Here is a 72,089-nt window from a genome sequence, read left to right as displayed (position 1 = left end):
ATGACACGATGTATCTTGGGGTAGGATTCATTTTAATTACCTGGTGTTTATGAAGGCAACGTACTCATATTAATACTAATCACCATTATAATATGTTTATCTATTTTAAGATATTTTGTTTTACTCTATGTTCACAATGTCACATAATGCCACATCAAGTGACGCCATGTTGAAGGGAACATAAGTAAACCCATATACAAAATAAACATCAATTGTTGGATAAAACAAAATATCATTAAGAGTTTCTATGGCCGTGTTCCTTGCGTGTCCCTCACTAGAGTACATGGAACATTAAAAATCTAGAGTTCATAATCTTTCAGAAATCAATAGTACAATTTGCAAATAATAATTCATAATTTACAACTGTGTTAACATAATTGCAATTATGTGTAGTTCTGAACAATGCAAATTACCCTAATAGTTTAACGACATACACCAGGAGACAAATGCCAGTCTGAAACTTCAAGGTTCGCTGTTTTTCATAGTCGGTCACGTTTAATCACAGTCGTACCGGCAATAGTACTTAATGAATCTATAAGACCGTTCTAACTACGATTTAAACCCGCAATGACTCCTTGCCACAAATCGATCTTATTGACAGTGTATTATAGCGTATTCGGCGATCCGAACATTCTCAGGTGTGGGAACTATTCCCAGAGCACGTGACATATTATGCCTGCGTGACGTCAGTTCTTTCTGCCCCCTGCCCTTCCGCATCAAGGGGAACTCAAGGACGGGAGAAGTGTGTCCCCCAACCTTGAACACAACACAACACGTGAGACTGTTGACTAAGCGTAGTGCATTTTTGTCAAAAATGCATTTACATTTATGTTTTTTAAAGACATGGTCGTTAAGATCTGTTCCAGTTGACTTGTCCCAGTAGTAGGAACCGCGTAACACAAATCAAAGGCAAGCGTCTTAATGGCTCGGGTCTTTCCGTCAATTGTCGACAAACTGCAATGTTACGCACGCTTCTGGTTTCATCTTTATAACCTGAATGACCACTCGATAAAAGAAAGGTCGTCTGTTTGAGGCGAACACGCTTCAGTGAATCTATGTTTGCAGATTAAGTATCTATTTATTGAAAGCCTTTATGGCTTCTGCGCATGACGCCGAAGCGTGGACTGTAAACACAGATGTCGCAATGCTGGGAGCGCCATGGTTATGGTAAAGAGCGCTGGTCGCTATACATGTAATTTACTTAAGAACTCGCCAAGCAACGCTTATATCGTAAAACGGACTTTCTGACTCTGGGGTCCGTTAGCTGTTTACTACGTGAAAACATATCTGAAACGCATGGCGTTCTGTTCTTTTAACTACCAGTCAGCCCCTAAATGTGGCAAACTGTTCCTTTCATCGGCTCGTGTGTTGCCATTTTCTTCTCGATTCTTTACCTTTTTCCAAGATTATTTCGATCTTTTAAAACTTATAAACAAAACACATGAATATATAACACGATCCTTCCTTTTTTATATTTATATTTTCATGTTCAACATTCCCTCGGGTAACTAAGGCAAACGACTGATGCCATCCACATGTGTTCTTTCTTTCTCTTCTCAAACCTCAATGCAACCAGCAAGAGAGCTGGCGATCGAAATAAAAGAAATTAAAAATACGATCACCGTTTCAATGGTATTATACTATCTCTGCTGATACTACAAGATTTCTACGATGAAGAGGTTTACTACACTATTTTGTCACATTTTGCAGGGCAGATAAATATACACATAAAAGACATATTTTTTATAAGCATTTAGAAATTGGATAATGACATGACAAGAAATGTTATTCTTTATTGTATCCACGCGACCTTTCAGGGGTACATCTTGCCTCTTCATCGGGTGAATTGATGAATTTACGTCATGTACATACGGTAAAGGAGTTGTTCACAATAATACTATTTTTCATATAAGGGTCACATGCATGCAATACCATTCCTATGAATGAGTAAGGGAGTATGGTTTTACGTCGCTTTTAGCAATATTTCAGCAATATCGCGGCGGGGGACACCAGAATGGGCTTCACACATTGTGCCCATGTCCGGAATCGAATCCTGGTCCTCGGCGTGACGAGCGAACGCTTTAACCACTAGGCTATCCCACCGCTCTTCCATTCCTATGAAACACTATTGCCGTTTGGGTTTGTATGTAGATCATATTAATACAAAATGAAACATATGTTTAAAAAAGCAAAATCGCAACGATGCTAAAATACCGTCCTTCAAATTATTCTCATGAGCGGCAGAAATTCTGTGCTGGATTTTTTATCAGGGAGTCCGAGATGGCGACGTCCTAAACGAGACCGTGGTGCGGAAGGTCCAGGGTATCTAGGGACGGTCATGTATTACATTGGGGGTGGGGTGGGGGGTTCCAGGGAGAAACAGGGAAGGGCCACTAAAATATGACTCTAGGTAGGGTCATTAAAAACATTCAACATATTTGGGGTAGTCTGTTGTATTTGTATTTTGTCTTTTTTTTTTGTAAATAAGCATCAAAAACGTCTAAATCAATTAATTGTGTATCTATTCTCGAGTTCCATCTAGGAACGATTAATTAATCAGAATCGTTGACTTGCCACGCTGATCTACATACAAACCCAAAAGCCAACAGTGTCGCGTAGGAATGGAAGGGCGGTGGGGTAGTGGTTAAAGTGTTCGCTCGTCACGCTGAGAACCCGGGTTCGATTCCCCACATGGGCACAATGTGTGAAGTCCATTCTCGTGTCCCCCGCCGCGATAATGCTGAAATATTGCTAAAAGCGGCCTAAAACCATACTCCCTTACTCACTCATAGGAATGGTATTGCATGCATGTGACCCTTATATGACAAGGAGTATTGTGGTGAACAACTCCTTTACCGTATGTACATGACGTTTCAGGGCTAATTCATCAATTCACCTGATGAAGAGGCTAGAAGAGTAGGATTCCCGACATTTCCATAACATGTGAAACCCATTCTTGGTCTCCCCGCCACCATATGCTTGCAATATCGCTACAACCGACGTGAAACCCCCCTCACCTTATCCTGACCCCCACGACGCTACCCTGACCTCACCCCACCCCTGTAGAGGAGACGAGTCCATCAATTGTCAAAAAACTGTCCAGTGTCATTTCCTCTAACAGCCAGGATCAAGCCCCTATTTGATTCCCCTCGTCACATGGGCACCACTTATGTCGGACATCCAATGCTTGGGTAAAGCCGTACCGTGCCAAACAGAGACACGGGTAATATTATGTTCATATTTTCATTATCAGTTTATACACAGGGATGCGGCATGACCTTAGGGTTTTGTTATTCTTTAATATCGTGACAGATTAGGGTGTCTTTTATGAGGAGACCCAGCGATATGATGGTAGGGACTTGATCTATGCTCATTAAATCGCTATGATAGTACACGGGCCCTACCTTTCAACGTGGCCCCCTATTTAATTTAAAGAAAGCTAACAAAGCGTTTATTTGGCCATTTGGTGGGATATAATGTGAAGTTATTATTTCAGTACTTGAACGTTTCACACAAAAACAAGCTATGATTAGTTTCTAAATATATGCACAGTCGACAGTCGACAATCTGGATTTTTTTTTAAATGTGATGCTATTGAAAATCTGGACTTATTGACACTCAAGCTCTATTCGGTTTATTCCGAGGTTTTTTTTAAAGCCCGTGAATATAATTATTTTAATTCTTCTAATCGAAAAATCGTGATCAAATATTACAAACACATCTTTCAAATACAAATTCAAATGATACATTTCTAAATAAGCTTCCGGGGGAAAGAAAGTATACACCCATGTTTCATGGTGGCTCAAAATGAAACAAACAAAATGAAAGAAATGGTTATTCGATGGTGATATATTTAATTATTTGATATTTGATACTTCATGGTTTTGTTTGTTTTGTTAGTTTTTGTTTGTTGTTGTTTTGTTTGTTTGTTTTGTTTTGTTTTGTTGTTGTTGGTTTGTTTTTTGGTTGTTGTTTTTGTTTGGTTTTGGTTTTGTTTTGTTTTGTTTTTTTGGGGGGGGTCGGGGGCTGAAGTTTGCAGTGTTTCGGCGACTGTTTTCAGCCTAGAAACGTTTTGATAAGGTTTCTTTTACGTTTGGTCAATTGGTTAAATTCAATTTTCAAGTGCATGCTATCTCATGCCCATGAGTTTGTTGACACTCAAAGCTCTATTCGGTTAATTTCGGAGGGGGGGGGGGGGGGGGGGGGGGAGGAGATGGTGTTGCAGTGTTTCGGCGACTGTTTTCAGCCTAGAAACGTTTTGATAAGGTTTCTTTTACGTTTGGTCAATTGGTTAAATTCAATTTTCAAGTGCATGCTATCTCATGCCCATGAGTTTGTTGACACTCAAAGCTCTATTCGGTTAATTTCGGAGGGGGGGGGGGGGGGGGGGGGGGGGGGGAGGAGATGGTGTTAACCTCGTCAATATTATGTTTTGATCGCATAAACTCTTCATCATTTTTGTACACATTTTATACAAATTCGAATTATACAAATTGGTGATAGAATTCTAACCTATGATTTCTATATTTTTTTAAAGAAAGACGCACAATACCTGGATGAACGTTCCACCATCTGCTTGTATTCATTGACCTCATGAATTCATTTATACACGTATATTTAACAATGTATCTGTTACTTTACAGGAAATAAAAATATAAAAATCTAATAAAATTATAAAGAAACATTTGAGGAGGAGGACTTTTCCATAGGAGAAATTGGACGGGGGTCGCCATAACGTAGGTATAGTCAGTGCACCCTCTTCTTCACCTCCCGATCAGTAGGTTCATCTGTCACTACAAAGTATAAACTGATAGTAACGAGAAACGAATTGGGGGGATGATGTAACAACTACAGACAATGTGTCTGCGCGCGTGCGTGCGTGCATCTGTGGATGCTTGTACTTGTCCGGACTAATGTGGGTCTTATAGTGCGAGCCCACTTAGATACAAGTCTCCAGTCTCACAAAGTATACTGACAGTGAGTTGAACAGTATTACTTTAATCATCCAAATGCAGTGCGCCGGTACCATCTTATAACGTAATTTGGCATGACGCCACCAGACGACAGAACCACCAACCTTCCGCTCTACAGCCAGACGCTCTATCCACTAGACCACGGAGGGGTCCTCAGACGAACGGCTACATATATTCAAAGGATATGACTCAATTAAGATTATTCGTTAATCCGGAATAAGGGGGGTTTACTGTAGTACTATATTTTTTACAAGATGTCAGGAATTGTAACGTAAATATGCACGTACTAAATCAGTCAAATAAAATCTTAGACTCTCGAGAATACATTTAAATTGAATCAAAGTCACAGCTAGAATGATTTGGCAAGTCTAAATTGCCTTGACTCTATAGCATCGTTCAGGGCTCCTTTTGGATTGTTTTCCTATTTTGTAGACATATGGGGTTTTTTTAAATAATAAAAAAAACTTTCGTCGTGTTTCATTCTAATTTATCAACCACTTTAAGATTCGTGATGAAATTATATTTCGAGTCGTAAGTGTTGTGGTTTTAACGTACAAAACTATTAAATAGTTACGCCATGAGTATCAAACTTCTGAGTTAAAAAACAAACAAATTATTTTCAAAATATTATTAACGGCCTCAATGTCTTCCAAACGCCGATTTCCCTTTCAAAAGCAGGATACCAATGGGCAAAGGGGGGTAACTCTAAATCCGCGCATTTACACAAATTCGTTTTGTAAACAAAATGGTTTGAATGCACATTGTCAATATGAAAGCGTTGATTATTTTTTTACACCTCGATTTGTAAGCACACCTTCATGTCGCTTTATTATAACAACGAATCTATAACATGTACTTTTTCTACTTTGCGTTGTCAGCAACCATTATCGTGGCTTTCAAAGTGGTAGAAGTCTACACTGTAAGATCGCTTTGGGCTTTCCTCCCACGTCAGGCTGACACGCCGTGATATAACTGAACTATTTTTCAAACCAACTCACTTTGTTTATCAAAGTTTAAAATCCTAAATTTGTGGTTATTATTTTAATCCTCCCATATTTTACCTAGCCCCAACATAATTCTTTAATCCCACAAAACAAAAACATGACTTCCTTTAAAAAATACTATTATAGAACATATTTTTTCAGCATTTCCCCAAGAATGGAACACAAGTAGTTTTCCTATTCACGTACAGGAGCCCTTGAAGTCCTCCGTTCTCTACAAGTCGTAAAAATCAATTTTGAGAATATTGCAAGACGTCAACGACCAGTCAAACAGAACGCTCACTGGAACAGTGAAGTTCTATATACAAGAAATGTTGCCGCTCCCTTCTTCACAAAGACTCGATTCAAGGCGGAAAAAAACTCACAATGTCAAAAGACTTCCTAGAGGCTAGAGTGTTTGGTGTTACTTTTCAGAAGAAATTCGGAACATTGCGTTTGATATTTTGTGGTTGTGTTGTGTTGTGTTCTACTTCAACGACTACAACTACTCCATCTGTTGCTGATGTTAAACGTGCCATTATATTGCTTCCTCTTTTGATGCTGTTATAGACACGGGATGTACTGGTATAACTTAACACAGAGAACAAGGATGCATGGCCCAGTCCTCTTAGGCGCCGAAAGACGTCGGGTAAGGTTGCCGCCCTTACTAGGCCCAGGATGCGATGGTAATCTTCTCCTTAGTTTGTCACTACGATATTCGTGTTCTGGGTCTCACCAAAGTAGTAAACATCTGCGATTTACGGCACTTGGTGCTTTCATCTCAGATTAGTGAGTGAGTGAGTTTGTTTTACGCCGCTTTTGGCAAAATTCCAGCAATATCACGGCGGGGGACACCAGAAATGGGCTTCACACATTGTACCCATGTCGGGAATCGAACCCGGGTCTTCGGCGTAATGAGCGAACGATTTAACCACTAGGCTACCCGACCGCCCCCCATCTCAGATTAACTTGACATGCAGTGATATATATGAGACGATGTTGCTACAAAATACATTCCGGGTTATAAAGCACGATTACGCTCAGATCAGTACCAAAGGAAAACATATATACCCATGGAAAACGGCTAAGCACCACTCCAAAATGTTCATATCTCCTTAAATGTACCTTTATGAAACATTTCCCCATCACCGATACCTGAAGAAAACTTAATAAATGAACACTGTATGTTCTTGTAGAATGTCACAAATACTGGTTCGCATCATTTGTTTGTTTGTTTATTCATTTGTTTGTTTATTTGTTTGTTCGCGCACTTAGCAATAATCCTGCCATATGACGGTGGTTTGTAAATAATCGAGTCTGGACAACACAATCCAGTGATTGAGATCCTTAGCATCGATCTACGCAATTGGGATACGATGATGTGCCTCAACCAAGTCATCGAGTCTGACCACTCGATCCCGTTAGTCGCCTCTACCGACAAACATGGGTTGCTGAAGATCAAATTTAACCCGGATGTTAACGGGTCTCACATCATATGAAATAAAGAAGCGAGGGAATCAATCAAAGGAGTTATATCTCCCGCCTTGGAACTGTGAGAAAACATGTTATTGGATAATCGATATCGGTTTCGGTATTTCAATAGGATTATGCCACATTGTGAAAAAAATGTTTCGTCAGAATGTTAATACAGTATATGATTTTAAAATTATTAAGCGGTGCTTAAATTTTTTTTTCAAGGTGTATATTTGACAAGAAAAACTAGCTGTAATTATTTCTATTCTTTCCAAGCCGTGTCAGTCACTTAACCACACGAGCAGACCACTCGGCCAGTGTCACCGTCGGGATGTCCACCGGCGAGGAGAAAGGACGTGCCGGACGTTTGTGACACTGTCCATCTAATCAAATAATTAGAAAGATGACCATTTATAATATCCTCAGGTTAGGATCAATGGCTTTATGCAAAGTTTATGACCAACCCGATGTGACAGTCATGACGCTTGCTATCTGGCAAGTTTAACAGCGAGGGTTTACACTAAAACATGTCATGTCGCGCGACCTTAAACAGGAGGATTAGCTACCTGGAAATACAAATTCCCGACATTATCTCTTACAGCCTTCGTGTGTTCCTTGTCAATCCGCTGCCATTTTAAATCCCAATAACATGATATTCAATCCTCAGCCTAAACCGGACAGCGGCTTGGCTCGTCTAACCCAGAGGTTACCCGTGGACATCGCCCCCTTACAATTACCGGCTTTATGGGCCTGGTCGACCCCCGGGCCGAGTAGAGGAATCGGCAATAAGATGGGGCAATATGATACCCCCTACCCGTGCGGCGACGGGACCCGCCTCCCGTAACACACAAGGTGTACAACATGGCGACACACCGCGCAACGCTCAGTGTCAGATTGTTTGTGCGAGTATAAGACAGCACGTGGCACGTGAAACTCAGGGACGGGCGCTGGATTCCGTGCAACGAAGCACAATCTATAATCTTCGTGTTGGTGTCAATTTGTCCTTAGCAGATGGTTCGATATTTTAACCGTTACACTTGGTTTTGTCATCGCTTGTTCGTCTCCCGGCGGAGGGACGTTGGGGCACGCTCAAATAATATGTACACTGAAAGCGTAATTACGACATATAGTTGCGACCATACATTTCGACCACATAATTGTTTATGATGGGCTGGTCGATAGTCCAACCCTGGAATTACGATAACCGTAAAATTTCCCCCGCTCCACAATGAGGGAAGTTGGAAGGAGAAAATGAACTAAATGCCGCTTATCCACCGACCTCCGTTCCGATTTGTATCAGACCTTCAACCACAACACGCTTAAACACAAGCCAAGTTTCGTTTGCTTTCCAAACTACAATCAACGCTGGATCTGCCGGGTTGCACAATGGCAACAAATTATATCATGAATATTATGATGTCAGTTGCACTAATCGAAACAATTAGCATCTTCTTAACTCGGTATGTTTTTTCTTTAACCACTCAGGGTTTCAACTGCAGGAAGAAAAGTTCGTTCACATGAGTGAGCTCATTCGTCACCTATAATTGGGAGTTTGGGTGATTATTCACGTTTGGTCTTACACCGACATATTGTTGTGTTTTTGTTCTAGATTTAATATTCAGGGTTATAAATCGTCCAAATCTGTTATTTCTGATGTATAAAACCAGTTGAGATTACGGGCGAGGCCATGACACTATGACAGACAATGTGCCAACTTAGGGGGTCATAAACAATGCAATTGCATCCCTTGTCAAATTTATACCATGCACGTGGTGCACGTGACAAAATTGACATCATTAGATTTTTTTTCGGTGAATTTTCTTTCCTTGTATCCCAATGCATGAACAGTGCACTGTTGACTGGTCCTTGTTGTTGTTTTTTGTTTCTTGGTGGGGTTTTATTGTTATTTGGTTTTGTTTTTTGTTTATATTTTTTGTCTTGTTTTTTGTTTGTTGGGAGGGGGTGGCAGTTTGAAACTGTTTACCTTTTTATTATTACATATTTTTTATTAAAATGAGTTATCAAACAGATATGCGGATACGCATTGTCACTCGTAGTGGATTAAATAAAATATTAAAAAAAATATTAAAATATTAAAATTCTAAAAGAAGGTATGATAGGCCATTTTTAGATCACATCCTTGCATTAATTAAGAAATTATCAAAACCTTTAGAAGTTGCTGCGAAATTTATTAGATATGTTCATATGAATGAGAACAATACTTTGAAAATATTACAACACTAATGTATATGTAACGTTAACAGGGCCGAGACACGTGAAGGTCCGGGTTAGGGTTGATCTTCAGCAACCCATGCTTGTCATAAAATTATTATAATACATGAGCGAGTTTTTTACCCAAGCTTATTGTCATAGGTGATGTAATTAAATTATGCCCTCAAAAACACACATAGCTAGGGAGAAATGGGCATAAAAAAGAGAGAGGGCGGGCGTGGAGGGGGGGGGGGGGTGAGGGAAGAGGAGAGACACAAAGATGTACATACATAATTCTACAAAAATACATGTTTATCTGACAACTGAAGATGCCCAAATGACATGCTGTGTCGATCTCCTGCAGAAACAAATAGTTAATACACACAAACACGCAAAAACTATATGGCCCGGGGAGTCGAAACACATATTCATGTGTCTATTCTCACAACGGTACACAATTGAGTTAAGGGAATAAAGAAGAAATGTGTCAGCATGACATACAATTTTATTATAAGAACCGATTACCTTGAAAACTACTTTGACAACTACAATGGTGTCGTAATGCCCTTCCATGTCTATACTACACAACCAAATGATAAAGGGTTAAAATTATTGACCATGTGGCAGAGTCGCTTCCCCATTAACGCGTGTTACATCTACAAGATGTATATTGGGGCTGTGAGGTAGCCTAGTGGTTAAAGAGTTACTTTTGGGTTCGATGCCCGCACTATGTGAATAATGTTTTTGCATTTGCACATATGTTTGTTTGTGAGGAAATATATAAAGCGTCTATGCATCCTGTGTTGATAAAAAAAACGATTGCGGTATTTTTTCATATGATAGTTTTACTTTACTGTAAACTTGTTCGAGACTACGGAGATACAAATGAATGGTGGTATCTTGTAAGTCCTCTCCTACTGTAATAATCAAGACTGTTGATTGTTATTCTGTAATGACATTTCTTTTAACAATCCCGATGAAGTCGATTCCGGACATATTGAGCTCCACGCGACCAAAAAAATTAGTTCGTGATATCCGACGTTCCTATTCATAAAGTAACAATAGTGAGTTAGAAAGGCTGTACCCCTTTTTACAATATTCCAGCAATATCACGGTGGGGGACACCAGAAATGGGCTTCACACATTGTACCCATGCAGGGAATCGAACCCGGGTCTTCGGCGTGACGAGCGAACGCTTTAACAACTAGGCTAGCCCGCCGCCCATGCATTGACACTGACATTGCAACTGATTACATCTCATAGGGAAAGAATTTAGCTCGATTAACCGATTAATCGTTACAATTCAAAGCTACTCTTGGATGTTGTTCGTGATAACCGAACCTCGTTTACACATTAACAATAACCTGATACCTGATTATCTCCCCGGAGGATAAGAATTTAGTTCGCTATAGCCGCATTTCGTTTAACCGAACCTCGTTTTATATATTTACTGTTACATTCTTTAGTGTTGATTGTTAATATCCCAGTAGCTTGATGGCAGTAGAAGTTATAATAAATATTCAATGTAAAGAGTGAAATCACTGCCTCGCTCAACCAATAACATTGGACGTGCGAATACAGTATATATAATGTAATTTGCTCGTGTATTTACTAGTTAAATTTATTTTTTTTAATTTAAACGGGTGTGGTCATTTTGGTATACTCCTCAGGGAGCTGAGAATAAAAAAAATCGGATGCACACTGATCAATTTACCGGCGTGATAATGTTAGATCTTTGCACCTTGTGTATGGAGCCTAGCGCAATATAATTACAAACGTCATTATAATTATTAGTGTTGATGTTTTTGGGTGATGATGAAGTGATTTAGACAATATATATAAAAAAACATTTAGACATTTAAAAAGATATTCCGAACTGATTGCATGAATAAACTGATCTCTCTTCCAAGGTGAATAGAAAATAAGGAATTTAACTGAGGGACGTGTTAATTCAATATTGGAAAACAACAAGCACGTTTCGTCACCCGCCCCTGCATCCTGCTATTAACCGCACCCCTAGTCACAGAAGTGGGGATTCGCTGCACCACCAAATTCACAGGTAGGACCATTAACTCTACACGTGACATTCCATACAGGTATCAGTTTTCTCAGGTAAATGATAATGCAACACCAGACGGGCCCACGTTTTCCTCTCAGTTAACGCATGTTTACGGTTTCGCAAGGTGTTCCTGTCTACAGCCCGACATGCTTTAAAACAGCCCTGGTGGTCTTATCATGCGCATCAGTTGGCCTTTTCTAATATTTTAATTTTCAAAATTAATGAAAGAAGCGTTTCATAGGGGCTGTGCTGGTCTGGGCGATGTTGTAGTTCTTAGGTGGTATATAGTAGCTGTTTCGGTGCCTGTTTCGCCAAATTAAAAAATCACGCAACCTCTGCACAACGCAAGTACAATGGCTTAGTGGTGAATTAATTTCCCCTGGTTCCATTTAAAATTCAAATTTTCAGGAATCTTATTATTGCTGTTCCAACTTGTCTTACAGTACATTGTGCGCAATATTTGATTTTAGATTCAGCATATTGTGTTCAAATAAAATACGAAGGTATTGGAATTATGCATGTGGTCTTTCAAACCAAGGCAGGGCACATGGTCGTAATCAACGGCATTGTATAGCATAGTGTTTACTTTCCACCGCTGAAATAGTTGTTGGGGTTTTATAGACAATCTCGCACGTGCGGTGGTGTAAAAATTGCCACTCAAGATCATTTAAGATCATAAGCCTGGTGGGGACGGGGTCGGCGTATTTGTCGTGTGATCTTGATCTCGACGGTAAGTAGCGGAGAGGAGCGACGGAGGGTGGGGCGCGTGTGGGTACCGGCCGGCTGGGCATGGGGACACTCACTCACAATAACGCTGCATGACCAACCAATCAATCTCTTGTGCACACCGACAGAAGCTCAGCTGGTTGAATTATACGTGCTAATTTAAAGACAGAAAGCGACGGTTTTCTTCTCCCTGCTTCCTGCTTCTTTCTGTGTTTCCTTCTGCCCGACCCCCTCTCCGCGACCCCCACCCAGGCCGGACCCCTCGACAGACACTCCGACCCTGGTGCCCCATCGCCGACAACTCACTACAGAACGCTACGGGACCAGTTATTTCACCCCTATTGTAACAGTTTTGCCCAACCAGTTAGTTCTTTGTTACATTCCTGAAACAATAACCCTTAAATTCTTCAATCGACCTGGAACTCGCAGTGTCCTTGCGCTTATGTGTTCAGGGATCAACGTTCCTGACAAAGTGCCGATTAACTATGTTAGCCGTATTCGCACTCAACCAGACCAGCAGCTGATTCGTCGTGATAAGCTTACTTATTTGAAGTCTTCGACAAAACTTGCAAAAACATGCTAGATTAAATTCAAACATTGAAAAACGCATTAAATATCAATTTCAGTCTGCTAGCTTTAAACTAATCACAGAATTAAAGTCACACCTGTTTACAATATGTTCAATAAACTTCTGACATTTTATTAACATGCATAACAGAACTTATATGATTACATCGTAAATTTTAATAGTAGTAATTCATTTTAATGTCTGTAACTAAAATTTAAGTTGATTAAAAGCACCGCCACAAAAATAACACTGGAGGCAGGTTTGCGTGATGGCTTAAAATATTCTCAATCTGTAATATATCTGCTTTTTTTTTCCTCGGGTCGATTTCAAGTTTTAAGTTTTTTGTCAAAGGTTTTTTTTATCCGTGTGCTAGTTTGCGGTTTTGTCGCTACACAATGTCATTGTATTCCAACAAGCCTCTTTCTGCGAGCACCCTCCATCAGTTAGCCTAGGCTCTGGACAGCTTTTATAGTCAAGCGCGCACTACACAATAAATCCATGTATTTAATAATGACTTTTACCATATGAATGCGTTTTAATATATTTTAACAGCTGAGATTTTATAGGTCATATTTGAATTTATATTAAAAAGTAATTTACTTCCATGGAGACTGAAATTAATTATCATATGAAAGGTTGAAAAAGAAACAAAAACTTGCTAAGGGACAATGGCGTGAATTTCTTGTATACTCTATCAATACATCCAAGGCTAATTCCTCGCGGGTGATGAACGTGATAGGAACTCTGAATGGGAAAGAGTCGATGTCCTGTCTGTGAATTATTCACAGTTTCGCTTTTTTAACTTTTCTTTTAATACAAACAATCTGTTTTTGCAAACAACACGTACATTTAATAACAAACACGGGTCAGTAGGCGATTGCGAATATTAACATGCGTGATTATATACAGCTCAACATTTGTTAAGGACCACAGCTTTAAAGATGACTGTGTTGGTCCTCAGCAAATGTTGAGTTGTATATATGCGAAATATCATGAAGCACCGGTGTTGATATCTGTGGCGGGTAACATTTCTGTAAAATGTTAATTATTGATATATGTTTCATCACAAGATGTATAATTAAGTGATTTAATGGCATTTTAGAATCTTATGTAGGCAACATTAAGCGGGTAGTGGGAAGTGGTAGCAATCATTATGATGACTGAGACAAAATGACGCGGATGGTAGCATCTTCATCAAACAAACAACGCACAAGCAATTTTAAGAATTATGCTTGGTTTAGATTAAAGTACTGTGTGTAAATGAATGAATGAATGAATGAATAGGTTGCCCTTGCCAATATTGTTACAGGACATAAACAGTCTAAACTCTAAAATTATTTTAATAAATACTATGTATTTCCTAAAATTTCATCTTCAAACGTAAGTTGCACAACATGTGTGACACAAAGTCGATTACTCAAGTGAGTGAGTGTTGCCGCTTTAAAAAGTATTCAGCCATATCACGTCGTGTCAGCTTAAGCTTAACGTAGGATGAAGGCCCAAATTGATACAGGTCTCAGACGTTTACCACTTTGGTAACACACGCGAGCAAGAGCATGGCTCTGTCAAACCAAAAACTATAATAAACGAGAAATGAGGATTCAAACCCACGACCATAGGCCTTTAGCTCCTTAGACGACTGGGGCACCAGGGCCTGCAGGGCTATCTAAAATTATGGAAACGTTTACGTCGGGAATAGCGTTGGTGAGCACACATGATGCCTATGAATAGTGAGTGAGTATGGTTTTACGCCGCTTTTAGCAATATTCCAACAATATCACGGCGGGGGACACCAGGAATAGGCATAACAGCGGTACAATAAGCGCTATGTTTGTGTGCTGCCCCATGTGAGTTAAACGTCATATAACATCATTACAGTGCTACATAACAGCGGTACAATAAGCGATATGTTTGTGTGCTGCCCCATATGAGTTACACGTCGCATAACATCATTACAGTGCTACATAACAGCGGTACAATAAGCGATATGTTTGTGTGCTGCCCCATATGAGTTACACGTCGAGTAACATCGTTAAAGTGATACATAACAGCGGTACAATAAGCCATATGTTTGTGTGCTGCCCCATATGAGTTACACGTCGAGTAACATCGTTAAAGTGATACATAACAGCGGTACAATAAGCCATATGTTTGTGTGCTGCCCCATGTGAGTTACACGTCGCATAACATCATTAAAAGTATTACATAACAGCGGTACAGTAAGCGATATATTTGTGTGCTGCCCCATATGAGTTACACGTCGAGTAACATCGTTAAAGTGATACATAACAGCGGTACAATAAGCCATATGTTTGTGTGCTGCCCCATGTGAGTTACACGTCGCATAACATCATTAAAAGTATTACATAACAGCGGTACAGTAAGCGATATATTTGTGTGCTGCCCCATGTGAGTTACACGTCGCATAACATCCTTACAGTGTTACATAACAGCGGCACAATAAGCGATATGTTTGTGTGCTGCCCCATGTGAGTTACACGTCGCAGAACATCATTACAGTGTTACATAACAGCAGTACAATAAGCGATATGTTTGTGTGCTGCCCCATGTGAGTTACACGTCGCAGAACATCATTACAGTGTTACATAACAGCGGTACAATAATGTTTGTGTGCTGCCCCATGTGAGTTACACGTCGCATAACATCATTACAGTGTTACATAACAGCGGTACAATAAGCGATATGTTGCACGTCTGTAAGGTATTCACTGCCGTAGAGTTCGTGTGTAAGTGAGGCCCTCATTCAATCAGTCAGACAAGATGTGTAAAGACATACGTGTACACAGGCACTGTTTTCTTATACCACTCAACTTCATCTTGCGTATTTGCACACAAGCAACTCAAGTTTCATTGGGTTATGGGGATTTAGCTTTACGTAAATACGCAGCTTACGTAAATACGCAGCTTACATAAATACGCAGCTTATCTATGTATCCGACGACGTAATATTGAAACGAATATAACTGAATCCGTTGTACTGATATCGTTACCCCGACATCTGACTTCGTTACACCGATATCTGACTTCTTTGACCTGATATCTGACTTAGTTAACCTGATATCTGACATCGTTATATTGATATCTGGCATCGACACCCTGGTATCTGACACCGTCGAGCTGACATCTAACTTCGTTATACCGATATCTGATTCCTTTTAAAAAATATCTGACTTAGATAACCTGACATCTGGCTTCGTTATACTGATATCTTTGTTATACCTTAGTCGTCTAAGGCGTCGCGATTCGCTGTGCAGAGTTGCGTCTCATGGTCACGCCAGAAACCTATGATTGTGGGTTCGAATCCCAGTTCACCCCGATTATCTTTCTAGGTTTGTCAGCACCATACCCGTGCTCATGGGTTTCACCGAAGTGGTAAACGTCTGAGACCTGCATCACTTCGGGCTTTCTTCCCACATTAAGCTGACACGCGTGATATAACTGAAATAATATTAAAAGCGGCGTTAAAACCCAACTCACTCACTCACACAGCGGGAAACGGCATGACGACTGAGATTCTGACGTAAGTAATGGGACTTTATTCGTGAATGACACATGCGTGGGCTATATTTTCACCGCATTTCAATTAATTACGTTAAAGTGAGTGAGTATGGTTTTAGCAATATTCCAGCAATATCACAGCGGGGGATACTAGAAATGGGCTTCACACATTGTACCCATGTTGGGAATCGAACCCGGGTCTTCAGCGTGACGAGCGAACGCCTTTACCCACTAGGCTATCCGACCGCCCCTAAATCACGTTAAAATCATTGATGGTTAAATTACCAAACTAGTAGAACATGACAATGAATAGAATATGACGCACAAGTCTACTGATGTTACTCTAAAATGTTCCAGAAGTATGTTTCCAAACACGGAATAACATTTCCCACAAGTGTTGCTTAACATTTGGCCATTAGTACATGTATAATTTTTTTTATTAACAAGGTGAAAAACGTCCCAGAGTACATTTGAAAGATAAATATGAGTTTACATTTATACGAACATTACCCCCCACCCCCCACCCCACCCCCTAAAAATAACAACAAAAAACAACAGCAACAACAAAACACAACCACAGCCACGTGCAAGAACAATGATGCTTATATTCGTATCCATCATTTCAATTGTTCCCGAAGACATTGTGACATCAGCGTGCGACGTCTAATATTTCCCGGCGTGGAAGGTCGTCAAAACCCGAGACTGATATCCTCACACACTCCAGCAGTCATGGTCAATTCCTCCATCACGACCATGTCAAGAGCTAATGCTTCCCATTACCCTCAAAGAATTCTTTAAGCGTCACCCCTACCCTAACTAGCAAGTAGGCGTGATGGACAAGTTGACCGCGGGTCATCCAGTGACGTGTGACAGCCGACATTGTCCGCGGCGTGTCACGTGACCCTCTGACCCACGTGTTCCGCACGCGCCGGTAGTTGCGTCAGTAGGGACAAAGCGTTGGAAGTGACCTTGGTAGGCATATTCTTTGACGTGGCACGAGATGTGTGAAGTAGACCGGTATTTAAAATACCTCACCGGAGAAAGTACACTGGTTTCCGACAGTTGTGTTCAGCGGCCGTTCAGACGATGATAAACGACCGTGTTTTATTTTTTTTTTGTTAAACGGCGGCGGGGATTTGACCCGAAGGCCGTAACAAGGGGTTACTAATTTAAATTGAGGGTTACTAATGCTGAGTAACAATTTGCATGGTGCTACAAATATTTCTATGTTCGGGGGGATTTAACATGATTAACACACATATCGTAGCTTAACATGACAGAGAAATCCCTTTATGTGCATCTCAGAAAACGTGATTGTATTAACTGGTTTGTTTTAAAAGAAGAAACGCCTCTGTTAATTGTTCATAAACTGAAGAGCAAAAGAAACTGTACTCCTCAGTTTTTTTACTCTTTTTTTATTGTTTGATTTTTAATTGAATTATCTTAAGTTGGCGACATCATATCCAAAACATGAACTGTACTGGATCCTAGTTAGCACTCTGAGAATACTTCTACATGGTTTATTTCTAAACTAATTTAATCTACTTAAAACTTTTAAAAATTAAAAAATAATTTGCGTAATACACAACTGATGATGAGTTTTTCAGACATCTTAACAAATTTGCTTTTTCGGCACAAATGTACAATATTTTAAACATAGTAGGGGGCGTGAAGTTGCAAATTCATTTCTTACCCCAGTTTTCATTGAAGCAATATAATTTTTACTCAAATTTTTTTTAATTTTTTGCCAACTGTTTCAAGAATGAGTGATAGTTAAAGAGACATAATCAAATTTGACAAAAGATCTTTCAATATTTAATTATATAAAAAAACTCGGTATAGGTTCCGTTTTGAGCCCGATCCGAATGGCAAGACGCTAAAGATAGCCACCGAATACCTCTCACGGGATCGGGTGATCAGGCTCGCTGACTTGGTTGATGCACGTCATCGTATCCCATTTGCCTAGATCGATGCTCTTGATGTCAATCACTGGATTGTCTGGTCCAGACCCGGTTATTTACAGACCGTTTTCATATAGCTGGAATATAGCGACGTTAAACAACAAACAAACGAACATTAGCGATAGAAATTCTGCGCTAAGTTAACGATAGGAACGATGGATGTCGTGACGTCACTTCCAAAACAAATCTTTGGTGACAAATGGGTTTGGGGTGTTTATTAAACCGAATACACTGGGTAATCTTAAATAAACAAATGACGCGTATTTTATGTTAATATACCTTACATAGAATGCGTAATAAACTGCTTGATCAAAACTTAATAGGTTTCCGCCTGCTTGATCGGTACATGTCCCAAAATACCATGTTCACGCATGGTGAATTAAACTGAAAGTGGCACGTGCAGTACGTTGACATAAGAGCAACCGAAGGCTCTCGTCCAATGAAACATCGTCATTTGATCAGGTGCTTTCTGACAATACCCTGATGAAACTTCCAGTCACTACAGTACATAGTATCGCGTGCTGCACGTGCATTTCATGCAGAACGTTATATTTGGCTTTGATTTAAGTGAGATCGAGACTTCGTGACATTGGATTGTCTACATATACATATATTACCCCGAAAACCTCCTGTCGATTGTTATATCGCATGACTCAAGTATTTTTCTAACATATTCGGGGAAGCGTGAAAGAAAGGGATCCGTCAATGTTCAAAGAGTTTTTCATCGTTCTCGAAATGTAGTTGTTTCTTTTAAGAATTGACTTCAATACTCATTTACGTTTATGGAGGTATGAACGTAAATCCTTGTGCAAGGAGTGTGCAATCATTTCTCATAAAATGTGCACACTGGTGTCAATTCTTATAAATAAATAAGTCAACAATAATAACTTATTCATCACGAACAAACTACTGTAGACAACGACACCAAATCAGTGACGTCGTTCAGCGCAATGATGCAACACACGACGAATGTCGCCCACTATATCAATTTGATTCAGGTTTATGGACACATACACCCCAAACAATACCTTGGTTAGTCAATCAATCAATCAATCACTTGCAATGTATTTATTTATGAATAACACCACACAAGCTTGGATAATAGTCGTATGTTTTGGCGGAATTGCACTTCTCGTATATTTTGCAATTGCATTCTGCAACTTTAGAGAGAGTGAGAAAGTATGGCTTTTCATTGCTTTTGGCAATATTCCAGCAACATTACAGCAATATTACGGCTGGGGACACCATAAATGGGCTGTAATTTTATGTGTTAAGGTAAATAACATATAGTATCAAGAACAACATGCTTTTTTGTAAATTCGAATTTGGAATAAGACATGGTCTGACGTGAGATATTAACGAACAACTAATTTCAAATCGAATTATCTAAACTAATTATTTGGAATAATTATTGATTGAAAATAATTGTAATATGCACATTTTACTATTGTATACATACTGACTTATCCCGTGTTGAGTTCCCGGGACTGTTTTTTATATCTAATTTTATCATTCTAATTTTATCATTCATTGTGACCATGATGCTTCGACGGTCCACTTCTTTTGTGATTAATAAAATGTAATAAAATATAATAAATATCGATGATTAAGAAAGTGAGTATGGTTTTACGGCACTTTAAGCAATAATCCTGCAATATCCCCGCGGAGAAAACCAAGAACAGGCTTCACATATTATACCCAATCGATCAATAAAGTGTGTTGCATATTAAATCAAAGATTTCTGCACTTTCAAAGATGCGTCAAATCTCACTCAATCACTCACTCTCACTCACACACACGCACCCTCTCACAGGTGTATATTCTCGTAAGAATATATTAACCACACAAACGACAAATGCAGTTATATTGATAAAATCTTCGCACAATTGCACTAATCAGCCGAACACTAACACCCATATAAACACGGGTAAAAGAAGCTCCACTTTGTTCCCTGTCCGGACAATTTCCCGCCCTGCTCTACCCGAGCTCATTATCCCGTGATTGTTGTCTTTTTAAGAAAAATCACAACCGTACACTACCGTGTTGGCGTGAAAAATTACACTTCCACGCCGTCGGTAATTATATTTTACGTTTCACTTTGATAAAATCATTTTAGAAATGATTGTTGCATTGTCAATGTTTCCGGGTGGATAGATCCGCCATTAAACACACACTAGGCTCGCCCCCTGGCGGTGACCTTAGGTCATAGTTACTTGGGGTCACGGGTAGGCGTGTGTCGGTGGGTCACTCCCTAGTAGAAGCACAATTCTAGGCCGGAGAGATTATTTCTTAATGAGATTTCTCCATACATAAATCTTGACTAAAGATTAATTGTCCAGCTATGGTGTTTGGTGAGTGGAGTTATGGCGATGAAGGTTGCGAACTCTCCAAGGGCAGGTAACCAGTACTTGACAGACTAGACAAAACAATGTACGAGCGTCTTTTGTCGACAAAATTCTAAGTATTGTAATAAAACGCCTTTGCCGAGGGAGAGAGGGGACAATTGGTAGGTATTGTCTTGGGGTGAAGATAAGTGAACCATTTCTTGGTTTAACGCTTCAAGCTTTTGTGTCGTTCTAGTGCACATCTGTCACCCATGGGGCTCAAATGTTTGAAGTTTGGTAGATAGATTGATATGATGCAGTCAATGATTATAATAACGTATATTACAGGTGACAATTTTTTTACGGCTTCGGTGTCTGACATATAAAGAAACGCATTAATGATATTAAACTGATAACATAATTACAAAGTAGTAGAAAAGGTCACACAAACACAATAAAAAAATATTTTAATGATTCCGCTAACGATTCCCGTCTCAAACATCACAACTAATGCATTTCGGGACTTTTTTTAGTGATTTTCAAACATACACCGGTAAATCAACTAATGAATTAAACACATGTTCTGATAGCACCCAATCTCTCTATCAAGATCGCTGTGGTGGTTATTATTTGGAACATTTCTATTTGAGTAATCACGTCACTACAAAGATATGGATTATAAATTTAATTTAGTTCGTATGGCAAAAACATGTTTTTCCATGTTGTATTGATTTCCATTCAAACATTCATTTCGCTGCACACACAGTTTTGATTGCAATCTACAGGATTTTTTTTCTAGTTTTCAAAGATAACAATCTACATGCACCCGATTTGTTAAGTCAGGTAATAATGTTAATCCCGATAGTTAAAGAATCAAACCTGAAAATAGCAGATGCGATATGTCTCTTCTCGCTCACTCGAAAACATGGTCGGGATTACTTAAGGCTATGATCTAAGGGAGATAACTCGAAAATAGCAATGGTAAATATTGTGCCGTGAATTCGTCTCCATTGTAAAATAGTTACTTATCTGATACTTTATGTGAATTTAAAGGCATTTATTACATTTAAATTAATTTTATTGTTTAAATGTTTAAAAAAAAGTATTTTATACGTAATATATATTCCTTTTCAATAAGTGTACAGAGGAAATAACGGAAAATGTATCTTAAAAACCTCAAAACCAGCATTCTTGACACATTTTATCTAGCCTTTACGTTTTCTTCACATTTAGTGTTTTTATTTAAAACATGTAAGTGTGTTTCGCATTATTTCAAAATAGGACAATATTGTTTATATTGTTTTAAACATGCCTGATTTGATGAAATATTTTGGGGAAATTATTTTATTGTAAATATAATTTGACGAACAAAGAGTTTTCTACCGTGTTGATGCATCGCTTCGAAGGTTTACTTGTATGAACACATTTGATAACTTCTTTAACGATTTCGGTAGGTTTCGCTCATACCAAAAGTAAATGTAAATGTCCTGCTGATAAAAATAAGAGGACCCTCGAGATCAGCAGGACATTTACAGTATAAATATGAAATATCAAGGCATGTGTCGGAGTGCCCAACTTTCGAGAACTAGGCTTTAACGTCGCGTCCAAGATTGTTGCACTTGTATAGTGACGTGCATGCACGTGTGTGTGTGTGTGTGTGTGTGTGTGTGTGTGTGTGTGTGTGTGTGTGTGTGTGTGTGTGTGTGCTTGTACTAGTCCGGACTGATGTCGATTTATAGTGCTAGCCCACTGAGATACCATGTCGCAGTTTAACATGAATACCAAACCCAGACACAGTATACTGACGCCGAGCCGACCAGTCCTTGTTTCCCTAAATCCCGAGGGTAACAATTAGTGCCACCTTTTAACGTCTTTGGGTATGACGCCACCGGGCATCGAACCCCCGACTTCCGCTCTCCGGGCAGACGTTTTATCCACTAGACCATGGAGGCGGCCGACACAGATTCTACCGATCATCTTAAGGTATTACTGTTGTGAATATATGTACCTATATTTAGCATCTCTATTTGTTGTAGTATTTGTAGTATGTTGATCATGTTGAACTATGGAATACCTGGACGATGACAATACTTAATACACATAAATGTATGACATGCTTGTACATAAGCAGAGCCACCTGTGGTCTGGATTAGAAGATGTCTTCAGCAACCCATTCGTGTCGTTAGAGGCGACAAGCGAAATCGGGCGGACAGGCTTTCTGTCTTGGTTGATGCATGTCATCGCTTTACAATAGCGTAGATCGATGCTCATGATGATTGACAAGAAATAGTTCTGTATCTCCAACCCAAGACAATACCTACCAATTGTCCGCTCTCTCCCTCGGCAAAGGCGTTTTATTACAATACTTAGAATTTTGTCGACAAAAGACGCTCGTACATTGTTTTGTCTAGTCAGTCAAGTACTGGTTACCTGCCCTTGGAGAGTTCGCAACCTTTCGTCGCCATAACTCCACTCACCAAACACCATAGCTGGACAATTAATCTTTAGTCAAGATTTATGTATGGAGAAATCTCATTAAGAAATAATCTCTCCGGCCTAGAATTGTGGCTCTACTAGGGAGTGACCCACGGACACACCCAAAAGGCGACAAGCGAAATCGGGCGGACAGGCTTTCTGTCTTGGTTGATGCATGTCATCGCATTACAATAGCGTAGATCGATGTTCATGGAGTCAATCACTGGATTGTCTGGTCCATACTGGAATATTGCTGAATGCGGCGTTAATGAACAGACAAACCAGCGAAATCATAAGCGTGGTACATCAGCAACAAATGGAATTCGTCCTCCTCGACACCAGACGAACAAACACTAAAATATTCTTCTTTGCGTTGGATGGTAAATTTCCTCCCAAGCCAAATTCCAAACTGGCGTGAACTACATCTGCGCTGTCCAAGGCATGTACTGAATTTACTGAAAGAAACAAAAGCCAAATAATGCTCACAATTAATTGTGGAATTAAACTGTGCATGCATTTTCGAATAATTACATGCATCGCCACACTGCCTTTGCTGTGGAAACATATTATTAAAACGCCTATTATTTCTAAATGAATGTGATATCCCGACGTCACCAGAACATTCATATATAATATAATATAACATAAAAAATAAAATGGTAACAATCATATTCACTGAACATTTAAAAAATGTTGGGTTTTTTTCCCCGAAAAAGTGTTGCTTAAACTTGAATGATGTGTTTGTTTGTTGCTATACGCCCAACTCAGCAATATTCCAGCTATATGACGGCGACCTGTCAATAATCGAGTCTGGACCAGACAATCCAGTGATTGACATTGATCTTCGCCACCGGGATGCGATGTCATGGATCAACAAAGTCAGTGAGCTTGACCCTCTGATCCCGTCAGTCGCCTCCTACGACAAGCATGGTCGCTTTTTGCGGGTTGTTGAAGACCTATTCTCCCCTGGCGAAACTTGAAATAAATTTATTAGGATTGCCAGTTATCCCGAGCTTTGTGCCCCAATAAGAATCGATGGGGGCTGAAATCTGGTTTTACGTTGCGTTTAAGATTATTGCAGTTATATAGCGATGTACGTGTGTGTCTGTTGTACTAGTCCGGACTGATGCCGATTTTATAGTGCTAGCTCACTAAGATACCATGCTGCAGTTTACCATGAATACCCCACTCGGACACAGTATACTGACTCCGAGCCGACCAGTCCTTGTTTTTGACCCTCAATGCAAACGCCAGACAGGGTAACAACAAGTACCATCGTTTTAATATCATGGTATGACACAACCGGGGATCGAACCCCCGACCTTCTAGACCACGGAGGCGGTCTGTCCCATTAAGTACCCATAGTCTTTCTGCATGGGTTTACAATTTTTTAATGAAAAGTTCTGCTGAAGTCTAGGATTGTCATACCTGACGACTAAATGGATCGGGTGGTCGGTTTCCGTGACTTTGTTCATAACGTGTCAACGTACTCCGACGGCGTGGATCCGGGGTAGAATAGGTCTTCAGCAGCCCATGCTTGCCGTAAAAGGCGATTATGCTTGTCGTAAAACGCGACTAACGGGATCGGGTGGTCAGGCTCGCTGTCTTGGTTGATGCATGTCATCGGTCCCAATTACGTGGATCGATGCTCATGTTGTCAATCACTGGATTGTCTTGTCCAGACTCGATTATTTACAGACCGCCGTCATATAGCTGGAATATTGCTGAGTGCGGCGTAAAACAACAAACAAAACCAAAACCAAAACCGACGGCTTGGTCGTTGCTCGATTATATACAGGCTGCCTTCATACAGCTGAACTATTGCCAGACACACACACACACGCACATGCACACGCACACACTCACACACATGCGCGCGCACGCACGCACGCATGCATTCACACACACACGAACAGGCTCCAAACACAGGCAAATCCCAAACCATTTATGTGCGCTTCCATGAGCCTTGGGTATTGCAAATTGACGCTCTGATATTTCTCTGTTTATCAACCTTTCTGTTAGGGAGTGAGTATAAGTTGTACTTTATACTCAGGGATATTACAGCTTAAAGTAGTCTGGGGCATAGTATAGCATTTGTTGATTATACTCGAGACAATCACGCTGTGCCTGCACCAGAGTGCCATCCTGTACGTGCTGGGGAGGTGATGGTTGAGTGATGAGGGTGGGTCATCCTGGCTGACCCCCTCCGTGACACACAAGGACATTAGACGTAAAAGGGTGGCGGGATCTGGACAGCGGTAGGAAGGGGTCAAAGTTACTTCGTGGGTGAGTCACTCAGGACCAACAGGCTTAGGATTGAATTAGGTGTATGGGTAGAAACGTGATTAAGATTAGGTACCGCAGTAGGAAGTAGATAAGGGTCATACAAGACAAGAGAGAGCGTGGTAGATACACACAGGAGAGTGTGTGGTAGATACACACAGGAGAGGGAGTGGTAGATACACATAGGAGAGGGAGTGGTAAATACACACAGGAGAGGGCGTGTATCTAAGACTCCCTCTCCTGTGTGTATCTACCACGCTCTATCCTGTGTGTATCTACCACTCCCTCTCCTGTGTGTATCTACCACACCCTCTCCTGTGTGTATCTACCACGCTCTCTCTTGTCTTGCATGACCCTTATCTACTTCCTACTGTGGTAGATACACACAGGAGAGGACGTGGTAGATACACACAGGAGAGGACGTGGTAGATACACACAGGAGAGGACGTGGTAGATACACACAGGAGAGGGTGTGGTAGATACACACAGGAGAGGACGTGGTAGATACACACAGGAGAGGGAGTGGTAGATACACACAAGAGAGGGAGTGGTAGATACACACAGGAGAGGGCGTGGTAGATACACACAGGAGAGGGTGTGGTAGATACACACAGGAGAGGACGTGGTAGATACACACAGGAGAGGGTGTGGTAGATACACACAGGAGAGGACGTGGTAGATACACACAGGAGAGGGTGTGGTAGATACACACAGGAGAGGGTGTGGTAGATACACACAGGAGAGAGAGTGGTAGATACACAGGAGAGAGAGTGGTAGATACACACAGGAGAGGGAGTGGTAGATACACACAGGAGAGGACGTTGTAGATACACACAGGAGAGTGTGGTAGATACACACAGGAGAGGGAGTGGTAGATACACACAGGAGACGGTGCGGTAGATACACACAGGAGAGGGAGTGGTAGATACACACAGGAGACGGTGTGGTAGATACACAGGAGAGGACGTGGTAGATACACACAAGAGAGGGTGTGGTAGATACACACAGGAGAGGGAGTGGTAGATACACACAGGAGACGGTGTGGTAGATACACACAGGAGGGGGAGTGGTAGATACACACAGGAGAGGGTGTGGTAGATACACACAGGAGAGGGTGTGGTAGATACACACAGGAGAGGGTGTGGTACATACACACAGGAGAGGGTGTGGTAGATTCACACAGGAGAGGGTGTGGTACATACACACAGGAGACGGTGTGGTACATACACGCTGGAGAGGACGTTGTGCTGGTTTGATATAGAGCTAGCCCGCAATTTTACACGGGTACTACACTCAGACACAGTATGCTGACTTCGAGCCCACAACTCCTTGTTTTAGTCCCCTAATGCTGAGCGCCGGGCAGCGTAACACTAAATACCATCCTTGTTATGACATGGCCGGGGATCGAGCCACCGACCTTCTGCTCTCACGGAGTGTATAGCACACATTGGAAGCATGAATCACTTGGGACTTGTGCATCACTGTTTCGGGGGAACGTCAGTATCAATAAGCGTTGGTTCTGCTTAACGCCAATAACGTCTTGATTCTTTGTTGATGCGTGTGGCAGCAGACATGGGCCACATTTCAAGGTCAGAGTTGTGACCTCCGTGCCGTGTGAGGTTAACACGGGTATTCACGCTAATGATGAATGGTTCTAGGAGAAGTAATTAATTGATAAGTGAAGAGGAATTTTGACACGTGGTCAAGTTGGTTGGTCAAGTGGTGTGGTCAACCCTGAACGTGGCACACGTCGACAGATCGAGGGGTCAGAACCTCAATATGGTGACAAATGTTCCATTGTGTCACTTTGAAATTCCAGTTTTCATTTTTAGTGAGTGAGTGAGTGAGTATGGTTTTACACCGCTTTTAGCAATATTCCAGCAATGTCACGGCGGGGGACACCAGAAATGGGCTTCACATCATTTTTAGTAGTTTCTAAAGAGGTCTTATCGTCAAAGAATATTAAATTTAGGGAGCATATAAACCTCCATAGCATTCAAACCGACACGTTTTGAAGCCGAAGCTGAATGTAGAATGGCGGTGCTGTGATTACCGCCGCGAATTTCAGTTATACATGTATTATTGTTAGTTTGTTTGTTGCTTAACGCCGCACTCAGCAATATCAACGCTAGGTGACGGCGCCCTGTAAATGATTGAGTCTAGACCAGACAATCAAATGATCGATATTGTGAGCAGCGATCTACGCCATCAGGGTACCAGGCATGCCATCAGCGTCAACCAATCACTGAGCCTGATCAGCCCATCCATTTGGTCGCCTCGAGAACCATAGACTGCTGGGGACCTGGACCTAAACCGTCATCGTCTCTGGCATCCAGTTATATCACGACGTGTCAGATTAATACAGGAGGCAAGCACAAAGTGATGCAGATTCCGTGGTTAAGCTGCAACAAACAAGAGATCGGGGCGAATCGACAGTGGAAACCACGATCAGCGGATCTTGGAACGACTAAGGGACGCAACTCTCGGCGCAGCAAATGTCAGCCCCTTGCCTAAGTGTATTCCAGGAACAAGGGGAGATATATATCACTATGTCCCGGCAATATATACCCAATTATTATATTTACACGCGTTTTATTTAGTCATGAATAACGGCGTATTTCTCAGTTGGATTGAAAATACATTAACAAGACCGAGTGTTATGTTTTCCTTTGTTTGTTTGTTTGTTTGTTGTTTAAGGTCGCACTCAGAGATATTCCATATATGACGGCGGTCTGTAAATAATCGAGTCTGGACAAGACAATCCAGTGATTGACCAGACAATCCAGTGATTGACGTCATGAACATCGATCCAAGCAATTGGGATACGATGGCATGCATCAACCAAGTCAGCAAGCCTGACCACCCGATCCCATTAGTCGCCTCTTACAACAAGCATAGGCGCCTGTCGCGACAAGCATGGGTTGCAGAACACCTATTCTACCCCGGATCTTCACGGGTCGAGTGTTATGTAGATTGGGTGAAACAAAGAAAAAGTGTGGTGAATGTGTGGGTCCTGTACCACACGGACATTCCGCCCGTATTACGATGACACACTATGATAGAACTGAAATGCCGTTTAGGAGTTTTTACTTAAAGTTGACAAAGAAAAAAAGGGGAGAATATAAAATATTTTGACTCTTTTCAAATATAATAATTTTAACGAACATATATCTTGGGGGCACTTTACATTTCATTTTTTGCAGTACACGCGTGCATTAGTAGATTATTTTACGTACGCTTCAATTACAGCTCTTCATCAACATCAACGGTGAAACCTTGCTGAAATGTTGCAATGTGGCCACTGAATGTTGAGTGTGAAATACTGATGAATATTAATATAATAAATTAATAACATTCAGAACTGTCGCCACTGTTTTTCACTTGTATTCGTACCTAGCTGGTTTAAGTTTTCTATAGAGCGACAGCATTGCAAACAACAAAACAATAAGGAAAAGAATTTTCGTCATTGAAATATTAAAACAAAGGATTGTACAAAATTAATGATGCAACTAATTTAGCATTGAAAAAGATTAACATGCCAGTTAACAAAAAAGTTACATTAGGTAAAGAAATGACTTTCATATTCTGCCATATTAATATGCATATTGTTGGATAAAAAGCAATATTTACAATGCTTCTAATAAACATGTGGTTTCAGGTTTTCTTTTGTTGTTGTTGTTGTTGTTGTTGTTGTTTGGAACCGACGGTGATCTTTTGATTGAATGTCATTTGTGTCATACACCTGTCAGTTAAAACCTAAACCCTTTCAGAATTTAATTTATTAATCTTATATTGCAGCAGCATTTTATGAATTCAACATTTGCGATAGTTACATATTTTATTTCATAATGTCGATTCAATTTTTATTTTTATTTCAATGTTTTATTGAATAAACACTCTAAGTAGCAGTTTTAAATTCTGCATGTCAGGGTTTATATATATATATATATATATATATATATATATATATATATATATATATATATATATATATATATATATATATACGCTAGTTCATAGTGCCTCATGTTACATGTTCTATAGAGTTGTTATATGTATATGCATGTAAATGCATCTATATTTACCTCTATGTATCAGGAGAGAAAAGGATTAAATAGGCGTCAGGAATTTATTACTCTTTCACACCTCGCGTATCATGTGATAATACAATTAAGTCAATAGTTTATTAAATATTCATGATAGATATATTTCTTTTTCTATTGTTCGTTGAGTCACCGGGCCTAGAGATGAATCGATGACATGCTCACCAGTTGATGTCGTTGTGATCGCGAGAGGTATTGACTGGTGGTTCAAACCTTGGCTAAACCTTGCGACGTACACGGGAAGATGGCAAGCGAATTAAGATTTTATTACTGAACAGAAAGCACACCTGTTGCCAAAAATCAGTCGATAGATTTAAGTCTTGGTTGCAAGTTTCATTATTGAAACTGAAGTTGTCCGGTCACCACAGTAAGTAAAGCTTTCATATAAATGTCACTAGTCACATATATTACATCGCTATGTAGAGAACTGTATTCAACGAAATATCTGTGCCATGTTTCTCTCCACATTAAAATGACCAAATAAAGGGAATAAAGGATTTTGATCAAATACGGGATTTTGTCTGTAAGAGAATAGAATCCAACATTATAAGCAATAGTGATATTTAAATTTATTCCCATTCTATGTGATATACATTGCATACTGAACAAAACAACGTGAGGGATCTTGAATATAGTTTAGGATAATTTTATGAAATTGTGTGATCAGTTTTCACGACAAAAAAAATCCCCGAAAATATTCACGATCCCTAACCTTTTTGCTCAGTGTGTAAAGGATATAGGTCAGTGATACAGGATAATGATTCCACTATACAAAACTAATAATGTCTACAGTGTGAAATAGATAGTACCTATCAACTGAAATGTTTCATTTTTGGTATACAACGTATTCGCTCAATATTTAATCTTTTTTCAAAATATGCTTCGTAGGCGATGTCGCCACATTTTTACAAGGCGGTGACTCTGTGTGTCGTTATCGTCTCTTTATCAGGACACAGAGTGAAAAGAGGTAAGTACTGTTTTGCTAAGTAGTTTAAGGACACTTTTATTACCCACAGGATCTGCATAAATTCAGAATCGTGCAATACCTTAAGAATGTTTTTTGCATGTTATCAAATGTGTTCATATGAATGTGAACGAGAAATTGCTCATCTCAGTGATTTATGACTTATGACAACACTAAATGTATAGGTAAGTATACAATGTGGCATAAAGACTGATTTTAGAGGGGATGTATATAACAACAGTACAAACATACGGTAAAAAATTCATCCTGGGTCACGGACTTGCTCATAACGTGTTCAAAAACGCTTATTTGAAGTTTTTAAACTCTGCCCTTTTCACTCATTTTAGGCCGCCTCCGTAGTCTTGTGGTAGAGCGTCCGCCCGGAGAGCGGAAGGTCCAGGGTTCGATCCCCGGCCGCGTCATACCAAAAGACGTTAAAAGATGGTACTTGTTGTTACCCTGTCTGGCGCTCGGCATTAAGGGGCTAAAACAAGGACTGGTCGGCTCGGAGTCAGTATACTGTGTCTGAGTGGGGTATTCATGTTAAACTGCGGCATGGTATCTCAGTGAGCTAGCACTATAAATCGGTATCAGTCCGGACTAGTACAAGCAGCCACACACACACGTGCATGCACGTCGCTATGTAAGTGCAATAATCTTGGACGCGACGTTAAACCCAATTTCACCTCGCCTCACTCATTTTAGTCATAGTTATTTATTTGATCATGTCAGAATTCCAAAATTTGCAAGTGTAAATAGAAATAAGACTAGTTGCAATCATATATATAGCTATTTAGATACTTACTTTGACCTTATACACGTTGTAATTCACACACATCCTATCATTGGGATTAATTACTTTAACATATATTACCACCCGCAAATACAATCTATCAACATCTTTCAGTCTTCGAACACAACTAATGTTGTCATTAAAAAGGAAAACTTTGTTTCCGTGTCCTTACGTCGGGAAGACAATCCGAAAAAGACACTGACATAATTGTCTGAAACGTACTTCTAATATATGCCTAGCTGAAAGATGTGTCTGCTAATGTCTCTGTGTTACATCCAGACGTTAGTGACGGTTGTCAGGGTGCTGACGGACGCCATCACGAGGACAAGGAGGTGTTCAAGGTGGGGTGCTTCAAATACAGGTGTGTCCACGGTCACGCAGCTCTAGAGAGGGGAGGTAAATGTCTTGCTGCTGCTGCTACTACTGCTACTACTGTCTCTTCGACTACTACTACTACTACTTCTACTACTACTACTACTACTAATACTAATACTACTACAACGATAACTACAGTTACTACTAGTGTTGCAGCTACTACTACTACTATTACTACTACTGCCAATACTTCTTCTACTACTACTACTACTATTTTTACTACTATTAATACGTCTAGAACCACCAACAACAACACTACTACTACTACTACTACTACTACTACTACTACTACTACTACTACTTCTACTACTATTACCACTTCTACTACATCCTCTACTCTACTATTTCTGCTACGGAAATTAATAAACCCACTATGAATACTAATACTTTTACCACTTCAACCACTACCACTACAGCAACACAACCACTACCACTACCACTACAGCAACACAACAGTGATCCACTACAATGACACACCAGTGATCCACTACAGTGACACTGCAGTGATTCACTACAATGACACACCAGTGATCCACTACAGTGACACTGCAGTGATTCACTACAATGACACACCAGTGATCCACTACAGTGACACTGCAGTGATTCACTACAATGAGACTACAGTGATCCACTACAATGAGACTACAGTGATCCACTACAATGATACAACAGTGATCCACTACAATGAGACTACAGTGATTCACTACAATGAGACTACAATGATTCACTACAATAACACTACAGTGATTCACTACAATGATACAACAGTGATCCACTACAATGAGACTACAGTGATCCACTACAATAACACTACAGTGATTCACTACAATAACACTACACTGATTCACTACAATGGCACTACACTGACTCACTACAATGACACACCAGTGATCCACTACAATGTCACACTACAGTGATCCACTACAACGTCACACCAGTGATTCACTACAATAACAATACAGTGATCCACTACAATAACACTACAGTGATCCACTACATTGACACTACAGTGAACCACTACAATAACACTAGTGATTCACTACAATAACACTAGTGATTCACTACAATGTCACACCAGTGATCCACTACAATAACACTACAGTGATCCACTATAATGACAGTACAGTGATCCACTACAATGTCACACCAGTGATCCACTACAATAACACTACAGTGATCCACTACAATAACACTACAGTGATCCACTACAATAACACTACAGTGATCCACTACAATAACACTACAGTGATCCACTACAATAACAATACAGTGATCCACTACAATAACACTACAGTGATCCACTACATTGACACTACAGTGGTCCACTACAATAACACCACAGTGATCAACTACAATGAGACTACAGTGATCCACTACATTGACACTACAGTGATTCACTGCAATGACACTACAGTGATTCATCAAAGCAAGAAACATGTAGTTGCTATTTCCTCTTACCATTTTTTATCAATTTCAAGATTGAAATCGAATTTTGGATGCTAAGGAATTTCAAGCATTTACCGTTTTCACTAATTCCACTACCACTGCTGCAGCTACTGTTACTTCTACTACTACTACTACTGCTACTACTACTGTTACTTATACTACTACTACTACTGCTGCTGCTACTGTTACAACTACTGCTACCACTACTACTGTGACTAGTAGCATTTACCGATGTGTGTGTGTGTGTGTGTGCGCGCGCGAGCGTGTGTGTGTGTGCGTGCGTGTATGTGTGTGTATATATATATATATCATCATCCGATAACATTTTGGTGACACCACTAATTCTTTATTACTGGAACAACTTAATAATTGATTCCATAAAATGAATTGTAGAACATTAAAAAGGGAACTAAAAGGTGTCAAGGATAAACGAGTGGAAGAAAGGCGACTCGTAGTCAGCTGCAAAGTTAGTTGCACGTCACCTGTCTATTTCAGGATGTCCGAACCCGCTCTCATCAGCTGACTGTCTGGACATGGGGGAGACCTACCAGAAAGACTGCTCCATCTACACCTGCGTCATGGAACACGACGACCACTTCATTCGAATCACCACCCCCAGTAAGTTTACATGGGTCACTCGCACTTGTGTTGAAATGTGTCAACTATAACTGCTCTCCTTACGCTTAGGGACACGGATGGCTAAGTAACATGAGACTCGCTGAGTTGCTTCCCTTTGTCATGTCATGATCCGCTGAGAGTCGGTTCAAATCCTAGGTTGCGTTCAATTTCAAAACCTGAGCCGGGGTGAGCCCGTGTTGACCAAGGTAAAACCCATGTTAAGCTTGGTTGACAAATGTTAACTCATGTTAACTGATTTACGTCATACTTCGGTTGACCTAGATTGCCCATACCTACTGAATCCTGGGGTGAGGTATTTTGGTTCCCGACCTGCAGGTGACGTCATCGATGAAACCAATTAGTTTCATATACTGATTAAATCATGATAAAAGGGCATTTTAATGAATAATAATGATGAACTTATTGATAGTTTATATGTATTCTGAATGATTCCCGGAAATTTAAATTTTCGATTATTGATATGAACACTTTAGAATCAATTATCAACTATGTTGATGATTTTGCATATCTGATATTCAAGGCGTTTGTTTGAACTTTCTTGTCCTTTTACATGCATTAAATAGAAAAGGTACAATGGCAGCTTTGTTGAGCAATGAAACACTTGTTAACATCTCTTAGTCGTGTGTTATAGCAATGCGCACAGCTGATGTTATTCTGCTCCTCCTAGCAGCGGGGGCAACCCATGCTTGCCGTAAAAGGCGACTATGCTTGTCGTAAAAGGCGACTAATGGGATCGGGTGGTCAGCCTCGCTAACTTGGTTGATGCATGTCGTCGATCCCACATTGCGAGGATCGATGCTCATGATATCAATCACTGGATTGTCTGGTCCAGACTCGATTATATAACTGGAATATTGCTAAGTGCGGCGTTAAACAAAAAAATAACCTCCTGGCAGCCGCTATTATATCACAAGTTGCATTTTATGCAGTTTTTTTCGGGCACTGCTCCTTATTATCCTTGAATAACACTGGTTGAATCGTGAATACCCTGGTTGCCAGAAATGTGGTACCCTCGGTTGACTCAGGTCACTGAACTTTTAATAATCGAACGAACCTAGAGTTTGTTTTGTTTGTTTGTTGTTTAACACTGCTCTTAGAATTATTCCAGCTATATAAAACAAGGTTTGTAAATAATCAAGTCTGGATCAGGCATTACAGTGATTGACATCATGAGAATCGTTCTTAATTGGGACCGATGACATGCATCAACCAAGTCGGCGAGCCTGACCACCCGATCCCGTTAGTCGCCTTATTACGACAAGCATAGTCACCTCTTACGGCAAGCATGGGTTGCTGAAGACCTATTCTACCCCGGATGTTAACGGGTAACGAACTCAGTGAGTCCTTCTGATCATGATTCTTGATTTGTCAGCACCATACCCGTCTTCTTGGGTTTCACCGAGGTGGTAAATGTCTAGGGCCTGCGACAATTAAGCTGAAACGTGGTGGTATATACTTATCGAAAGAAGTTAAGGAACACCCGATCTGTTCATGGCAATGACAGATTAACTGTAGTCGTATGAGAACATCGGGTGTCCTTTAACTTCATTTGAGTAGTATAACTTAAATTCTACTCACACCCTCGTAAATGTGACCTTTCACCCTCTCGGTAGCGTTTCCTCCCGTTTTACACGCGGGTGCCTGGTATGGTGGAGGGGAGACCCGATGGGTTCATGAAAGGAAGTACTTCTTGTTTGTTGTTTTACGCCATACTCAGCAATATTCCAGCTATATGACGGCGACCCATAAATAACCCAGTCTGAACGAGACAAACCAGTGGTTGATATCATGAGCATGTCACATGCAGTCGGGCTACAAAATAAATGATGTGTGTTGATTTTTCGAACAAACATTATCTACTATTGATATGGTACTTGACAGTTCAATCTTCATAATTTCTTGTAAAAAAATAATAAATTAGATTTGCATAATTTAACAACTGCAGATACAACGCAGGAATATGAATGATATCCTTGTATTATAAACTGCCGGGCAAAGAATATATGCACCCATGTTTGATGGTGGCTGTACATTAAACAAACAAGAAATGGTTATTCGATGGTTATGTGTCAACACGGGTTGAAATCAATCAGTATCCAGTAGTAACGTAAAGCTGGTGTGTGATAATCAATGCACTTAACTGAGCAGCACAAGGGAAGACAAACGAACTGACAGAGCGTTACACTGCATTGTGTAGTGACCACGCCGGAGACTTGTACACGGTCATGCAACACTACGACGTCGTCGATACCTTCCCTTTGTATTCATTTCAACATAAATATGTTTCATGTTGATTTCATCGTTATATTGAGAAACACGCGAGCAGCTCAATCTTGATATGTCGAAGTCAAAAGCTTTTATGAGATCTCCTTCACTATTAATGTCTAACATTATTGCCGTGTGGGCGTTAAAATGTAGGATCAGATTTCAAAGTATTGCAGAATGAAACCTTGGTAATTCGAATTTAACATCTCGATATTCTTTCACTTCGTTTATCTCGAAGTACGGATAACCCGACAGGATGTATTTTATGTAAAAACAAATCTGAAATGTGGCATGTATTGATCCACCTTGTGCGAAGCAATCAGGTGTGAAACGGAAATCTCAACTGGCTGCATACTGAAAATAGAATATGTAAGGAACTGTTTCTAAAAATAAAGGTGACGCATCGCATATACAACCAGGAACCAGTTTATACTACAACGGTTTTATAGTAGCGGGTCATACTTTACGCTCTCCATTGGGAATTCGATATCGTTGTGTGGATACGTTCAGGATGTTTTTCATTTTGTTTAAGAAAAAAATATTGTTTTATTATTTTTTTTCAACTGTTACATGTTGAAGATTAGCTATATTATTTTTTTCAAATATGAAATTATAATTGTGTACCTGAAATATTGCAAAATTTTCTGAAATAGATTATTCATTTTGTGGTGACGTATTTACCGCTACATCCCGTTGATTACGTCATCAATCTGTTTCCAGGGTGCAACGTCAGTAACGAATGTGTGAATGTCGACACCATCACGTATTGCAACGAGTGCCTCACTGACGCCAATGGACACCCTGTTCTAAACAAAGGTAAGTGTTACCATGTCGACATGGTTATCATCCTGATTAGTCCAGGGTATTATATATGCATCTTTATCTGTTATGACAAATATCCTGCTTAAATCCTAAACATGTTTAGATTATTGGGATTTTGTGTTTAGCTGGGGCTAAAACAAGGACTGGTCGTCTCGGAGTCAGTATATTGTGTCTGAGTGGGGTATTCATGTTAAACTGTGTCTGAGTGGGGTATTCATGTTAAACTGTGTTTGAGTGGGGTATTCATGTTAAACTGTGGCATGGTATCTCAGTGATATTTCATATATAAAGATCCTAAACGTGTTTATAGATGCAAGTCACCAAATATGTCTTCCGATAAGGATTTAAACACATTCCTAAACATGTTTAGATCTAAACATGTCTTGTATATGTTTACATTCTTGACACACTTTTCTCAGTGAGGTAGTCGGTCCGTGAACGGTTAGCTTTACACCACAAAACAAGCAGGTCAAGCAGAGTAAAACCTGTCATTAATCAATTGATGATCAATCAATCAATCACCATAAGATTTATATGGTTATATGGATTTCCGACCCTAGATTCTATCAACAGGATCGAAATCTTCTTGACCAAGTTGAAATTTGCCATCAATAATTCTTATTGAAAACATCTGTTGGTCATTTTGGTCTGACCATTCCGTTATTATTTTTTAAATAACTTGTTCCAAAAAATAATAGAAAACATAAATTTGCCTCCGGTTTTACATCCAACATTTATTCACTGGGTGTCCTGGCAAATAATGTGTTGTTAAAAAACAAAACATGTTATCTCCTCTTTTGAGAGAGGTTTAATGACTGAAAAATATTCTGTCTCTCACCGACATAGGTAATTTCCAAAGAGTGAGTGAGTTGGATTTAACGCCGCGTCGAACAGTATTCCAGGTATATCGCGGCGTTTCAGCTTGATGTGGGAGGAAAACCCGAAGTGATGCAGGTCTCCGACATTTACCACTTTGGTGAAACCCACGAGCACGGGTATGGCGCTGACAAACCTAGAAACATAATCGGGGCGAACCTGGATTCATGGGCTTCTGGCGGGAACTATATACACAAACAGTCCGCTCAGATTGTGAAACTGAAAGAGATTCGATGTTCCCGAATGTTAGTTTCGTTGTAAACGGAAACCGAATATAACCACAGCGACATCCTAGCTGATGCGATTTGGATCTTCCTGCCCATTTATGGAAGACACAACGCACAAACATATAAGTCAATGTAGGAAGCTGGAAGTGACATCGGGAATACATGACTTTCTGAAATGCATGTAGCAGTTTTCCTTACTGTTACAAAAAAATACATTTTAAAATACAGCATTTATTCTCTTATACGAAGCTTTTGGGAGTTAAAAAAACAGAAACCATAAGATATATAGTTGTCGGCGACACCTCGACCTAGATTCGTCAGAGTGTAATCAGAACCCATTTCCACACGTAATAAAGATGACGCAACACATATACAGCCGGTAACCAGTATATACGACACGGCCGTCATTGTACGTCGATAGACCGCCTCCGTGGTCTTGTGGAAGAGCGTCCGCCCGGAGAGCGGAAGGTCCAGGGTTCGATCCCCGGCATTAAGGGGCTAAAGCAGGGACTGGTCGGCTCGGAGTCCGTATTCATGTTAAACTGCGGCATGGAATGTCAGTGAGCTAGCACTATAAATCGGCACACGTGCATGCACATCGCTATATAATCGCAATACTCTTGGACGCGACGTTAAACCCAACTTCACCTCACCTCACATTGCAGGTCGTGAGACATTGGTAACTTCACAGTTAAGAACGGGACAACGCGTGTAAACACAGCGACACACACTGTGGGGAATCCTGGATAAAATATGTCCCCAGTTCACCAGGCTAGTCGCAAGAGCCGACTTAAATGGGGTTTGGGTGTTTTTAGTTCTGTGTGACATGACTGAGTGTGTCATCGTACCCCGAGGGCGTGGAATCTCGGGGATGTGTCCTCCACTGGTTTGGCTGGATTGATTCCATTATTTTCAAGCCTCTGTGGTATACTTGAACATTTTCAAACCGCGGCTTAAAACATCATTCAGCCACTCATTCATTCACTTCATTTCCAGCATGCAGAGTGGAGGACACGTGCTACTCCCTGGGGAGCGTTATCAGGGAGGACTGTGTCGATAAGAAATGTGTTGAATTGCCAACGGGAGCTGAGTTTCAAGAAATTCCATCTCAACCAGAACGTAATGCCTGTCTAACTCATTCTATTAACAGAGATACCATACATCGTGTATGTTGTTGTCAGTAGATTGCTATTATTACTAATTACTTAACAATATTTTATGTATTATTTATGCATTGTAGACTATATGTAGTGTGATGAAGTGTTTATGCTGTGGGATGTATGTTGTAGGCTATATATTGTGTGATGAAGGGTTTATGCTGTAGGACGTATGTTGTAGGCTATATGTTGTGTGATGAAGGGTTTATGCTGTGGGACGTATGTTGTACGATATATGTTGTGTGATGAAGGGTTTATGCTGTAGGACGTATGTTGTACGATATATGTTGTGTGATGAAGGGTTTATGCTGTGGGACGTATGTTGTACGATATATGTTGTGTGATGAAGGGTTTATGCTGTAGGACGTATGTTGTAGGCTACATGTAGTGTGATGAAGGGTTTATGCTGTAGGACGTATGTTGTAGGCTATATGTTGTGTGATGAAGGGTTTATGCTGTAGGACGTATGTTGTAGGCTACATGTAGTGTGATGAAGGGTTTATGCTGTAGGACGTATGTTGTAGGCTATATGTTGTGTGATGAAGGGTTTATGCTGTAGGACGTATGTTGTACGATATATGTTGTGTGATGAAGGGTTTATGCTGTGGGACGTATGTTGTAGGCTACATGTTGTGTGATGAAGGGTTTATGCTGTAGGACGTATGTTGTACGATATATGTTGTGTGATGAAGGGTTTATGCTGTGGGACGTATGTTGTACGATATATGTGGTGTGATGAAGGGTTTATGCTGTGGGACGTATGTTGTAGGCTACATGTTGTGTGTTGAAGGGTGTATGCTGTAGGACGTATGTTGTAGGCTATATGTTGTTTGTTGAAGGGTGTATGCTGTGGGACGTATGTTGTAGGCTACGTGTTGTGTGTTGAAGGGTGTATGCTGTAGGGCGTATTTTGTAGGCTACATGGTGTATGTTGTGTGTTGAAGGGTGTATGCTGTGGGACGTATGTTGTAGGCTACGTGTTGTGTGTTGAAGGGTGTATGCTGTAGGGCGTATTTTGTAGGCTACATGGTGTATGTTGTGTGTTGAAGGGTTTATGCTGCAGGACGTATGTTGTAGGCTACTTGTTGTATGTTGTGTGTTGAAGGGTTTATGATGTAGGGCATATGTTGTTTGTTGGATGTTGAAGGTTATGCTGTAGGGCGTATGTTGTAGGCTACATGTTGTATGTTGTGTGTTGAAAGGTTTATGCTGCAGGACGTATGTTGTAGGCTATATATTGTATGTTATGAGATGCATGTTGTAGGTTATATCTGCAGGCTGGAGGCCGAACGATGTAGGTTCTATGTTGTTGGGACAGACCCGTGCATAGACTGTGTGTTATATACCGTACACTGCATGTTATATGATGTAGGATGTGTGTTACCTGCTCTAGGCTATACCTGTAGGCTGTATGCTATATTATGCTTATCGTGCTTATGTTGTAGGCTGCATGTTGAACCAAGATGGTTCATGTCTGGATGTGGGCACAACTCATGACTGTCTCACCTGTAACGCCGATCTGACAATTACAACAGGTGGGTGGATAATCAGTGCTTCTGTCATCTGCAGTAATACAGCTGTGTTGGACACATTGGCGTGCATGTTGCATGGATAGTTAGTTAGATCCATTCAATGCCAGGACATATAATGTACATGGCGAAAATGGTATCATTGGGAAACATGGCGATTGGTGAATACCGGGAGAGGGGAAGGGGGAGTGGGCTCAAGAAGGGGAGAAACATGGGAAGCTGAGGAGAGTATGACATGAGACATGAAGAGAAGGAAAGAGATGTACAGAGAAGAGAGACGTCGAGAAAGATGGAGAGGATAATTTGGTGAGATGATGAGATGAAGAGAAGAAAGTGAGAGGTAGAGTGAAAGACTGAGAGACCAAAGGGGAGATGGAAAAGACGGAAAAATATGGAGAGAGGGTGGGGATAGTGGAGAGAGGCAGATAAATGAGAGGAAGGGGTGGAGACAGAAAGAGAGGAAGAAAAAAAGAAAGGAGGGGGTTAAGAGAAGAAGAGATCTGATAGTAATGGAAATGGATAATCAGAAATCTGAGGAATCGGAGAGGGGGAAATCATCTGATGGAGTTGTGGAGAATGGGGGGAGAAAGTCATCAGTTGGGGAAGGAGAAAGCATAGAAGAATATTTGAAGCAGAAGGGAGCTGTATCAATTTAGTGATCAAAGAACAGGGTATGAACAATTTCTCAGACCTTTAAGATTTAACACACTATTCAAATTATCTCAATTTAACCCCATTGTATTTGCAGCTTGTGAGTTCCACGATCCTGTGGATGGCATCAAGTGTGTACCAAATGGACAAACATCTCTCCATCTGTCTGAAGGCAAGAAGCACCGCTGTGAATGTGGCGTTCTACCCGATCACACATCCATAATGCACTGTTCAGAACCCATAAAGGATTAACAATGTGTTGGCATGTAATCAAGGATTAATCACAGTTATCTCCTCACTGAACACAATAAATCGGTTGAGAGTTACCTATCTGTACGAGTTGACTCAAGACAGAGAGAATGGTTACGAGTTTGTTATTCTGCAGATCGCCCATCAAGTCCTCTTTGACATCATCACAGCAAGCTATTGATCCAATACAATTACATAAAACGGTATGGACGATGGATGACCATGGCGGACTACAAGATATTCCAAAGTCATCCCCTCCTCCTAACTGATCCGACCCGTGAAGATCCGAGGTAAAATAGGTCTTCAGCAACCCAGTCTTGTCGTAAAAACGACTATGCTTGTCGTAAGAGGCGACTAACGGCATCGCTAACTTGGTTGATGCATGTCATCGATCCCAATTGCGTGGGTCGATGCCCATGATATCAATCACTGGATTGTCTGGTCCAGACTCGAATATTAGCAGACCGCCGTCATGTAGCTGGGATATTGCTGAGAGCGGCGTAAAACAACTAACCAACCAACCAACCAGTCAACCAAACCTTAGTGATCCAGTGTCTTACATTGGAAATGTCTACGACCGGTCAGTTCAGGATTTCCTTCACTTTAGTTGACTTTATGGTTAACTGAAATCCTGTAGGATGTAGAAATCTCACATAACACAAGACAGAAGTCAGCCTCGATTATCCAGAGCATTATGTTCCCGTTCTGTGTTGATAAATACCCTGGATCCACTGACCACCATTGCTTGGTTTTATCGAGGTGGCATGACCACCTCGGTCTTTCCAATCTCCGACCTCATAATGCTTGACAGTAACTGTATGGCTGCTGGAACTAGACCTCTGGACGCCCTTTGAGTTATGGTTGCACATAGGACAACAGTATTTATCCTAATGCAATGGAGATATCATGCACTGTATTATCGTGGGAAATCTCTCCTGCCACTTCCACATTTTGGAGCATGTGGGGAATAGAGCCCGGGTCATCAGCATGATGACCGAACACTTTAACCACTTGGCTACCCTTTCTCCCGTCACAGATGGGAGAGATCGGCCTAAAAGGATGGCTTCTAACAGTGTTTCAGTTAATAACAATGTCAGCAAAAGGTGGGGGACAGCCTGAACTGATCAAGGTAGACATTTCCAAATTGGGTGGAACCAAGGGATACATGAATGCTGCTGAGACCAAGAATAACAATATTGGAAGAAAGCCCACATTGCAGGCCTTAGGGGTTTCCTATTCTGGTGGAGCCCCTTGGGTGCCCAGCTCCGTTGGTTGCCAAAAGGTGCCTTGTCTTGCTGGTGATGCCTGTCATCGTGCCCTTGGGGATAAGTGCTCATACTGTCAATCACTGGTTTGCCTGGTTCAAACTCGACTTACAGACTTATCTGACTTTGGCATTAAATAATGTCACTCACCAACTCATCTCACTCCGTCGCGACTAACGGGTGGTCAGACTTGCTGACTTGGTTGATGCATGTCATCATTCCAATTGCGTGGATCGATGCTCATGATATCAATCACTGGATTGTCTGGTCAAGACTTGCTTATTTACAGACCGCCATCATATAGCTGGAATATTTCTGAGTGCTGCGTTAAACAAACAATGAAACACTCACTCCATCTCAATCACTCACTCCATCACCCACCACAAACTGCACAAAAATAACAACTCACAAATAAAGTATGTATACAATTTATTGTACAGATAAACCTCTGATACGCACACACTAAAATTATCTACGTCGGAGCCAAATGATGTAAGCATGTATATATCAAAATGACAGCTACGGTTACAGTGAGAACTGTCATATAAACGCACAATATATAAAAATACGGGCTCTTGTATGCTGGCGGACATTGGCAACAGGAACACAGCCTGTACACTGCAATGACTACGGCCAACACACACTGCATGTAGGTAATCCTGTTAGCATTGTACACTAGTCGCTGAAAAACACATTGGGTAATGTCTAAATCCAAAAGTCCCCTAATACAGAATGCATTCCCGAGCCATCATATCTTACAATAGACTTGACACAAGCGTAGATAAGACTGCAGTAAGTATGGTGGGCATGAGGTATAAATCACTCCTGACTACACATTTGGGGGTAAATTAGGGACTGACTACTTGATATTACCAGGATGGGGGGGGGTATGTGGGTGAGAAAAAAAAATCCCCCCCCCCCCACACACACACACACAAAAAAATAAAAATAAAATAAAATAATTGTAATTTTTGTTACGCTTTACATGCTGGATGTTCTCATTATTTAGTTCCTTTCAAAGAAAATAGGTTTTGCTTTCAGTCTCGAACCCCTCCATTTCCCCAGATGCTATATAGTCAGTCCCTTAACATTGGCACATCACAGAGGCTACCATTGTACTGCAGGACTTGCAGGACCCAGGACATATATAATATACCTTTACTCCAAAACTGTCAACAAACATGTCGATATACTTCAGCAGTGTTGAACTCATGTCAAAGATGGTCCACAAGAGACTGATATCATATTCCCATATATATTTCATCAGCAACATGGTACATTCATACTACAGTGGCATCAATGGATCTATTTAATTTACAAATTACTCACAAGTAGTCTCTATTCAGTTAGTGAGGGAGTTGGATTTTACGCCACTTTTAGCAATATTCCTGCAATTTCACGTAAGAGAGGACACTAGAAATGGTCTTCGCACATTGTACCGAAGTGGGGAATTGAACCCTGGTCTAGCGAACTCTTTAACCACTAGGCTACCCCACCACCCAAGGTTTCTATTGCCAACATTGTTTCCATGGTAATAAGAATGAAACCCTATCTAACTTTTCAGGTACCGTATTTTCTTGAGTATAGTGCGCACCCATGTATAATGAGCACCCCCCTCTAGCGGGTTGAATATTTTGGAAAACGAGAATCTATTTATATTTGGGCAAAGGTTTCTTCACTAAGTCCAAGGACACTTTCTATAAATTTCTACAAGATAATGATGCCATCAATAACCCTTTTTCAGAAAACAAGCATATTTGCTTAAAGGCAAGTTATTTATAGTGTTAGTGTTGTGTTAGTGTGATAATCAATTCATATACACAGTGAAATCTGGTTATTCCAGAACCCATAAAATCCAGAACATTTACATCAAGTTTACAGGAACATTCATTTGTTACTCTGGAAACATGTTCATCTGGACGATTTCTATGGGAAATCATATCGTCCGGATTAGAAGGGTTTCAATTAAGATCACTCACCCAAGTTAATAGAGTATAATACTTCAAGTATTATATACAGTGCAAATAATTGTACAAGCTCAGTAAAAGCAGTAGCTTCTGTTAATGTTACTATTAGTCAAGTACAATTATTCAGCATATTCAACTGGAACAACGTATTGGTAATATTGAAATCATTTCTTATTTAACACATGAAAGCTCAGTATTGTTATAACAGTACTTCTGATCACACTAATAGCAGTGAAGGACAGGCTTCAGGATGAAGTTCAATACCTTCAAAGATGCTGTCACGTGGACAAAGCCTCATCACTAGAGGTGGGTATTTTCTCTTTACTTCGATTCATTCTAACATGTCAATACTGCAGGACAATTCCACGTTCTTATATCATACATACTACTCAAAAGAAGTTAAACAACACCCAATTCTTTCATGTCAGGTGATGAAGGAGTAAGCATAAACTGCAAATGTGTTCCTCATAAAGAAGACGTTGACATCCATATATTCTCTTCCATATGATTAATCTGTCATGTCATGACAAATTAACTCTAGTAATATTAAAGAATTGGCTGTTCTTTAACTTTGAGTAATATATATAATATATATCTAATGTCTCTCTGTTTCCTCTTATAGTGACGTTAAGTCCATGCCTGTTTATCTCAGGTGCAGAAATACTTGCAATAAAACAATATAGACATAAGCAGGGCACTAACTTAGTGACATCGAGTACCTGTAAGCCAGTTTCTTGAGGACACAACTTGTACTAAGTCTTGTATAATCAGAGCATTAAGGCGACAGGTTTAATATTGAAAAAGTAAACTTTCTGTGTGAACAATGAAAAGGTTTGAAAATCTTCCTTTGGAAGTGGACCAAAATTTGATCTTTATACTGATCCTAGAATAGATTCCAATTGACTTGAAAAATTACAAAATAGTACAAAGTACAAATACTAATTTGATCATGTCAATTTCGTCAACCCAAAAATCTGACACCATTTGGGAAACAAAGAAATTTAAACCTCCTCATTACAAAAGTGGAATATATTGACATGATGAACTCGTCTCTCCTGGACACAATGATAAAATTACAAAAATGTTTCAATTTGATGGGGTAAAATACCTGTCCAAAATATTTACAAAATAGGCAGCTATTTTGAACTGAAACGGAATAATTCTTTTTTTTTTACTGTTCTAAAACAAAATGGTCCCTGAAACCTAAAGTATGTCATAATTATTCTTTGTAAGAAGTCAATTTTCAAATTTTAACATTTTTAAAGAAAGCAAGCAAAATCATAAATTCATAAACTCAAACATCCATCCTCATAAGAAAAACAGCAGTTGTATGAAAATTTAGGATTATGATGTACTGGAGATGACTTCGAAAGCAACCATCATTCACAGGCTGAAACAGCCACATGAGGGGGAACAAACCAGACAGAACAAGTCGGGTCTACACAACAGGAGGAGAGGATCACACAGCTCTATATCCTCCACAACACTGGAACTCATGGGCAGGCCTATCAGACAAAATGAGCAAAACGTCCAATGCTGACAACTTTGCATGGTACAAAACATATATCAACATTGCAGACAAATATTACTTTATGCAATGATGATCTGATGTGAAGAGCAAGTTTGGTTTAAAGTCACACCTTAACAATATTCCAGGGCGCACATGCACAAAGCGATCTTAGTGTTGATATCGCAACTCCCATACTTTAACATAGGCTTAACATAATCTTAACGCTAAGATGGCTTTGTACAAGTGGGCCCAGGCATATAGGACACACAGAAGGGCTTACCTTTTGCACCAAGTGTGGAATCGAGCCTTGGTCCTCTGAGCCAATACTTTAACCACTAGGCTACCCACCTACCTCCCAAGGTTTAGCAATAAGTGTTTAAAGTAAGCAAGGAATAGTTAAGTCATGCCATAAATATGCTAAAAACTGTCACTTTAGCAGCACAGACAAAGCTACATGAATATAGCACTTTGTCAAATACTGATCTTTGGCTATATGAGTGAGGGACAGTATTTGTGAGTTAGTGAGTGAGCGGATGTAACAGTACTTAGTTATCTCATGGCATGTCAGATTAATGTGGGAACAAATCTCAAAGAGATAGACGTCCTATTTAACACTTTACCCAGATCCTGGCCTGGGTAAGGGAGGCAACTCTACACAAACATTGCAGGGCCTTAGAAATTCTGCATCTTTCAACACTGCTGACAAATGAGCTGCTGGTTTCAACAGTTAAATAACTGCTTTACTATGAACACTGATAGCAAGTAAATGAGAACAAGACATGTAAGAATTCATATTTCAATGGAGTGAGTGAGTGAGTGAACAGACTTAATACTGTCCATCACCCATAGCAAATTCACATCACAGGGGACACACAAATAGTACAAATGCAATACAACCACATTGTCCACACAGACTGTATCATGTTCATCTGATGCTTATCAAGGGCTTTTACCCTCCACAGTCATCACTGACAATGGGGCTGTATTTGTACAAAGTGTGTGGGAATATTCAGAGTTCTGCCTCTGTCATAGTCACAGTCAGTCCCTGCTGTATTCCATGGCAAAAACACAATCTAAATTCTGCAGTCCAAATGAGTAAATTCTGCAACCAAATTTTAATAATTCTGCATACAATTCTGCAACCTTTTAAGTTCAGATTTTGTGAATGTCGTAGTTTTGACCTGGTTGACTTGTGGTGGGCATTTTTATGATAAACTTATACAAGGCAAGAATAGCTTATGGATGTGAATCTGGAGATCATTGGTGTGAACATACAGACATGCAATGAACCAAAGTCAATTTCACTTCAAAAACATAATAACATTTACACGTTTAAAACCAGCTTTTGACTCACATGTTAAACTTCTGCAGTGTATTTGTCGAATTCTGCAGCTGATATAGGCAAACTTCTGCATGAGTTCTGCACAAAAAGCGATTTTCTGCAAGATAGGTACATTTGTGCAAAATATTCGGAAACCGCAAATCACGGAATACAGCGGGGACTGTACAATACACATTTAAACACAAACTGATCAACAGTCTGCAACAGTTGGCAAACACAATACAAAGATAATGAGGACACTTAAATCAATAATTAATGATCAAATCAATAATTTCTAGTTGTGATGCTGAATACAATGGAACCTTGGTAAAACAGATCTTGCTATTGTGGACATGGTGGAAATCTCAACTTCTGAAAGGTCACACACAAAATAATTTTCTTTAAAACACAATGTCTTGTTAATCTGAATTAGATTTAATTTTTTTTAGTTCATACTTACGATGTGTACAAATCTGGATTAAAGAGGTTCAACTGTATTCAGGTCACATAATCTATTGACATATAATCAGACAAGTTTATCAATCATTTACACAAACAACTTGTTCTCAAAAGAACATGTGAACTCTAAGCATTGTAAGAGGGTGACACAATATTGGATCATCAGAACAACATGAATTGCAACTACGGTTTCCCTTTAGTTTATTCTTTGGTTTAGTCATAATGCATCATCACATATGTATCAACAGATTCATGATGAGAATTATTATAATTTTGACATAAATTTACTCATTTATCATTACATTATTGATGAGTTTCAACAGATCATTACAAGACCGAACCCCTTGGAGTCGACACAATAATGCAACCATCTTCATCTTATTGTACAGCCAATGAATTGTGAACTGATATCACAAATGTGAAGGGAATTTTGATTGGGCAAGATATGCTACCAACTGATTGGCTAGGCACGTCCACATGACACACAGTCAGCCATATCATCAGCTGCAGATAAACAACTATTTTAAGATTTGGAGATTCAAGTCATTGTACAAAATTTTAGAAAAATGAGCCTAAAAAGAAGACAAATATACTACTCAAAAGAAGTTAAACACCAATTCTTTACATTTGACTATAGGTAATCTGTTACGTCATGATTTTTATTATGATATTTTTCATATGACTATAGTTAATCTGGTTTGTCATGACAGCTTAACTATAGTCATATGAAGAAATTGTGTGTGCTTTAACGTCTTTTGAGTAGCATAGATTGTTTCTCTCGCTGTCATTATTTAAAATACAGTGTAAAAACATAAATCACCAGCCACCCTACACCTCGATTCAAGAAATGAGGGCTGTTTGCAGAGATGAGAATCTTCTGCGGATCTGTGAATTTCCATGAATTTTAGTGACCACAAATTTGTTAAAATCTGATGGCTTCCCCTATAAACAGCTCCAGATTATTGACCAGGCTCCATTGCAAAGATGTGTCAGGTAAAAAACAAATATCCATTCTCCTCCCTGTGTCTGTGAGGAGGGGTACCGGCATGCAGTCAAGCACTATTGTGTCATACACGGAAATCCAATTTTCTGTGACATCAATGTAAGATCAGATCCTGACCGATTCCTTTTTTCATGATCATTTCTCAGATTAAATGTAGCACTTTTTCAGGATGTCTTGAAGAATTCCTAGATATCAAGATCCCAAATAGTGGTTTCAAAGAGTTGACCCGATAAGCTTGATCAATTCTTCAAGACCTCTTATCCAACACCACTTATCTGTCAAAAGTGAGTATCTCTTTAAACATTTCTTTAGTTATAACACTGTTTGTTACCTTAATAGGTTAGGAATGCCAAAAGTGTCTTAGGTCAAAGAAATTTGAAAAGTCTGGGGAAGACACACAGATGAAGAGCTGACACACTAAAGACCATAGTCAGGATTTGAACCCAAGATCAGCAGATCCTGTCATGGTAAAGGGATGCAACTCTGCTTACGATAACTATACTACACCTGATTATGTCAAAACTTCAAATGATGTCACTGTTTCTCATCAACATGATCAAGTCAAACGCAATAGTGCTGGTCTGACCCACTGACTACTATATTCGACGTAATAAGCGCCCCGCTCTAATAAGCGCCCACAGCGACATTTGAAAAGATATTGGCTAGTGAACAATCCCAATTAGCACCCCTTTCAATTAATCAATGTACACGAGACTTATTTATTCGCGTATAATACGCACTCGTGCACCCTTGATTATGGGCATTTAATTCTGGAAAAATATATCTGTCGTACATAAACATTTCAGGCTGTCAGCATAAAGCATGAAATTTATCTTTCAACTGTTTTTTTCACTAAAATAACATTCTAATAAGAGAACCCTATTTCTAATTTTGAGAGCGCCCTGGGCGCTTATTACGTCGAATACGGTAAGTCAGCTGATTCACTTCACTTCCTCTACATTCTGCCGCTACCGATATCTTCATGATCTCCATGTTTGGTCAGCAATATCACATGTCGGATTGTTCCCTTTAACCAATTCTCTTATTCAGAAGGAAAAAAGTCATGACAAAAAAGGTGTGTTTTTCCCCTGCATCAACAACTCGTGAAAATTCAACGTGGAGTTGTCCGTAACATTTAACAATGGTCAACTCTGTACACATATGTCTCCAAAGCTGCATAACAAGCAGATAACATCACTGGTAACCATGGTAACATTTCAACAAGGAATGTTGACCTATGAAGGTTTAATATTGGCAAATTGAGCTGTGATCCTTTGTACATAACACTCACATCAATGCCATTTTTCACACAATTCTGCAATTGATTCTAGTACTACTCATAATTATCATAGTTTTCAAAACCATAGTGCTTGCGGTCAAATTTATGAATAAGAAAAATTATTTTGACCAATTTTGAAGTCAATTTTATTCATGAAATAAGTCAGACTTGATATGAGATAAAAAAGATTATATTTATATAAATGATTTGTAATAAGTAATAAAAAAATCTCTCACTGTAATGGCTCAATATAATCGACTGTACAAGCCGGCTTGATAAGTCTCAAATAAAAGTAGACTTACACCCATCATATTTGTCCCTTAATAATCCGCTATCAGGTTCATAAGCTCCTGTTTAGTTTAAATCAGCGAAGTTGCTGCTGTTGAACAGAATGAGAATGTTGTAACGAAGACTCAACATCTCTTCCTCATGCTCAATTGCAATGTGGAGGTGCAAACTGTTCTACAATCGAGATAATTAACACTTACTGAACATTGTTAACAAACAAGAAGTTAAAACCTATTGTGAGTGACCCTAAATCATGCCTGGTTCAAAATAACACATTGGACGAAGCTGAGTTGCTGAAGCTGAGTGGTACATATTGTTATCCTTACCTGAAAGTTTCAGTGGTTGAGAAATGTTACAACCAATTTGCCAAATTCAAACAGGATGCTCCCCAAATATACTACTAAAAAAAAGTGGAACAACCACCAAATTCTTTCATATTTCTGATTAACTACAGTAATATGAAAGAATCAGTTGGTCCTTAACTTATTTTGAGCAGCAGGTAAAATGTTACTGCTCTGTATCTGTAAACTACCGATCCTAATTTACAAAACCTTATTTCATGCATATGTTATGCCAAAGTCACATCAGACATCATCATCATCATCATCATCATCATCATCATCATCATCGTATTCACAATTAGCCTGCCATACTGGATACTACATTTCTTCTGAACATGTATGACTTGTCAAAGGCCAAAATAACGATCACTTGAACAGTCAATCATGTAGTCTTAAAAGATGTGATAGTGACAAGCGTAATCCATACCGAACAGCTAAAGTCGGGTCCAATACACACAAGAAGTTAGGTCTTCTATATACATGCTGAGATTAGTAACCTTCTAGCAGTGGAATGAAATTTGCCAAGGAAATCTAATATTGTACATTTTGTAAGACTCTCTGCCTGGCTTGGTCACCTTGAGTATTGTGCCTATGACAAATATACATACAATCACCATGACTACACATGGTGATACACAGGCCCATTCTCTGCAGCAAAATACAGTATGGTTCTAATCCAGTTCTACCTGAAGGTTCTTGCTCAGGTGACTCTTTTTTCTTACATACCTTTTTTCGTTTCAAGTTTTATCATATTTTATTTACTAATGACCAGATGAAACTGTAGTTCAGACAATTAACTTACGAAATAAGAAAAGCCCTATATCTGTTTTTTTAAATTACAAAAAGTTAAAAACTGATGAGAAAGTCATGCACGTACATCACAAGATGGATGTGCCCAGTGGGGATTCCAGGTCAGAATTGGTCTCCAGCAACCGTTGCTGGTAAAAAGGGGCAACGAATGGATCGGGTGGTCCAACTTTGTGACTTTGTTGATAGTATATCACTGGATTGCCTGTAGGGCTGGGACAGTAACTTGATTGGCTGGGTCCTGAGTAGGACCCAGGTACCACACAACTACCTGGACCCATGGTTAGTCACGTGATATACTGTTTCATGACATTAACAAAAAATAAAACTCCATGGTTACACTACAAGTCACTAATTTCTTTCTGACTATGCAAGCATTCATTCTGAATTTAATATGTACGAGTAAGGACAAAGCGTCTATGCATGATCAGATCTTTTTACATATCTAAATAGTTTTTGCCAGGGCTGCGGTAACACAATTCCTACCGGGTATTTTGATATTTTGTACCCAACTCGTGAGAGTAGGGCCAGGTAATAGGGTGTTGGATACCTGGGTAGTACATTTGGAATCATTCCAGCCCTAGTTGCCTGGTCCAGACTTGATTGTTACCTTCATATTGCTGGAATATTGCCGAGTACGCCATTAAACAACAAACATTACATATATGTCTCCGTATCAGTAATGTTCCTATCCTTCGCCATACAGGATCATAACGATCTTGTTCTATAGGACCCCATGACAACAGCTGTCCACAATATTTACATCAACAATATAGATGTCTTAATGCTGATTAGCTAGTAACCATGGTAACCAAAACAATCATATTTCCGATTCTCCTCCAGAATACTTCTCAAACAAAATGCCACTTGTGCATCCCTGTATGTTCCATTGAATATACATCTTATTTATCAACTTTCTTAGCACAAAGAGTCATTTTTTATCATGAAATGACATCACCAAGATCTTCAATATGAAGTCTCCACAGACTACGACAGCAGTGACTCATGTCATTCTACTGTCCACGTAACAGATGGTGAGGTTAGCATGGTTAGGGCTGCAAAGATGCACTTCATCACGGACGATGATTCTTCACTATACTACATCTCAGTAAGATGCAAGATAAGGAACTCTCAAACACAATCTGTGAGTGAAGGAGTTCGATTAAACGTGATTTGAACAACAATTTAGTTCTATCACAACAAGTCAGCTTGATGTGGGAGGAAAGCCCACCAAAGTGATGCAGGTCTTAGAAGTTTACCACTCTGGTGCACAAACCTAGAAGCATCACCAGACCAAACGTGGGATTTGAACCCACAATCATTGGTGTCGGCATTCCTAAGAGACACAACTCTGCACAGCAAATTGCGACAACTTAGAGTGAGTGCGTATGGTTTCTGCGCCGCTTTTAGCAATATTCCAGCAATATCACAGCAGGAAGACACCAGAAATGGGCTTCACACATGGTACCCATGTTGGGAATCAACCCTTGGCCGACCCGGGTGACAAGCTAACGCTTTATCGGTTTGGCTACCCAACCGCCCCACGACATCTTAGATGACTGAGCCACTTGTTGAAATGAGTGAGTCAAGAAATAAACATGCTTTGTCATCAATGCATAACTGCCTGTTGATATGATGGAGCATTGGATACTGTAATAATCACTCTTGTCCAAGCACTAAAAAAAGAAACCTATTACTTTCCTTCTGGGGATGAGGAATTTAGTCTTAAATTAACAAATGACCTATTGACATCAATGTGTACTGAGTGAGTGAGTGAGTTGGGTTTAACGTCGCTTTTAACAGTATTACAGTTATATCGCGGCGTGTCAGCTTAATGTGGGAGTAAAGCCCTAAGTGATGCAGGTTTCAGACGTTTACCACTTCGGTGAAACCCACGAGCACGGTTATGGTGCTGACAAACCTAGAAGCATAATCGGGGAGAACTGGGATTCGAACCCACAATCATAGGTTTCTGGCGTGTCCAAGGGACGCAACTCTGCACAGCGAATCGCGGCGCCTTTAGACAACTGGGCAACCCGTGCCCCCTGATGTGTACGACGACGAAGTGTTGTGATGTACCGTTAGTTCAGTGAACCATGACAGTCCTACATCTACATGTCATCTTTCATTCACTGTCACTCACTCTACACTATAGCTACAAAGTAGTAGTTAGGATTATTCTAGAATTCTGAGTACCAAGGGTAAAATACATCATATATTTCTTACTCCTAAAGATGAACACAAAACACATGTCTTTGTGTCAAAATACATTCAACTCCAGTCATACTTTAATATGTTTATGAAGGATATGGTGTACTTTCACAAACATTTGAGAAGAGAACATGTTTCTGTGAACTGCATTAATCATTTGGAAGTTGAAAAGCCTGTTTTTAAAAAAAATTCAAGGATTTTCCAAGCTCTTTATCCTAATTCATTGGGCCTTGCAAAGTATTTTTTTCAAATTTTACTTTTTAAAAATAGCCTGATCATGATCCAAGCCTTAATTATTACATTTATTCAACTTTGTTAAAGTGCTTTTCTAAGTATTTTCAGATTTTAGGCTTTTCAATAAGACTCTTAACCCCATTTGAACACTACTGAACCAACCTGATGCGTGACATGCAAGATGAGCAGGAAAGATTGTTCTCGCAAACCTGACTTTAACCTACACAACATATACAAACAAATACACATACGAGCCAAAAATGATAGGTGACGGCACAATTCCTGGATCTCAAAGTCATAATCATAATAATCATATACAATAAGCATGGAAAACAGAACAATGATCATAATAATTGCTCCTTTTCTCAGTCTGTATCAGTTTTTTGTTGAATAGGTATAACCATGGCAACCATGTACACTATGGTACATACTGCAATACAAGGATCACAATATGGTACATTCTGCAATACAAGGATCACATTACGGTACATACACTTTTGTTCTTATGCATCTCAATACGAATCATATTGTTGAACCCTAACATTCAGACATATCTTAGTATGAACTGTTTTGTTAAACACGAGTGTTCAGATGTACTGATTTGAACCGATCGTTACACCCTAACATACAGACACATCTCAGTATGAACTAGTGATTTAAACCAATTGTTACACCCCTTACATACAGACATATTTTCATCATCATCCCTATCATCATCATCCCTATCACTACATCCTATCAACACTGATCAACCAGGTAAATCTCAATATGTTCAGCTGATGTATTACAACTCATCTCTACCTGTAACAGCAGCGGAACCAGATAACACGACTTCACAAGCCTCTATAGTATTTTTCTTCTTTTTTTTGTTTTGTTGTAAAAATCAATATCGACCATTTAAACAAAGTATGACAATCCTTCTACAGTACCCAATGACAATGACATATAAGGAGAGTATGGGTAAATAGTCAAACATCCCCTCTACTGATCAGGTGCGTGGTCTCGAGGTGGAACAATGGCATCGGTTGACCAAGGAGCGTGATCTAAACAGAGTGTCTTTCGTTACACCACAATGTCCTGCAAACTGATGTCACAAACCGCACTGAGCTCCAAAGTCAAATTTGTCAACTCTTCGCGAGAGTTCCTCTTATTCCTGGACGTATGACGCAGGGAACAATCCTGTCTTGCCATCCTTCTCTCCCTTCCACCAGTCTTTGTCCACCTTCTGTATCAGCTTGACCGTATCGCCCCTGCTTAGTGGCAGTTCCTCGTCTTCTTGGGGGGAAAAATCAAACAATGCCTTGACAAAGATCTGGAATCAGAAACAAGTCAGGATGATTTATGGTACCTATATCTACAGAGATTTATCTGGCATTCCAAACCTAGTCCCTTTGCCAGGTACCGGTAAGTTGGGGCAAAAATTTAGATTATTTTAACTCATTATTTCCTTCATTACAGAGGTATTTTAGTCATTCTTTCAATGTTTGTTTGTTTGTTGTTTTACGCCGCACTCAGCAATATTCCAGCTATATGACAGCGATCTGTAAATAATCGAGTCTGGACTAGACAATCCAGTGATTGACATCATGAGCATCGATCCACACAATAGGGATACAATGCAACCAAATCAGTGAGCCTGACCACCCGATCCCGTTAGTCGCCTCTTACCACAAGCATAGTCGCCTTTTACGGCAAGCATGGGTTGCTGAAGACCTATTCTACCCCGGATCTTCACAGGTCTCTTTCAATGTAATAATGTAAAATCAAGGTTAAAAGCATCTTCATTGATCCTATCAGTGAAATACAAGTTACCCTAACCAAGCATTAGTAATAAGGCTCCATAAATGTTTCTAAATGTGTCTTGGTACATTTTTCTGAAAAGTTAGGAGAGAGGCAGGACACTGTAAACATGGTCCACCAGGAACACTTTTTATTTTATCTACCAAGAACATCAACAGAACAAGTGGGAACACTTGGTTCTTACATACAATGTGAGTATTATTTTGTGGATTACAGACCTATGCTTCATAAAATCATGTCATATAATCCAGGAAATTCGAAAAATATTTCGTTTCATTTGCAATAAAAAACGACAGATGCACAGAGTGTAAAGTGATTCTCAGATGCCTGAGAAACATTTTATTTTTATTTTTTAGCCTAACTGGTACATCAGGTTGTCACAGACAAACCAGTAACTGACAGCATGAGCATCACACAATATTGTTACTACCATGCTTAGTGTAGTTCCCTAAGGGAGGTAACTCTCCTGTGAAGGGTGGCCCTAGCAAACTGGCTTGTCGCAAATAGTGAGTATGGTTTTACGCTGCTATTAGCAATATTCCAGCAATATCACGGCGGGGGACACCAGAAATGGGCTTCACACATCGGACCCATGTTGGGAATCGAACCCGGGTCTTCGGCGTGACGAGCAAACGCTTTAACCACCAGGCTACCCGACCGCCCCTCGTCGCAAATACAGTTACATGAATAATCTGGTTGTCATTAGGCTTGAGCATACGAAACCATATCTAATAGCATGAGCAACAGCGACACAACTCATATCAATTATTAAGGTTCAGCATGCTCAGGTTGTTTCTCAAAGGAAGGAATAATTACTATACAGTCTATAAACCTGTAACCATGGTAACAGGAGCAGAGATGACAAGACACTTTTGATACTGCAAATATACCACTCCAAAATGACTTTGATAGAGTTAGTCAGATATATTTGAATATACACTTGACATATTAAGAAAATCGTTTTTGTTTATCTTGGTAAGATAAAAATGTCCCTATCAGAAGTGGAGTAGCATATAATAATAAGGAAATGACCTACTTCTTTGTTGGCATCCACCATGTCCTTCAGGTAAATTGTCTGTCCTCGGCTCACTGATGCTGTGCGATGGTAGGTGATTAGGTCATTGAGAGAGTTGAATTTCACCACCCACATAAAATACTTTCCTGATCCGTCACGCAAGACCTTAAAATGCTGAACATTTTCTTGGAATCTGAAGCAGCAGAAAAATGGAAACAATTGACTGGTTGTGTGAGGGATTTAACGCTGTTTTGAACGTTTTTTCAGTTGCATCACGGCATGTCAGGAGGAAAGCTCAAAGTGATGCAGGTCTTTGACATTTACCACTTTGGTAAAACCCATGAGCGCAGGTATGGTGCTGACAAACCAAGAAACATAACCAGAGCAAATCTTGGAATCCAAAGGTGCAACTCTCCAAAGGAAATTGTGTCATCTAAGATGACTGGCTGTTACAAGAGTGAGTGAGTGAGTATGTTTTTACTCCGCTTTTAACAATTTTCCAGCAATATCATAGGGTCAACAAGAAAAAAAAGTGAGAGTGGCTCACTAATACCCCCGACCCGCCTAGTGTGTCAGTAGTTTCAAATTAAATAGCGAGGATAGGGTTAGGGTTTGAAAAATTCATAAAAAATGGAAAATTAACAAAAAACAAAAAAATTTTCTTTTGACTGCACACCTCCATATGACACAGATTATATGTACTAAGTTTGAGATGAATCCACTGAATAGTTTAAGAGAAATCGTGCGGACAAAGTTTTCGGACGGACATTTGGGTTTGAAAAATTCATTAAGAAAATGGAAAATTAATAAAAACATTTTTTTTCTTTTGACTGCACCCCTCCATATGACACAGATTATATGTGCTAAGTTTGAGATGAATCCACTGAATAGTTTAAGAGAAATCGCGAGGACAAAGTTTTCTGATGGACGTTAGGGTTTGAAAAATTCATTAAGAAAATGGAAAATTAATAAAAACATTTTTTTTCTTTTGACTGCACCCCTCCATATGACACAGATTATATGTGCTAAGTTTGAGATGAGTCCACTGAATAGCTTAAGAGAAATCGCGCGGACAAAGTTTTCGGACGGACAGACTGACGGACGGATTCTTGGTATAACAATTTGTCGGGGGTATAACAAAAATGGTGTGACGAGGGTGACAAGCTAAAGCCCTTACTACCAGGCTGCATCGCTGCCCCAGCTGATACATGTAATGAGACTTACAACATGTACAATACCATATACCGTATTCGACGTAATAAGCGCGCACAGCGCTCTCAAAATTAGAAATAGGGGGCTCTTATTAGAATATTATTTTGGTGAAAAAAATGGTTTAAAGATACATTTCATGGTTTATGCTGACAGCCTGAGTGTTCATGTACAACAGATATATTTTTCCCGAATTTAATTGCCCATAATTAAGGTTGCATATAACACACGAGTGCGTATTATACGTGAATAAATAAGTCTTCTGTACATTGATCAATCGGAATAGGTGGTAATTGGGATTGTTCACGAGCCAATATATTAGCAAATATCGCCCTGGGCACTTATAAGAGTGTGGCGCTAATTACGTCGAATACGGTAATACTGAACAACAGGTTGTGCCGAAACCTGTGAGTCAACTTGCCAAGTTACTTGACATCAGTTCCAGTAGAAAAAAGTATGACTAGTAGTAAAAAAAAAGGCTAGTAGTATAAAATAAGGGCTATCTTTAGCTGATGTTGCTAGACATGTCAGATAGAAATTATACAAGTCTTTTGTTTTAGACAGATCGTTCAATTAGCAGACTGCGCTTGTTGTAAGAGGCGACCAAAAGGACTGAGAGGTCAGGCTTGCTGACTTGGTTGATGCATGTCATCATATCCAAAATATGTAGATCGATGCTCATGATTTCAATCACTGGATTGTCTGGTCCAGACTCAATTGTTTACAGACTGGCGTCATATATCTGGAATATTGCTGAGTGTGCCGTTAAACAAAGAAACAAACAAAGAAACAAACAAGACCCACAACCTCTGACACGTCATAGACAGGTGATCTCTCACCTATACCCAGTTCATTTGTTTGTTGCTATACCGCACTCAGCAATATTACAGCTATATGATGGCAGTCTGTAAATACCAGAGTCTGGCCAAAACAATCCAGTGATTGATATCATGAGCATAGATCTACCCAATTGGCAAGCCAATCAGCAAGTCTGACCACCCAATACCGTTAGTCGCATCGTACGACAAGATTGGTCGACTGAAGACCAATTCTAACCCAGATCTTCAAGGGGACAAGCATGGCTTGCTGAAAACCAATTCTAACCCGCATCTTCAAGGGGACAAGCATGGCTTGCTGAAGACCAATTCTAACCCGGATCTTCATGAAGGTGACCTGCACCCTGTGACATCAGTTAAACAAGTTTTGGGGTTTCCATGACTTACTTGACAGAAATTGAAAACTCTCCTGGAGCACTTTCACTGTTGCGCACAAGGAAAGCCCCATCTGGTTGGTAGGAAGGCAATAATTTCCTTTCTGCTTCCAAGCGTGAAATACTGCCAATGTACCAGCTGAAATGAACATAGTTTTGACATTGAAAATGAAATAAATATGAGAAATATGTTCATAAAACCGTGACTGGTCATGTTCAACAGTTTACTGTCATCATATGCATCAGTATCAGCACTAACACATATTCTACATATTCAACATCTGGAACCCCTTCAGTTGCAGAATAAAGAAAAAATCAGAGCTATAGATCTGCGTCTGCTTGCGTCTCCCTCTCAGGGAAGCCATTTTTATTTGCAAAAACTAGCATTGTAAGAATGGCACTATTTTTTTAATCACCAATCAGTGACTGTTCAAGATACAATATGTACATTGACTATGCACAATACACTTTTCAATTGGCATCTAGTATGTTTGTCGCACAAGCTTTCTCCGAATGTAACTGTTGGTAAGTGAATTTCGCAATCATCCGATACACAATCATGTCATCTAACAGTTGTAATATACACAATCGTTTGATCTAATGGTTGTAATATATGCATTAAGTATATTTTAATGGCGTATTTATAGTTTTTGTTGCGTATTTGATGTCCATGGATTTGATTTGTCTGCGTATTTCAGTTTATTTAAAGCGTATATTACACAAGCAGCTTAAGCAGCTTATCTCGAGCTCTGAAAATAGTGCCACAGCACTGAAGCTCAACTGGATATTTAGTCAACAGTTTAAAACTGCGCGGCGTTAAACAACAAACAAACAAATGAACTGTTTCACCTGCTTGATAAAGGTGTTAGGATCTACACTAATTGTAATAAAGAAGCTGTTCATCGATAGAACTTGTCTTACTTAAACAGTTTAAAATGTCAATAAAGGTAGATATTTAACAATTTAACAAAAGTTGCTGTCAGCATTTATAAACCAAATATGTTCTGCAATAATGAGGACTAAAACGAGCACTAAAATCTAATGACTGGAACAAAAAATGATGTAATCAAAAGATAAAAGAGTCAGCTCCTTCAGTCTGGCATTTTCAGAGAAGACGCTTACAGATCCAAATAAACATTTTGTTAGAACACAAGAGCATGGTCATAAACTTATCATATGCTGATAAAAAGGTAAAAAATTAAAATAATGTAAAATTGGAACATACGTGTTTACATACCAAATTTCATTATATTTTGCATAAAAGTGACTGAGTAACCATGGTTATGGTCATAACAGTGAGCTAAAACTATATATTACATCGGCAATACTGCAGCCATCTCACATACGGCCATAACAAGCTTCAGCTTTCAGTACTGCAGCCATCTCACATACGGCCATAACAAGCTTCAGCTTTCAGTACAGTCGAAGTGCAACATTCAAGTCAGATCAAATTTTAAATATCAAGAAAATCGGAACATAATGGGTTGAGACCCACAAACCATGCTAACTATACATATACCAAATTTCATTACATTTTACCCCGGGTATTTTAATTTTCGTTGTGTTTATTGTAATTCTTGCATTCAGAAAAGCTGAGTCATGAGTTGTGGCGATCATTTCCCAATGGAAGAAAAAAATGAAGCCACCCCGACCGAAATGGACTATTTTCATCACTGTGGAATGTCGGGGAATCCCAATTACAGTCAAGGGAATTCCCTTTCTGCTCACCTGTATCGTCATGATGTCATCAGGCCTGGTCACAGATTAGTGCTATTTTTCAGTATCAAGCATACCAACAAGGAAACGGAGTTCATACAGATCGCACATCGGTTTTTTGATTCATACCTCAATGAACTAGGATAAAACACATAGGTAATCCTTAATTTTGAACAAAAATGGCTGGATAATTATGACATGAGTGGTTTCAGCTTTCAGCAAGGTCGAGGTGCAAAGGTCAAATACGTTCAAAATTGAAATATGGGGAAAATCAGAACATGTGTGAGTAGACCTCTCCTTACTACACATATAACAACTTGCATTATATGTTGGACAAACATGGCTGTTTAGTAAAATGAAGTTCCGTTTTAAGAATGGTCAAAGTGCAAAAGTCCGCAGAAACTGAACAAATGACTCGCACTAGTATCTACACATCCACAAAATGTCATCACATTGTGAACTAAAATGACTGATTAATGACCATGAGTAGGTTTTTGAATGACTGCAATTCAAAACTCTTGGACAAATTGTGGTGCCATCACTGGTGAGAACAAATATGTAAAGTTTCTGTTTCATACGTCCACTTGTGTCTGCGGAGGAGAGGTTTCATTTGTTCAAAGGTGTCTAAGGAGGAGAGGTTTCATTTGTTCAATGGTGTATGAGGAGGAGAGGTTTCATTTGTTTAATGGTGTCTGAGGAGGAGAGGTTTCATTTGTTTAATGGTGTCTGAGGAGGAGAGGTTTCATTTGTTCAATGGTGTATGAGGAGGAGAGGTTTCATTTGTTCAATGGTGTCTGAGGAGGAGAGGTTTCATTTGTTTAATGCTGTCTGAGGAGAAGAGGTTTCATTTGTTCAATGGTGTCTGAGGAGGAGAGGTTTCATTGGTTCAATGGTGTCTGAGGAGGAGAGGTTTCATTTGTTCAATGGTGTCTGAGGAGGAGAGGTTTCATTTGTTCAATGGTGTCTGAGGAGTAGAGGTTTCATTTGTTCAATGGTGTCTGAGGAGAAGAAGTTTCATTTGTTCAATGATGTCTGAAGAAGAGAGGTTTCATTTGTTCAATGGTGTCTGAGAAGGAGAGGTTTCATTTGTTCAATGGTGTCTGAGGAGTAGAGGTTTCATTTGTTCAATGGTGTCAATGGTTTGTTTAGTGTGCGAGGAAATGCATCTTGAGAAATATTGGCACATAGTCAATGTGCAAAGGTCAAATGAGGGTTAAACTTTAACTTACTGGAAGACAATGGACTCTCTTGCCTCGGGACGATGGGTCTGGGGGTAAAGACGACCTACCTGTTGGGTTTCAGGGTGATGTAGTTTGCAGGTCAAATGAGGGTTAAACCTTAACTTACTGGAAGACACGGAACATTTTTTATCAATGAGTAACATAATATTCAAATTGGGTATTGACAGTTTCTTTTAGATAAACAAGATAATTTTACTCCCTTGGGTCCGGTGTAATGGGGATCTTCACAACAATGAGTGAGAGCAGATACTTTTTATAAATAATTCTGCTTAAAATGTTTCAGGTAACTTCTAATTTGTATTAGTTCATGTGCTGCCCCAAGTGTGCAACATGTCGCATAAACTGACTAACAATAAGCAGACATAGCAGCTTTCTGATGCATTATTCACTGCAGTAGAAGTCATGTATGTGTGATGTCAGTGAATGATGACAAGTTGAAACTTACCCAAGTACTTACAGCCTTTTATATATTAGACAGCAAACTTCATTGTATTTTAACTCAAACCATTAAACTCTTATCGTAGTTCCTGAGATGTAGTTCTGTTATTAGACAACCCATGCTGAGCATTCCATGTTACAGCAATGTGCAGGTATTTGTACTGTAATACCATGAGCCTCTATGATTGTAAGTTACCGTGTTTGGAATAAACATAAAACCCAACAAGGCAGTCAAGCAGGTGACCCATATATATGTTGTCGCATTCCGACATTATAAACATTGAAAATTCGCAAAATATAACAATCTTGATTCAGTTGAAATAATGCAAAAAGTTACTTGAGAATCTACAAGGAGTTATGATAAAACTGAATACGTAAGCAGCCTTAAACAATGTTAAAACATCTGCCAGATAGTCGGGCAGATAGAGGAAGCTTCATGCAGCCCAAGAAAAAACTTACCGACCACGGCAGGCAGGCATTTTACAATAATAGAGATCTGAGTTTAAATACAATGAAGTTTGCAGTGACATGCGGCAGTAATAAGTATCCTCACAGTGGTAATCAGTCATTCTATTTTTCTGTCAGGGCTAAAATCTCAAAGCTCTTCATTATCTGATTAACTAGGTCATCAGTCATTATTCTTGTGAAGCCATTCGAAATAAGAACAGCGATCTGATCATGCTGATAGTATACCGCATTTTCTTTACAATGGTCAAAACTAGAGCTCTACACTGGGTGGCATCATGATCGAACAAAGAAAAGTTGGCTTGAAAAGTCAAGGGCGAACATAAGACTTTGATATTGGCTAATGGACTCTCTTGCCTCGGGACGATGGGTCTGGGGGTAAAGGCGACCTACCTGTTGGGTTTCAGGGTGATGTAGTTTGCAGGGACGTAGCCCTCTTTCCCTCCGTACTCGGCCTTGTACCAGTTCTTGTCCTCATCCATGTTTAACACCTGGAAACCATGGAAACATGATGTACATCCTTATCGTTTCACAACAATCAAATCTAGCCATCTGATCATGCTGATTGGCTAGTCCTGCTCTTGGAAGAAGTCCTTGTCATACTGGTGGGTGTGTGGGGACATCAGTGCACAATGGGGCCAGTCACACATGCTCTCCTTGAGTTTCCATACTAAGAGGTGGGCACAAGATATACAGGAATCCATTTCGCTATATTCAAGCTATATCCATGCAAGGGCTGGGATGGGTAACTCGGGTATCTGGGTCGGGTGGGTACTGAGTAGGACCCGGGTACCCACAGGACTACCCAGACCCGTGGTTAGTCATGTGATATATTGTCTAATGGCTAAAATTAACTAGAACTCTATCGTTACACTACAAGTCATTACTGTTTGATTTTCCTCCTGACTATGCACCCATTCCTTCTGATTTTTCATTTGGTTGAATAAAGAATAAGTCAACTTCAGTGTATGCATGACCAGATCGTTTAATACATGTATCTAAATACATTTTGTCAGGGCTGTGCTAAAAAAGTTCCCAATCGGACATTTTAAGACATCTGAGACCTACAGTGGGTACCTGGGTAATGTCAGGTAATAGGGGGGCGGGTACCCGGGTAGTAAATTTAGACTCGTCCCACCCCTAATCCATGCTGCACCAGTGCAGGTAAAACATTGCTAGTGCAGGTAACTTTTGTTGCCAGGTTGCACCCAAGTGCAGGTAACATTTCCCACCATAAGTGCACAGCAGCAGTTATATTTGATAAAAAGTGGAAAACTGAATTCTTTTAGAACTGGCTGCAAATCTTTTTGAATCCAGGAAAAAAGAGACCTTGAAATTAGTGAATCAGCAGGTCTGAATGCAGTGAACTTGCAGAACTAATTCTTCACAATTACCACTAAAACAGTCACTCATGAGGTTACATTCACATCAAACAGACACTTTGAAACCTCTTTTTTAAGTTGTTTTCTGGATAGCATGATGTGAAAAGCCATAAACAGATTTACCCAAAATAAAATATGGGAGCACATGCTAAAGTTTGTATTCCCTATGAATTTATTTAATATCCAAAAGAACAGAAAATACAGTGTTTCAATTTATAAAATGATGCAGCCAATATTTTGGGTGTGCAACCTGATCAATTTACATAGTTGACTTATTTTTTGAAGACATACAAAGGAACGTAAAGAACATTGTGTGATATACTTGTTAAGGCTGGGACGGGTAACTCTGGTACTCTAGTCAGGTGGGTCCTGAGTAGGATCCGGTACCCACAGGACCACCCTGAGCCGTGGTTAGTCACGTCATATATTTTTTAATGACCAAAAAAAAATAGGACTCTATGGTTACACTACAATTCACTATTGTTTGCAGTTCTTTCTGACTATGCACCCAAACCTTCTGACCTTTATAGGTTTGAATAAAGATAAAACTTCAGTCAAATTCAATGCATGCATGACCAGATCGTTTTATACATGTATCTAAATATATTTTACCAGGGCTACGGTCAAGCTATTCCCAATCGGACATTTTGTACCCAACTTTGAGACCTATAGCTGGTACCCTGGTAGGGTCGGGTAATAGTGGCGTGGGTAGCTGGGTAGTAAATTTGGACTCATCCCAGCCCCTATACCTGTATACTGTGCTGAGAGATACTCAGAGAGATTTTTTTACAACTGGACAGTGTAACAATGTTAACCAACCCTAAAATCAATGAATTACTCCTCCCCAAAATAAATCATGTTTATTGCAACACAGGACATCAAACACATGAAAAACCACCCTTGATCAAGTAATCTGTCATTGATGGATTGGACCTGACACTCTTTTACACACAAGCAGTTCTTAAGAGCTTCTCTCAAATCCATCACTGGTTGACAACTGTCAAGAAGACCCACATGGCTTTGGAACACTTACAAATTAGGCTAGTTTGTGTTACGAAACCAGCCCCTGATTACATATGACATGTTTACCATGTTTACCATGTTTACTATGTTTACTAATTGAATTTGATGTAAATCAATCAGCTGCAGCTGGCAGCTGTGAAACACTATCACGACAGTTTAAGTCCATGTGTGCATGACCGCTGACCTTGTTACCCGGAGTGATGGATTTAACGGATTATTGAACTTGACCTGTATCTACATAATCAAATCTAGAACTGTCATTGACCATGTTGACTGTTGACTGATTGAAATATGGAAGCAGATCTGGTAAACATGGTAAACAAAACTGAACATTGCTACAAATATTATTATGATTATCATGTTGAAAATAGTTACCATGATTAAAAATATTAAATCAACATGATCAATTTTCATTGGAATTTTTCATATTCTATAAGGGTTTATACATGTTATTTGTTACATTCATGCAGAGTTAAAGAGGGATTTGGTTCAGACAAATCGGCAGTCCTAGTATTATATACTACTCAAAAGAAGTAGAAGACAGGGTCATGACAGATTAACTATAGTCTTTAGTTCTTTAACTTCCCTTGAGTAGTATAGATTCAAGTCATTCAAAACCCACCTTTGTGTGTCTGCTAACAACATTGTACAGGGAGATATCTAGGATTGAAACTAAATGCCCTTGGCAGGCAAATTTGGGGGGAAAATCATCACTAATCTCTCTGCCACTGAAGCTGGTTGGCTAGACTAACATCGAGTCTCTGAAATGAACATATCGTAGAGAAAAAACAGTTGTTCAATTATCTTAATAAAAACATAATAAAAGGGAGCCCAGAGACTCTCTTCAGTTTCAGATACTGCAGTAATCTAGACTTGCCAAACATTATAGACTTGCATGGGCTGTATTTGATATATATTTGTATCAGGGTCTGTAAGACAGACTACTGGTTGGCTATACCTTTATACTTTACTCTGGTTATTACTGGTTACAAGCGGAAAAAGTTGGAAGAATGATTTTGAATGATAAATAGAATCTCACCCTTGTGTCTTTTGATATCAAATATATTGACACAAGGCAATTAAACTTTTTTAACTCAGAGGCTTTCAGAGGAGTTAAAATAATAAATTTGAAAAATGTTTTAAACTGAAACCCTTGGGAGTTTAAAAAGTTTTATCGACGTGTGTCGATATATTTGATATCAAAAGACAGCAATAACCAGTGTCTTGAGACTCTGTACAGAACACGCTGGTGGTGAAAACACATCTCCAACACATGTCATCCATGTCTTCCTATTTCTATTGATATTGTTCAGCATCAGTTGATGAACTGGTTCTGTAAATAAATCTGAGGATTTCCTAGTATGGTCCTAGCCAACAGCCTTAGTACATGATTAATACCTTATATCTTTCATATTTCTGACGTTTCAAATTCTCCATATATCATAAAGTCAAATTTTTTAGACTCACTTGGAATGGAGGAATTGAAAACTATCTTGTCCAAAGAGACAACCTTGGACAAGTTAGAGTGAAATTCATCTCAAACTTACCACATATGTGTCACATAAGATTCTGTTCCATTTCCTATCTTTACTATTGCAATCACTTTCTAAATGTGTTTTGGGACTGTTAACAGTCAGAGTGACCTCTTGTTTATGTGGCTTATCAAGGAGGTCAATTTACATAAGGCCATGCTAACTCCATGAGTGAGCAAGTATGGTTTTACACAGTTTATAGCAATATTCCAGCAATATCATGGCAGGGGACACAAGAAATGTTAGGAATTGCACCCGGGTCTTCAGCGTGACGTGTGTTTGCTTTAACCACAAGGCTACTCAAACGCCCCTATGATAAACAAACTAAAAGGGTGAAAAAAGTTATATGTAATGTACAAATTATTTCAACTACATGTACTACACTAAACATAACAATTGGTTTCTAGGGCTGGTACGAATCCAAATTTACTACCCAGGTACTCGACATCCTATTACCCGACCATATCTGGGTACCCAACACCCTATTACTCTACCCTACCCAGGTACCCAACACCCTATCACCCAATCCTTCCGGGGTACCCGACCCTACCCGGGTACCCAACACCCTATTATTCAACCCAACCAAGGTACCCGACACCCTATTACCCGACCCTACCTAGGTACCCGACACCCTATCACCCAACCTGGGTACCCGACACCCTCTTACCCGACCCTGCCTAGGTACCCAACACCCTATTACTCGACTCTACCTAGGTACCCGACACCCTATTACCCGACCCTGCCTAGGTACCCGACACCCTATTACCCGACTCTACCTAGGTACCCGACTCCCTATTACCCGACCCTGCCTAGGTACCTGACACCCTAATACCCGACTCTACCTAGGTACCCGACACCCTATTACCCGACTCTACCTCGGTACCCGACACCCTATTACCCGACTCTACCTCGGTACCCGACACCCTATTACCCGACTCTACCTAAGTACCCGACACCCTATTACCCGACCCTACCTAGATACCCGAAACCCTCTTGCCCGACCCTGTCCAGGTCTTAACTATTGCAGGAGTCCTGTCAAAAGCTGCAGAAAACGATCTGATAATGCATACACTGAAGTTGACAGAAGTTATATCTTTACTCAACAAATAAAAGTCAGAAGGAATGCATGCACAGTCAGAAAGAAATGCAAACATTTAGCGACTCATTGTGTCCTTAACAATATATCACATGACTAACCAACGGTCCGGGTAATCCTAAGGCTACCCAGGTCCTACTCAGGATCCACCCAATCAAAGTCCCCAAGTTACCATAGTTACCCTAGTAGTTTCCTTATCCTGCACTTGCAATTGACATAAATACATCACAAGCATTAAAGTCAGAATAAATCATGAAAAGACCAGTGATCCAATAATGAGATCAAGACTGATGACATGCTTATCATAGTGATACATTATCCATCAGCTTAAATTAGCATTGTGCAAATATCTACCATCCCAAACTGAAGCACATGACACACATGTTGTGTCTCCTTGGGCAAGTGACTTTGTTCGAAATGTGCATCTGTTAATCTGGTAGGATGAGATGGCAATGTGGCTGTTAGCCTTCTAGTGCCTGACAGGCAGCTTGGGTTGTATACTCCCCAGGAAGCTGAGAATGACTGTCGATTAACCAGGGAAGTAATAACACTTTGAGGATGGCCCTGTGTGGTTTGGAAATATGCACAACATCAATGGCCTATAAGCATGATAAGTAGTAAAAGTAGTAGTAGTAGTAGTAGTAGTAGTAGTAGTAGTAGTAGTAGTAGTTGCGTGCTTCCACAGTAAATATCTTCCCGAGGCTAGAGAGTTAACTGACAATAAAAGTCCAGTTTCCATCCTTGCCGAACTAGGCTGGTATTATGGAGTTACTGTTTGGCTGGACTAACGAGTCTATGCATAGACCAATCAAAATCTCGCAACAAAATCGAAATCAGGTTCGTAAACTGTCATGCAGATTTCGGTCGAATGCAGGATTTGCAAACAGATATTTTCCAAACCTTTTCATGTTTTTAATCAAGGTGCTCGCGTGATTTGATGCACTTCGCGATGTAAGACCCGTTTTATTACAATATAGATCTTGATTATCGATCCTATCGTCTTGACTGGGGCCACCATTTTGTTTAAAACAAATGCAAGTGATGGAATCGGATTGGTCCATAGGAGAGGCTCAGAAGGGACATAACTCATAATAACCACTGGTGGTGCTACAATCGATCCCAGGAATTCCAGCCTATCTGGCAAGGGTGGTACCTGGACTTTAAAGTCAGTTAACTCCCTTGCCTCAGGAAGATGACAGTAGATGAGGGGATGAACTTAGGTTAAATTGAAAGAAACACAACTGTGTTTAGGCTATAAGCTTGGTCAGTGCCAATGTTGTATTCTAAATTTATCAACAACATGACTAAGCATGCTAAGTGTGTGGGTAGATGTTTGTGTGGGGGTAGATGGGTGTGTGGGTAGATGTTTGTGTGGGGATGGTTTTGGGTAGATGGCGTTGGGGGTAGATGGGTGTGTGGGTAGATGTTTGTGTGGGGGTGGTTGTGGGTAGATGGGAATGGGGAGCTGGATGGTGGGTTAGTCTCAGAGCTATGGAATTACTGTGTACTTTCTTCATTGATCCCATTTGGACATCCACCTTTATAACACCTCCCCCAGTACACTTTGGTTTTGTCATCAGTAAATCTAGTTCCAGAAACTGATGTACTGTACTAGTAATATCACACCCACTGTTACACTTAACTAGGGTGGTGTATAGCCTGGTATTTAGCATTGCAATATTTCCGATATATTGCAATAGTCTGTTTTGTGATACATATTGTAATACATATTGCAAGATATTGCCATTAACATACTGCTATGTTTTCTTCAAGTTTCAAACTGCCCTTCATCATCGTCAAAGAGCCAAAACAGCTCCATACTACCATGACTACAGCAATGCTTAATCAAGGGAGGTAATACAGTGGCAAACAGCAGTGAATACAAGAAATATTATTCTGTAGGTTAGTTGTACAAGGAAGATATTAATTTGTTTCATTATTGATAAATCCAAAAGAAATACACTTATTGAAATATTTTGTTTCATATTCCGACCCATTTAGAAAAGAATACATAATGACAGCTTACATCACGGTTCACTATGCGTACCTCTGTGTGTGTGCATGTAGTCACTGATAAACCAAATATGAGATAAGATTATCATCCATTTTGGTGGACGATTTGAGGAAATATTTATGTTTTTAATAATATAACTTTCAGTTTCAAAGAATGAATGTGATCCCCTATTTTGTCATCTTAGCACACATGACAAATACCAAATCACACACAGAAATGGACGCAGATATTCTAGAAGAAGAATAAAGGGCTCACAACATTAATCACATTAATCACATTTAAGTTCAACCTACTTCAAATCCACATGTAACCAATATGATAACCTCCATCATTTTACCACTCAATCATTCACAAGAAAAATATGATATGACAGGTAATTTAATATCTTATACAAACATCTAACACATGATCTAAGATAATAGATATTTCAATAATAATTTTCTGTTCTGTGCTGTCGATTATTGTGCTCTAATATTACATAATAGTCAAGAAAGTTTGGTACATCACTAGCTGATTGGCAATTATGCTGGCAAGTTTTCCTACAAAACGTGGAAAAGAATATGTCCTAACCTTGTATATCATTATTAAGGATGAAGACCTCGACTGTGAGTTTGTTTGTACATGTTGTATAGAATATTAGTTACATGGTCCTGTGTTGTTGACTGCATGTGTAACATTTGTGTAAATGAGTTGATAACATGATAATTATCTAAGCATGATAAAAATCTGGATACATTGTGCAACTTTATCAGTTAAATAGAAACACATATCCAAAATGTTAAACTTTAGGGGTATATACACCAGTTAGGGGTATATACACCAGTTGTACAATGGCAAATTAATCTTATGAGACAGATAAACACAACGAACAGGAAATACGCGTAATACCATCACAAATGATGACGGCAACTCTTTTTTTGTATTATGTCTATATTGAGGCCTACATACTTCAATGATGTGTAATGTTATGAAACTGAAACTTATTCTGAAGTTTAAGTCAACAATCATCGGTTAACATCAATAACAGTAGTGTTCTATTTAATCAAAACGGTTCCTTGGGACACTATCGATAAAAAACAATCACAAGGACGTGCCCCTCTTGGAGCGGATGTGATATTTTACGTGACACAAATTCTACGCAGATTTGATACACTGACTGAGACAAAATCATTCGACCAGGAAGTGAGTCAAGATACCCTTAAAAGTCACCATATCCATTCATAGGAACCCTGAAATAAGTTTTTGATTTACAAATGATTTATCTCGACTCGATAAGGCACCCTACCTTGATGACGGAGTTTTTTCCGAAGCTAAGTTCATCCTCCGCGGTAGCATTGAAGTCGTGGTTGCAAGAGGCCTCCATTTTGACGTAGACAACTGACTTCCTGCAAGGGAGTAAACAGCCCTTAGCTCCACACAGGGGAGATAAATGGTCGGTCGCTATACGAGATTATGCTATCATGCGTCCATACAGTGTAAGGAGCTTCTTCTGAATCCGACAAGGCACGATCAGTGTTGAGGAGTTGCAAATCGAGGGAAGCGCCAGTATATTTTCCTGTATTGTGTGTGACTTTGAGATCATAGGGGGGCGCGAAACTACCATTGCAGCAGGAACG

At 39.7% G+C, this 72,089-nt stretch overlaps 2 protein-coding genes across 2 annotated transcripts; one reads left to right on the top strand and one right to left on the bottom strand.

The window, feature by feature from the left end:
* Positions 1-29,868: 29,868 nt before the first annotated feature.
* LOC139469185 (uncharacterized) lies at positions 29,869-41,677 on the top strand. Its single transcript, XM_071251318.1, has 8 exons — positions 29,869-30,021; positions 30,543-30,621; positions 31,691-31,807; positions 33,728-33,850; positions 36,857-36,952; positions 39,058-39,180; positions 40,664-40,753; positions 41,496-41,677. Exons 2-8 carry the CDS (start codon positions 30,546-30,548, stop codon positions 41,648-41,650), a joined length of 780 nt encoding a protein of 259 aa, XP_071107419.1. The 5' UTR covers positions 29,869-30,021; positions 30,543-30,545; the 3' UTR covers positions 41,651-41,677.
* A 2,164-nt stretch (positions 41,678-43,841) lies between these two features.
* Positions 43,842-71,853, bottom strand: LOC139468056 (growth factor receptor-bound protein 2-like). The gene is made up of 5 exons (XM_071249755.1): positions 71,759-71,853; positions 63,820-63,917; positions 59,580-59,705; positions 57,169-57,340; positions 43,842-55,644 (listed from the first exon to the last, which is right to left on the bottom strand). The coding sequence occupies exons 1-5, from the start codon at positions 71,834-71,836 to the stop codon at positions 55,480-55,482; spliced, it is 639 nt and encodes a 212-aa protein (XP_071105856.1). The 5' UTR covers positions 71,837-71,853; the 3' UTR covers positions 43,842-55,479.
* Between the last annotated feature and the right edge of the window lie 236 nt (positions 71,854-72,089).

Source organism: Haliotis cracherodii, unplaced genomic scaffold (genome assembly GCF_022045235.1).
Source record: "Haliotis cracherodii isolate W230 unplaced genomic scaffold, xgHalCrac1.p SCAF_2, whole genome shotgun sequence".
Classification (NCBI taxonomy): Eukaryota; Metazoa; Mollusca; class Gastropoda; order Lepetellida; family Haliotidae; genus Haliotis; species Haliotis cracherodii.
Note: the sequence above shows the minus strand (reverse complement) of the source record. Positions and strands in the feature narration are given on the sequence as shown.

Bases quoted from the DNA above. Each gene is read 5' to 3' on its own strand.
- LOC139468056 (XM_071249755.1), bottom strand. From the start codon at position 71,836: ATGGAGGCCTCTTGCAACCACGACTTCAATGCTACCGCGGAGGATGAA. The intron at 63,918-71,758 runs GTAGGGTGCCTT...CATGGTTTCCAG, and splicing joins GAAAAAACTCCGTCATCAAG to GTGTTAAACATGGATGAGGA. The intron at 59,706-63,819 runs GTAGGTCGCCTT...TGTTCATTTCAG, and splicing joins ATCACCCTGAAACCCAACAG to CTGGTACATTGGCAGTATTT.
- LOC139469185 (XM_071251318.1), top strand. From the start codon at position 30,546: ATGTCGCCACATTTTTACAAGGCGGTGACTCTGTGTGTCGTTATCGTC. The intron at 31,808-33,727 runs GTAAATGTCTTG...TGTCTATTTCAG, and splicing joins CGCAGCTCTAGAGAGGGGAG to GATGTCCGAACCCGCTCTCA. The intron at 39,181-40,663 runs GTAATGCCTGTC...CTTATGTTGTAG, and splicing joins AATTCCATCTCAACCAGAAC to GCTGCATGTTGAACCAAGAT.